The sequence below is a fragment of the Pseudochaenichthys georgianus genome, chromosome 5 (genome assembly GCF_902827115.2).
Source record: "Pseudochaenichthys georgianus chromosome 5, fPseGeo1.2, whole genome shotgun sequence".
NCBI classification, from domain to species: domain Eukaryota; kingdom Metazoa; phylum Chordata; class Actinopteri; order Perciformes; family Channichthyidae; genus Pseudochaenichthys; species Pseudochaenichthys georgianus.
Window position 1 is genome coordinate 43,643,433 of NC_047507.1, and position 72,089 is coordinate 43,715,521.

Genomic DNA, 72,089 nt, shown 5'->3' on the forward strand with positions numbered 1-72,089 from the left:
ACGGAGAATTGTACACCCGGAAATAAGTATTCCCCTTACTGTTGATTGATTTTACAGTGATATCTGCACTACTCATCGACTAAAAAACACCAGAATATCCTTGTTAATTACACAACATTGATTGGTTTAAATTGTGTGCAATGCTTTTGTATTTTTCGCCTTCGATTCGGAGAAACAAATATTTTTTCGGAGTAAAGGATGGCACTACCCAGAATCCCCAGCTATCGTTTGGACTACACCATGTGCTCTGTTTGACAAACCCCGTTTTTTTCACCATTCATTCCAATGCTGGCGTCTATGTCACGTGATCTTCAAATTTCTCCCTGCAGAAAAAGAAAACATGGCCAAACTTCGTTTTATTCTCGGTGGAAAATGTCTATTTTAAAGTTAGTTTGGCCATTAAAATGCGTTTTGATGTCATTTGATGCGAGAAATATGAGTTGTTATTTCAGATTATGTGTGCAGTGGATGTACATGATCTTTAGTTTGCTAGTTATTACGAAGATTACTTCAGGAAATCGCGACGTTTTCATTGTTACCAAGGTGATTGCTAGGGACGCTGCTATCGATATTATTTCTGTTATGTTGTGTAACTGTTTAATGGTGTTATCTTTATTGCTACCCCCTTCCCCGTCAATGTATAGTGTTGGTCCACAGTGCAAACATATTAGTTTAACCAAATCCGCATCTAAAGATAGCCTACGTTATTTCCCCCTGTGCAATTCCAGTCTCACATCTCACAGCACATCGTCATTAACAAATACCGGAAACAGACCGAAAACATTTAAAAAAAATAAAATAATACTTGCTTTTCTCTTTGAAAGTCATCACATACCGGCATTGTAATACACGGTTCGGCTGCATTAAATATTACATATCTGCCGTAGTTATGTATTTATAGAGCCCTGATGAGAAGACCTCTAGACAAACATGAGGAACTGAAAACGTGACGTGGATCATAAATATATCAACCATTAAACAACATCTTACATTTCTTTTCACACAATACGTCTCCTTGCAGTATCAACACTAATTCGGCTCACTTTTATATTTGACCCAATTGGTAGATAGGCTGTTTTTACACCATAAAGGTGCACAGCTGATATAAAGGGACACCTAGTGGTTAAAGCATGTTATTGAATTTCATTATTTTTATTATTAGATATTAATAGGATCCCTATAAAGTATATTCATTACTCGTTATTCTCAACTAATAGTTAATTAAAGACTGTATATAATGACTATTTTGCACATCCCTTTCAATATTTCAAGATTTTCTAAGGTTTATTGACATATCATATAGGCCTACACAACTGTGGTGTAGTTCTGCATTGAATGAAAAACTTGGGTCGCAGGTTCCTCAATAGTGCACTACAAGACATCTATCAATATTTGTGCATACCTCCAGCAATGTTAACTATGTTGAAGCACTTATTTTAACTGATATTATACATAATGTATTATACTCTTATAAGATGTATGTAGATATTTCATCTCCGGCCTTGTCAGGTATTGATCAATCAATAAATAAAGAACACAGAATTGTTAAATATAAAACACAGAATTTGTGTGATTATACTAAATTATTTACAAATAAACACCACTGCATATTTATCTGTTACACATGCTGATGTAACGCAAATGTTCCAACTTTTGGAACATTTGTGTTTCCTATCCCCTAAACCTCCAGGGATGTACACAGTTTAATACTGGCAACTTCTTATTATGGGAAATACGAAAACGTCTTTTAAAACTACAACTCCCAGTAGAGACGTGCCATAGATAGAGAACATGAAAACAGAATAGCCAGCATGTGTAGTTCTGGGGACGGGGTGGGGGAGGGGGGGACGCGGTGGACCCGTTCAAATCCAGTTTTGGACAGTCTGCCGTGGTTCCATCCCATTTCAAGTGCTGTTCGAGAATCGGCGTAACCTTCGGAGCACACTCTCCAATCACAGAGCTTGAGGACTATCACGGGGTTTGTCAAACAGAGTACATGGTGTAGTCCAAACGATAGCTGGGGATTCTGGGTAGTGTAGTGTCTTCTGCCATCCTTCACTCAGAAAAAACATTTGTTTCTCCGAATCGAAGGGGAAAAATACAAAAGCATTGCACACAATTTAAACCAATCAATGTTGTGTAATTAACAAGGATAATCTGGTGTTTTTTAGTCGATGAGTAGTGCAGATATTACTGTAAAATCAATCGACAGTAAGAGGAATACTTATTTCCGGGTGTACAATTCTCCGTTATCCAATGGGAATGGACGCTCACATTGCCTTTAAGGGCAGCCGACACAAACGAATGCCGTGCTTCCATGAGCGTAAAATTCCGCCGCAGATGGGAATACATTGCAATCAGTTGAAAGCTATTTGCGTCCCTTTATGAAGCTGAAGGAGCCTAGGAGCTTCACAACTGGACGCCACGGACACTGACCAAACGTCGCTCCTGGACGCTTAGGGAGTGAGAGTGTGTTGCATGAAGAGCTCAATGCTGACTTCAGGTCTCGACATGGCTGACAGCGTATCTTGTGGGGCCTGGAACCATTTTCATTACATTAGCTGCACTCAACTTACCCTGTTTTTCACGTGGGGAGTTGCACCAAGATAAATTTCCATTTTTAGAAAGTAATGTAAATAGCCAATCAGAAGCAAGGAGGCGCTGGAGACACACCCACCTATGGAAACGAAACATTGAGTGGTATACTTGTTTTAACAGTAAGAACAGAACAACGAAAAAACGAGCTAAATTTCCGTTTTTTTGTTTTGGGGCAAAAAAAAAAAAAACGACCTGTTTCTGCTTTTTTTTTGGTTTAAATTAGAACTAAAAAACAAACGGTTAAAACGTACCTTCGTCCTGCTGGTGAGTAAATATTAAAATCAGTTAAAATTGACAACCGGTCCGCGATTTTGTTTTTATGTATCTGCCGGTCCTTGGCACAATAAAGGTTGGGAACCAAGTTTAATCCTACCGATCGCCATCTAGTGGATATGAAAAATAATACAAGGAAGACAAGAGACCACATTGCAATTACTTTTGAAAGGTGATGACTTTTATTTTGTTGAAGATATTTTTTCTTTAATCTAAATTTGTGATTGACAATCATTGTTGTGATAATTTTATGTCATCAACATTTGGTTGAAAACAAAATAGGCCACCACAAACGTGACCAACAAATGAAAAATAAAATTGATTTGCCATGAAGGCTAAAAATGGTGTATTATTTCAGTTAACAAACTTTGCCATCTTATTTATATTGAAACATATTTTTAAATAAATGGTACAGTACATTTTGCTCTGGTAATCCACTGTAAATCCACCCCTCTGGTGGGATCAGGATAATCCAGTGTTTTGGGATCAAACTGATCCCAATCCTGTGTTGTCGGTTTGAACTACCCGTTTTGAAGATTTGATCCAGATTAAAGCTTGGATTGGATTTCCTGATCTGATCGGATATCAAAGTGATCCTAATCCTGTTTTTTGGTTTTGAACTCCCCAAAATCCAAATCTGATCTGATCAGATAGGGATTAAGAGTTTTGAACTCATGGGCCCTGGGCCAGGGGATTCAGAGATCAGACAGACTGTTGTAGACTTTAGGAAGATCGCAGCCCCACCCGCCCCCATCACTCTGTGTGACTCCCCAGTAACTGCTGTGAAGTCTTTTCGCTTCCTGGGCACCATCATCGCCCAGGACCTCATCAAAAAAGCCAAGCAAAAGGTCTTCTTCCTGAGGCAGCTGAAGAAATTCAACCTGCCAAAGACGATGATGGTGAACTTCTACACCTCTATCATACAGCCAAGGATAAGGGCCGGCTGCAGCGTGTCATCCACTCTGCAGAGAGGGTGATCAGCTGCAATCTGCAGACTTTATCCATTAAAAGGGTGCAGTAGAAGGACTTTACATTTAGTTAAAGACAGGACTATTGTAATTCAGTCAAGAGAAGAGACAAGAGAATAAACAAAAGAGAATTGTATAATCGATGATGTAACTTTAATGACGGACATATGAGGTCATTGGCACTCAGACTATACAGGGATCGTTTTGTGATCATGGGGAATGAGCCTTGTACAGGGAAAGTGTGCTGGAGGTTGAAGACGTTGACTGGGACTGATGGATTGATGAGGCTGAAGAACTAGGGGCAGAGAAATAATATATTATACATATATTAAAAGACAGCAGCATCATAAGAGGTCAACAAGAGTGACAAGGGTGTGTCACTGTGCTGAAGGAAAGTTGTGAACAGTCTCCAGGCCAGTCTCTAAAGACTTTCCAAAGTGTAACAATGCTGCTGCTGGATTACTGATCTAGTGGATCTCGTGTTCATATCATGTGTTTACCATATCCTCTTAAAACACTCTGTCCAACCGTAACTGACAGTATTGTGAAGAACATTTTTCTAATGCTTATTATATATCAGAATCAGAAACATGTTTATTACCAGTAGGTTTACACGTACGAGGAATTTGACTTGGTGTCGTGGTAAAAACATAAAAGTAAAACATAAATTCGAAACACAGGTAGAGAACTAGAACAAAATATTTTAAATAATAAAAGTATAGTAAAAATATAACATAAAACATAATTTACATTGCAAAGGAATGGAATATAAAAAGAATAAAATATGGAATAAAAATTCTCAATAAAAAATAAATAAAACAGATATAATGTACCTTGTGTGCATTATTGTAATGTATATAGTCTGCGTTGTGGCTGAGGTAAAGTGTCAGTGGGGGGGCAGGCCTTGTTGATGAGGCCGGTAGCGGAGGGGAAGAAACTGTTCAGGTGGCGAGAGGTTCTTGTCCTGATGGATAGAGGTTCTGGTCCTGATGGAGAGAGGTCCTGATGGAGAGAGGTTCTTGTGGCAAGAGGTTCTGGTCCTGATGGAGAGAGGTTCTGATGGAGAGAGGTTCTGGTCCTGATGGAGAGAGGTCTTGATGGACAGAGGTTCTTGTGGCAAGAGGTTCTGGTCCTGATGGATAGAGGTTCTGATGGAGAGAGGTTCTGGTCCTGATGGAGAGAGGTCCTGATGGACAGAGGTTCTTGTGGCAAGAGGTTCTGGTCCTGATGGAGAGAGGTTCTGGTCCTGATGGACAGAGGTCCTGATGGAGAGAGGTGTTGGTCCTGATGGAGAGAGGTTTTGGTCCTGATGGAGAGAGGTTCTGGTCCTGATGGACAGAGGTCCTGATGGACAGAGGTCCTGATGGAGAGAGGTTATGGTCCTGATTGACAGAGGTCCTGATGGAGAGAGGTGTTGGTCCTGATGGAGAGAGGTTTTGGTCCTGATGGACAGAGGTTCTGGTCCTAATGGACAGAGGTCCTGATGGACAGAGGTGCTGGTCCTGATGGAGAGAGGTTCTGGTGCTGATGGAGAGAGGTCCTGATGGAGAGAGGTGCTGGTCCTGATGGAGAGAGATTCTGGTCCTGATGGACAGAGGTTCTGGTCCTAATGGACAGAGGTCCTGATGGACATAGGTGCTGGTCCTGATGGACAGAGGTCCTGATGGAGAGAGATTCTGGTCCTGATGGACAGATGTTCTGGTCCTAATGAACAGAGGTCCTGATGGACAGAGGTCCTGATGGAGAGATGTTCTGGTGCTGATGGAGAGAGGTCCTGAGAAACACTTGTTGTTATATTCCATGGAATGCTCTTAACATCCTGATGTTACATTAAATGAATACATTAAATGCTTTGACAATAAATACATACAAAATGTCAGCCGTAGTGCTGTAAAAAGCACGACCAATCATCCGAGCCGGCCCGGCTAAAGTAACTGGATGGCCTACCTGCCTGTCAGCCTTCCATCTGTGCACAAACTTATCTCGTGCCCTCATTGGTCATGTGCGCGTTCGTGTGTGTTGGAGGAGGGGCTCTGTAAGGAAGTGGCAGATTTTCTCCGGTTGTGTATTTTCAAATTCTAGCGATCTCGAGCCGGTTTCTCCAAAATTACCTACCCCACCTTTAAGTGACAATTTGTTTTTCAGATTCAACACAAACTGCAGAAAATGTTAGCTGCTAACTGTTGTTACCTAAGACAGCTAGCTCTCTCTCTCTCTCTCTCTCTCTCTCTCTCTCTCTCTCTCTCTCTCTCTCTCTCTCTCTCTAATTAGAGGGTTATTGAGGAACAACTCTCAACTAATGGCTTATTACTTGTAGAATATGGTCATGTAGAATAAGGCATTAATAAGTTGTTTTATAATGGCTAATAAAGAGCCAATATACTGTTAATATGCATGTTAATTAACTAGTTGATGGTGAATTGGTGTGCCTTAATATAAATATAATAAGAAATCCCCTCAGTTACTTGGAAAAGTAAACTAGTGATGTACTTCTGCTTTATTAGTAACATGGGTGGTGGGGGGGCAGAGTGGCTTGAAGCTGTGTAGAAATGTAACCAGGGTGGGCTGGGGCAGCTGCACAGCAGCTCTGTCAGTGAGAGGCCCCTCCCCCCATGTAGATCAGTGTGTCTTAGTGACAGTTCACACAATGTGCCTGAGACACAGAGGAGGACAGCACTGGCAGCTCCACACGCTCACTGAGATGGTTCACTGACAACAGGCTTCTTGTGTGTGGACGGACCTCAGCTAACATGGTGAGTACTGCAGCTCATATCAGAATCAGCTGCTGGACCTTCAGTTAGAGTCACCATCGTCCTAATTCTGCTCTGTGTGTCCGGTGCTCGTCCAGAGGAATGTCCCTGCAGACCACCTGCTCTGATTTCAATTGAACTTGCGGTGACAGCGGCCGTCTATTCCTACACACAGCCCCTCTGAGCTGTAACCTGAGAGCCTATTTACATCACAACTCAATGATCTACTCAGAAAGCGATCATATCCATTCATGCATTTTAAATACCATGTGAATGCATGTGAGGGTACTTTTAGTTTGGGGGTGTGAATTGGTTCCAGCTTTATTTCTTGAATCTTGAACCGTATGCCTCTTTAACCTCCGCTGGGCCCCTCCGGCCAGAGTGTGCTCGTGACATTTTAATGTTTTCTAAAACTGGTTGCAACCATACCAATAAATAAAAAGCCCTAAGCCGATCAATAAAGGACTACATTTAGTCCAAGAGAATAACCATGTCTGACATCTACAGTTCCTCAACACATTTTCTAAGACTAGTTCTGATTGATGGATTTAATTATTTGATGATTAAAAGTACAGAATCAGCTTCTATTACTCTGGTGGCAAATGTTTCAAAAGCCTTGATAAGATTGATGACGAAACTTCCTCTCCTCTGTAGCTCATGGAGGGGAAGGATATGTATCATCCGGACATTGTCTGAGCTCATCGTGTTCATCGCTTCCTTAGAGAAAACACTGCTTTGTTGATGACTAACTTTCAGTTTTGCCATCTTATTTCCTTTCATGTCATATTTGAGCTAATATAGAGCGATGTTAGAAGGGCTGCTGTGCTGCCTGTTTTAGTCCTCTGAGAGCAAGTCATACAGTCATGAGCTGAACACAGCGGGGGGGGGGGGGGGGGGCATCATCCTACTCACACACACTCCTTTCTATCCCTCCATAGGTTATCCAGCCATGCATTGAGGAATATTAAGATAGCTCTGGAATGTATACAAATGTATAAATGCATGTACATTTGTGTTCACTAGTTTGACAAAAACTACTTAACAAACTGTTGCTCCGAAGCTCTAATGCTGTTCAAAGATTCCATATGGGTAGCTTTAAATGATACATCAGATTTACTGCAACACTGCCAGTGTTACACAAAGTAAAAAGCTTTGTGTGGGCTCACATGAAATGCCAAATGTCCCCTATTTTATACATTTTTATAGTTCTGTCTCCAAGGAAGTTAAAAGTGTTAAATGTCTAGTAGGTAAACAACGCTTGTCTCTGCACAGAGACAAGCCACTGCTTAGAGTTTCTGATCTTAAGTGAAGCATCTCCAAATGCTCCATCACACAGTCACTGTAACAGCCACACGGCAGAGTGACACACAGGAAGTGTGAGTATAAATAACAGCAATGTGAGCACGGAGATAAGTTCCTCTGCTGCCACACAGACGGGCTGAGAGACAGACGGGCTGAGAGACAGACGGGCTGAGAGACAGACGGGCTGAGAGACAGACGGGCTGAGAGACAGACGGGCTGGGAGACAGACAGACAGAGAGACAGACAGGCTGAGAGACAGACGGGCTGAGAGACAGACAGACAGACAGAGAGACAGACGGGCTTAGAGACAGACGGGCTGAGAGACAGACAGACAGACAGAGAGACAGACGGGCTTAGAGACAGACGGGCTGAGAGACAGACGGGCTGAGAGACAGACGGGCTGAGAGACAGACGGGCTGAGAGACAGACGGGCTGAGAGACAGACGGGCTGGGAGACAGACAGACAGAGAGACAGACAGGCTGAGAGACAGACGGGCTGAGAGACAGACAGACAGACAGAGAGACAGACAGGCTGAGAGACAGACGGGCTGAGAGACAGACAGGCTGAGAGACAGACAGGCTGGGAGACAGACAGGCTGAGAGACAGACGAGCTGAGAGACAGACAGGCTGAGAGACAGACAGGCTGAGAGACAGACAGGCTGAGAGACAGACGAGCTGAGAGACAGACGGGCTGAGAGACAGACAGGCTGAGAGACAGACAGGCTGGGAGACAGACAGGCGAGCTGAGAGACAGACGGGCTGAGAGACAGACAGGCTGAGAGACAGACAGGCTGAGAGACAGACGAGCTGAGAGACAGACGGGCTGAGAGACAGACAGGCTGAGAGACAGACAGGCTGGGAGACAGACAGGCTGAGAGACAGACGAGCTGAGAGACAGACGGGCTGAGAGACAGACAGGCTGGGAGACAGACAGGCTGAGAGACAGACGAGCTGAGAGACAGACGGGCTGAGAGACAGACAGGCTGAGAGACAGACAGGCTGAGAGACAGACAGGCTGAGAGACAGACAGACAGAGACAGACAGACAGACAGACAGACTGGTCTGAACCAGATATTGGTGTCCCTCTTTCATACTTCTCTAAAATGGCAGCTCAGCCGCACTGGTCTCCATTGTTGGCAGGAAGTGGTGACAGTTTGACTATGAGTGAACACGACAGCCTTGTTTGGGATTAGTTAAGCAGTGTATACAAAGTATTTTGCTTCCAAGTCAATTAATGACTTATTGTAATCGCACAATTACAGTTTATGTTCCTTTGTAAAAAAAATAATGTAATTTAAAATGATTCTTGCTAGCTTTTTGAGTTGTCAACCATATAGGCCTACTCTTCATTGGCACATGTTAAAAGCAAGGGTTAAAATTAGGGCTGTCAAACGATTAACATTTTTAATCAGATTAATCACAGCTTAAAAATTAATTAATCATGATTAATCACCATTCGAACTATGTCCAAAATATGCCATTTATTTATGTATATTGTTGTGGGAATGGAAAGATAAATGAAAGCAGGCGGATATATCCATTTAACATACAGTATCTATGTTTATTATAACATTTTTCTGCGTGTCAAAATGAAAGACAGCCCACACACCTATCAATCATCAACCCGTGGGGTCTTAATTCATTACGTGTTGATTTCTATCAACGGGGGAGTACTTCAGGAAAGTCGACAGAGGGGGGGGGGCTAGTGGAGTACTTCGTGACCACAGTGTGTGAACGTTGTGATCAGCTGTTTTAGCGCAGTTCTCCAGTGAAGGGGGGGGGGTCTCCCTCCGCAGCCGGTTGGCGTAGTTTTGGCACAGTTCCGTTGTACAGACCGACGTTAACAGCAGCCTGTCTGTGCACACGGAGACCGACTCTGTCGTCCGGTGATCTAACCGCCTTCTGGAAAAGCTTCACAAGTACGTCGGTACGCAAATGCGCTTTGTGACACAAGTGACGGTACGCATTTCAGATTACGCACATAACCTGCGTACCAGTTATGTGCACCCCTGTGCCAGAGCCATATTATTACTATTATATGGCTCTGCCCTGTACTACAGCGAAAGTATTCTCCGTCGGGACTTCCTGCAACAACACCACGCCGTTATCAAAGATGTTCTATTGAGAAGATGATCACTACGTGACAAACGTTTTCAAAACCGTGGCTACTGAAATCAGTCTTACTAACTGCTGTCTGTGTAATTTACTCCGCGCGAGTTGGCAGACCTTATTTTGCTTACTTTAACATCATTTTTCAAGATGGGGCTAAGCCATTTCTTGGTATGGGTGTAGCTACCCCAGCCATACCCTGGAGCTGCCACTGGTGGCACGTATGGGGCGGGCCATTCTGCACATGCGTTAAATGCGTTAAATATTTTAACGCAATTAATTCAAACAATTAATTACCGCCGTTAACGCGATAATTTTGACAGCACTAGTTAAAATCAACAGTTGTTTATCCCTTACGGAGCCTACACACGGCGGCGTGCGTTTACGCTTGGCGGTGGGCGTGTCTTGAGCTTGGGGAGTCAACGCGAGCAACGCGACCAACAACCAATCACATGAATGTCCCGCCCCGGACATACAAAGCAAAGCATTCATGCTACATCCATGCTGGCTAAATATACTGTCTATGCTTGCTAGCTGTCCATTCAAACGAAGTACACTGGATATAAACTCCCCAAACAGGCGAAAACCTACCAGTTTCCCCCACTGTCTCTGCCACCTCCCCCCATGCCTGGCTCCTCCGGTTTGTATCCCTGTATGTAAAGAGGGACTGGTCATAGAGTACCGGGTGATTCCCGACCGCCACGATCATTTTCTCCTCCTTTTGTTGACATATGGGAAATAACTGCGGTCTGGCTCTCCCAACATACACCCGGTTAGATTGGCTAGCGCTTGTACTGTCAGATCTGCATACGCGGGATTTGATTGGCTGACGCCTCCGTCGAGGCGGTAAAAGTAGAACATTGCTCTACTTTTGCAGCGAGCACCGCAAGAGAAGCTACGCTTTGCTCCCACAATGCAGTTCGGCGAATCGTGACGTCACCCCATTCAAAGGGAATGGGCAGAAGCGTTGAAGCGGCAACGCACGCCGCCGTGTGTCGGGGCCGTAAGTCTCTCAGATAGTGTGGGAACATTTCATACAGTATGTCATATTTACATGCTGACTTCCTGTTCACATGAAGGCATACTCTGCCTCATCCTGAGTGTGTGTGTGTTGTGCTGGGCCTGCAGTGTGTGAGTGTGTAATGATGAGGAGCTGACCTGACCAGTGCGCAAAGGTCAGAGTGCGGTTCCCACGCTCTAAGCTCAAGTATGAAAGTAAGAAGAGTAAATAGTGGGAATAACAGATATCACTGAGTTGGCTCACTGACTTCATCGCTATCCACTTCTGTTAGAGTATCATTTCGCATTTAGACAGATCTCCTGCTTCACACGTCTTATAACATGTGCATCTTCTCTGGCTGTAAATGGAATGTGATTGTGTTTTGGAGTGTTGGTTGTGATTTTGAGCATTGCCTTTAAGGTCTGTAAAGTTTGCTTTTTGTTGAGTTGTTTACACTAAACAGTGACTTATTAACTAGCAGTTTGAGCTCGAAGCGTTTGGCATCATATGGCAGTTGAAAATATAATTGTTGAGAACAATCATACTTTCCACATCCAACCTGTAGAAGAAGCGTCTTAAAGCACTTCTTGAGGTGCATGGAACGGGCCGAGGATAATGTGTGAGCAGGACGGAGCGAGGCCCGGAGAGCAGACAGCTGGGCGTTAAAGAGCCGAGGCCAGCTGTCCAGAGGCTGATCGCCACAAGCAGGCGTGTGCAGGAGTCCACACGAGTCACAGCTGAATGTGACCTTGTTACTGTAGATCCAGGCAGTCACAGCTGACCTCAATCCGACGGGTTCATATCACCTAATGAAAAGGTTCAACTGATACCAGAAACATGTCACATGATAGGCTTTGGTTGAAATGCTGCAACGACTGGCACTGACACTGAGCGGGCCGTTTAAACACACATCCTCTCATGACCAATGTCGTCTCAGGAATGAATACCCTCTTGAGTCCGGGGAGGAAGTCATTTGACCCTCAGATCTACACTTACATGTCTGTAGCACGTGTGTGTGTGTGTGTGTGTGTGTGTGTGTGTGTGTGTGTGTGTGTGTGTGTGTGTGTGTGTGTGTGTGTGTGTGTGTGTGTGTGTGTGTGTGTGTGTGTGTGTGTGTGTGTGTGTGTGTGTGTGTGTGTGTGTGTGTGTGTGTGTGTGTGTGTGTGTGTGTGTGTGTGTGTGTGTGTGGTCAGTGGGCTCTCCAGGCCTGTATCCAACAGGTGCTGAGCGTGTCGGCCTCTGATGGTGAATGGGTTCTTTGTTGCAGAGGATTCACCCTCAGAGCCAGCAAATACACACACACACACACACACACACACACACACACACACACACACACACACACACACACACACACACACACACACACACACACACACGCACGCACACACACACACACACACACACACACACACACACACACACACACACACACACACACACACACACACACACACACACACACACACACACACACACACACACACACACGTGTTTGAGCTGAGGGTGCTGAAACGACAGCAGGTTGCTTAAGAAGAACCACATCTAAAACACATGGGATCTGTTAAAAAGCTGCAGTCTCACATTTAGAGACAAACGACCAACAGCACCGAGAGCAGAGAGGACTTAGACTCCATCGACTGCTGTTGGAATGAGGTAAAGGTCATGAGGTAATGATGCCTTCACTGACATGTTACTGGGCGACTGTGGCTGCGAGGGGGTGTGGTCGTCTTTCAACCAGAAGGTTGTTGGTTCGATCCCAGCCCATGCAGTCAACATGTCGATGTATCCTTGGGCAAGATGCTTAACCCTGAGTTGCTCCCGGTGGTCAACGGTGTGTGAGTGAGTGTTAGGTCCTAGAGTAAGGGGCTCTGCTCTGTGTGAATGTGTGAACGACATGTAGTATCTAAAGCGCTTTGAGGGGTCGTAAAGACTGGATAAAGCACTATATAAGTACAGTCCATTTACCATTTAATGCAGGACCTCTCATGGATCTAAAGCCAGCTTTAGATCCATGAGAGGTCCCGCGCGAGTTGGCAGACTTTATTTTGCTTCCTTTAACATCATTTGTCATGGTGGGGCTAAGCCATTTCTTGGTATGGGTGTAGCCTACCCCAGCCATACCCTGGCGCTGCCACTGGTGGCACGTATGGGGCGGGCCATTCTGCACATGCGTTAAATGCGTTAAATATTTTAACGCAATTAATTCAAAAAATTAATTACCGCCGTTAACGCGATAATTTTGACAGCACTAGTTTATTGTAATATAATGTTTGTTCGATTTGAATGGCACTTTGCTGCCTTCGCAACACAAGATGTACTGAAGGAGCCAAAACGTTGATTTATTATTTTGATTATTTAATCATTTAATGTATGTAATGGAGTATAATTGATTGGTGTCATTTGATCGGGATCCGCAGCCACGGTGGGGGGAGCGGCTGGCTGGTGGGCGGAGCGGCTGATTGGTGGGGGGAGCGGCTGATTGGTGGGCGGAGCGGCTGGTTGGTGGGCGGAGCGGCTGATTGGTGGGCGGAGCGGCTGATTGGTGGGCGGAGCGGCTGATTGGTGGGGGGAGCGGCTGATTGGTGGGCGGAGCGGCTGATTGGTGGGCGGAGCGGCTGATTGGTGGGGGGAGCGGCTGATTGGTGGGGGGAGCGGCTGATTGGTGCTGCGATGGCCTCAGCTGGTTAAAAGAGTCCTGCTGATTATACTCTGGGTTCTAGTTTGGTTGTGAAGCACACGGTTCTTTGACCGCTGCACTGCAGAGAAGAGAAGATTTGTTTATTTAAATGACGAACACTGTTTCAACATCGTCTGGTAGATACCTTCATTTGTGTTTTAAAGAAGAGAACGAACAGTGCTGAAATGGAAACGATAACATGGAAATAAATGTACCAAAAACAAACAGTATATCTCTGAGTGACGTGTGAGCGCGTCGGCCAGGCGCTGAAACCAAAGAACAGAAAAGAGCTTAAGAAAGCTGGAAAGAAGGCTCTTTTATTACTGAATGTCAAATCATTTGCTGTAGACACAACACATACAGAGACAATTCTTCCTTTATTCGATCAGAGCCCTTCTAAATCAAAACACATGTTGTTTTCTCTGTGATCCACTTTGTGAGGGAAGTACAGAAAGTAGAAATAGTCAAGTAAAAGTACTTTTCCACCAATGCACATTCACAACTCTGTGTACGACATATTGGACTGTATTCTTATTATACCTCCAGCTATATCATTTATTACGTCAATATTTTTTAGTTTTCTTTTCAGAGATTAAATCATATCTAAAAAGAATTGAGTGAAATTATGACATATACTTGCACGCCTGCAAGATGAGGAAGAAGTCACCTCTATGCAGAAAGCCCTAACAGGAAGTGAACATACAGAGTGCCACACTCTTTGTTGTTTCACAGGCATGTTAACAATAAGGGAAGGAGTCCTGAGACTCAGGGAGGTCGGATCCTTGGGCAAGATATTGATCCCCAGTTTGCTCCTGACGGCCTGGACAACCGTGTGTGAGTGTGTGTGAATGTGAATCAATCCTGAAGCCAGCCTTGTATGCCAGCCTCTGTATGTGTGTGTATGGGTGACTGCAGACTCACGTTGTGAAGCACTTTGAGAATTCACAGATACTGGGAAAGTAGAGTATAGTGCTTTCCATTTCCCATCCATTTACTCATTTAGAAAATGACTGAAATGAAGGCAATGTTGCCTAGTGAATCTTTTGATTACTCAAATCTGCAACTTGTAGCAATATTTGGAAAGTTGTCGTCGGCCTTCAGCAGCATCCAGAACTAACAACTGAATGTAGATCTTTGTTTTGCAAATTACAATATGGCAGCGCTGCTGCACATCGAGGTCGTCTTTGTGATCAGGATATTACTTTGTCATTTGAAACGGGCCATAGAGTTTGTTCTGCCTTCTAACCTTTAGTTCCATTTCCCCTGTTCTTTATTACAGAACAAACTGGCAAAGGCTCTGTATGACAACACTGCAGAGTGTGCAGATGAGCTGGCTTTCAGAAAAGGGGACATCGTCATGGTGATGGATCAAAGCGTGGCTGGGACCAGCGGATGGTGGAGGTGTTCTCTTTATGGACGCCATGGGCTGGCCCCTGCTAATAGACTGCAGCTTCTACCACGAACTGGAACCACTGCGAGCTCCTTAAGCCGTGACGCAGACACATTCAGGTGTACTGATGCTGAAACTGATGACAGTGTGCAAAACATCTACCAGATCCCAAGTGTACCCCGACCATCCAGCAGCCCAGCTTATGAACGCATGGATAAGATCTACAAGGTCCCGTCCACTCATCTGTCAGCTTCCAACATGCCAGTGCAGCAGGCACTAAGGCACAGCAAGGAAGGACCTGAGGAGAACCAGGTAACAAACATTGCATTTATGTCCTAAATGTAGACCTTAGTCTCTCTATTTGTCTGGGGTCAAGACTTTTCCTTGGAAGAGTTCACCGTCTTGATTAGAGAGGTAGCATGTTGCAGAAATGCAAAGCTGTGAAACCCCTGCTGGCAAAAGACTTACAGATGGGGACCAGGGGCCTCTCCATGGGACAGGCATGCAGCGCCGGGGACTTTATGGGCCTGTAAAAGACCAACAGACACAGACTTCAGACACGTTTAACTTCAAACAGCAGCTCACGCCGCTCGGGACCCCAACAGACAGAAGTGTCTGTATGGCAGAAGGTGGAGAGAAATAAACTCACATGTTCACCATTTCCTCTCCGCTCCAGGGGATTCCTGTTCCTTTCTGCAGGAGCCACCAACGATTAAACACGCAGCAAGGTTTCTATTATAGAGCTGCGCTAATTGGCAGTGTAACATCATCGGGGTTCTCTCTCTATGGGCAAACACTGTCCACATACATGTGTTGTCGAGAGGTCAATGAGGTAATGCAGCTTTGATCAAAGCAGCGCACGTGTGAACAGCCAGCCCTGAGAGAGCCTGTCTTTGTGTCTGCAGCCTTCGTTCTCAAGCAAGCTACCAAGCAGTTCTACAGGAGAGGTGTACGATGTCCCGAGCCAAGCAAGACGAGCTTCTCTTTTCAGCGTGAGCTCCTGCACTAAACACAACCGCATGCATCACATAGGGACTTTGTAAACATGATGCCACTTTGCTGTTATTGATACGTTCTTTCTGCAGGCGTCGACCACTCCCAGACACACGCCACGGAAACCCTCCCTGATCCCAGTTTCAGAGCTGGAGAAAAGATTTGATTCTCCGGAGAGTTTAAGTTGTGGCAATCCGGTAGACTCTTACGTGAGTTACAGACATTTACAGGGATTATTGAACATGGACCCTAAAATGTGCTAAATTAAAAAAAGTCATTTAAAGACTTTTTTCGTCTGCATAACTGTAATAATGACGACGTTTCTCTTGTGAACAGGTGTATGCAGTCCCACCATCCTTGCCTCAGGATCCAAACTATGATATCCCTGTTCCTTCCACCACAGAAGCCCAACACATAATGATGGGTGGATACGGCACCCTTCCCATCCCCTGCAAGCCGGAGTGGATTTATGATGTGCCAGTGGGTCCTGAGAGACTTAGTCCACCCCAAATCTCCAATGATGCCATGCCCTCCAAAGCCATGTGTAGACTCTATGACACTCTTTCAGCACATGCCTGGCCCATTCAAGGAGGCATTGCCACCTCCTTGCTTTATGATATACCAAAAAACAAGTCACTTGACATCGTGAGTCCACCCAAAGTGTTGCCAAGGGCCCCGATTTATGACAAGCCCCCAACTCAGAGGATTGTGGAGGACATTGTGTATGCAGTTCCACCCCAGGAGGAAGCTCTCACTCGAGTTCTCGATCAGCCGTCCAGTGATCATATCCCACTAGAGTGCAGGGGCGACTCAAGTAATGCTCACGAGTTCACAAAGGTGCGTCTGCAGCGAATGAGGAACTTTCTGGCCTGCACATCTTTCCATTACCTTCCCGGAAGTGGGGAGTCACTTCCGAGACAAGAGGACAATGATCAAGGTAAGACCCTGCGACTCTCCGCGGCAGACAGTCAGAGAATCAGCAGGGCCTCCAGCTCCTCCGCTAGCTCCTGCGACTCTCTGACTCTGACTTCCCCCTCTCCCGAGCCTCTGCGAGAAGTGACGCTCAGCCAGGATCAAGCCTGTCGCAAAATTCTGGACCTGCAAATTTCAATTTGCGAGGCCGTCCCCCGTCTTATGGAGTTTGTCAGCAGTCACTGGAGGAGCAAAGAACACCTGGAGAAACACCTGAAGGAAATCAAAGAAGCATCAGAGGGGATTGCATGCTCTCTTACGGGCTTCCTAGACTTTGCTTTGGATGTTAAAGGCAATGCGCGCCTTCTGACCGATGCCAACCTTCAGACGAGGCTCTATAAACAGCTGTCCATTGTGGAAGACTCAGGCATGATCCTTCAACAAACAGTTAGTGCACTGAATATGACTGGCTGGCCCCTGCATACCCTTTGTCAGGACTCTGGGCAGGTCCAGATACCTGATCAACTGGAGCGCTTCGTTATGGTGGCCCGCACTGTTCCAGAGGACATCAAGCGTCTGGTGTCCATCATCAATGCCAATGGCAAGCTTCTGTTCAGAGCCTCGCAGAGAGCTCCAGAGCCTCTCAACCCCTTGGGTCAGCTGGATACAAAGAAGAGTCCTGATGTGAGTGAACCAGGAGGGGCCTTGGTGGAGGATGACAATGACTACGTAGAGCTACAGGTAAAAACTGTTTTATCTTCTTAGTCCTCCTAAATTATAAAGTTGAGTTACCATGGTAACTGATGACGAACTTGTATCCAAAGGAAAGTCAAAGCATACAGTAACTTTCATGATCGACCACTTTTGACTCAGACACAAATTGACTTTGAAAAGCGGCAGATGGAAGTGCAGAAAGAACCAAGAGATAAAGTTACATCAGACAAAGTCTATAACAATATACAGGTCAGTATCTTCTTTTTAAACAAGGGGTTTGTTCCTGTTAAATGAGCATGACCGAATTGAGAACAATCTTTGCATCTTAGAACATTTATTTGTTGTACATTATCTATAAATGTCTCCATCCAGGAATCAAAAGCGTTCTTGTACTCAGATAAAGACAATGTGTGTCAATCTCTGCCTCCTTTGTTCCACTGCTTAGGCTCTTAACAAGCGTCACTCCTCTGAGTCCTGCAGCGGCACAGAAGAACATCGACCAGCCTCTGTGTCAGAGCACTGCCGGCTTTATTTCGGTGCTCTCCAGAAGGCCATAGGGGGATTTGTGGGCAGCCTCCGGGATGGTCAGCCACCAGAGACATTCATCTCGCAGAGTAAGCTGGTGATCATGGTGGGCCAGAGGCTGGTGGACACCCTGTGCAGAGAGGCCCAGCGTGGAGGGTCCCCACAGAGCCTCCTGTGTAAGAGTAACCACCTGTGTGCTCTTCTGAAGCAGCTGGCTGTGGCCACCAAGAAGGCAGCACTGCACTTCCCTGATAAGCAAGCTCTGCATGAGGCTCAAGAGTTTGCTAAAGAACTTGCCCAAAGAGCACAGCACTTTCGAAAATCGCTTGACCTCTGAACATATCAAGCAAGTGGATTTGTTTGTACAGCAAAAAACATTTATTCATCATCTCTTTTAGTTTTCATTCATGCCATATTCAACTACTTTGATGCTACTTATTGATACGAGCCAAAGGGTCATCACTTGAGCTACAATTCGCCACAATTATGAATGCAGGTACTGGTTACTACAGTGGAGGAAATAATGATTCGATCCCTTGCCGATTTTGTAAGTTTACCCACTTACAAAGAAATGAACAGTCTATCATTTTAATGGTAGGTTTTAGGGGTGTAACGGTTCACAGAAGTCACGGTTCGGTTCGTACCTCGGTTTGGAGGTCACGGTTCGGTACGGTTCGGTACAACAAGAAAAAGCAGAAAAAAGTCCCAAATGCATAATTCCAGGTTTGTTGTTATTTATTTTTGAACAGTAGTGCAAGTTTCAGTTTAAAAATAAGGAACTCTGACATTTTGAATAATTAACTGTATTAAACAGTTAAAAACAAACCATAAACAGTACCGCACACACTCAGATGGCCATATTATCTATCATGGCTGATGTCAAACTAAAAGGTTTCATCAAGCTGTAAAACTAAAAAGGATGTCTTGAAAATATTACATCATAAATAATAAGAAAGTGTTTCAAGAGCGCAAAGTCGTTGAAAAACATATGCCAAAAGCTTCCGTTATTTATTTTGGTCTCTCTGCTTTCATGTCTCTTGGCTTCTTAAAAACAGCGGGGATCAGCTGTTGAACTGCTGTTGTCTTTTGCCGGGCTCCGGTGATTGGCAAATCTGGGTGATGCCTTCTGATATGATTTAGCATGTTTGGCGTGTGTTTTCATTAGCATACCGCACCGCTATCGAACAACGCCGACACACCGTCCTCTTCTGATCCACCACTCGCACACCTCATCGTTATTGTAGTCCACAGGGAACCCGAAATGTTCCCACACAGCTGATTTAAAAGAAGCAGGTGGGTTCTAGCTCCTGTGTGTTATCTGAACTCGCCATACTAACTTTTCTTCTTCTTGTATTTTGTTCGTTTTGTTGTTGTGTTTCTTCTTGTTCTTCATTTGTTGTTTAAGGGCGGCTGGCAAACAGCTTTTAGGCGCAATACCGCCCCCTGGATTATATATGGTGTAGTGGATACTGCCCTGAATGACTTTTTTCCCACTCGTAAAGGCGTATTCGTCGTGTGACTGCATGTGCCGAACCGTGACGGTACGAATACGGATACCGTTACACCCCTAGTAGGTCTATTTCACTAATGAGAGACAGAATATCAAAAATAATATCCAGAAATGTACATCATATAAGAGATATAAATTAATTTGCATTTAATTGTGTGAAATAAGTATTTAAACCCCCAACGAGAATAACGTAAGTCCTCTTCCTTTAAGAAAGTACTCCTAATATCAACTTGTTCCCTGTATAAAAGACAGGATTGATTCTGTCCACAGAATCAATCAATCAATCAATCAATCAGATTCCAACCTCTCCACCAGGGGCAAGACTAAAGAGCTCTCTCAGGAGATTGTAGACCTGCACCAGGCTGGGACTGGCTACAAGACCATCAGAAAGCAGCTCGGTGAGGAGGAGACAACTGTTGGTGCCATTATTCAGGAATAGAAGAAACACAAAATGAGCATCAATCGCCCTCGGTCTGGAGCTCCTTTGGGGGTGTTTCCCTGCATCGAGGAGAGAATGGACGGGGCCATGTACAGGGAAATCTTGGCCGATAGCCTCTTCCCTCAGCCAGGACACTGGTCATGGAGGGGTCTTCCAGCAGGACAATGACCCTGAACATACGGCCAAGGCAACACAGGAGTGTCTAAAGAAGAAGCACATTGAGGTGAGGGAGGGGCCTAGCCAGTCTCCAGACCTCAATCCCATAGAAAATCTGTGGAGGGAGCTGAAGCTTCCAGAGGCCAAGCATCAGCCTCAAAACCTGAAGGTTTGGAGAGGATCTTCAGAGAGGTGTGGACCAACATCCTTCCTGAGATGTGCACAGACGTGGAGACCAACTTCAAGAAGCGTCTGACCTCTGTGTGTCCAACAAGGGTTTCTCCAACTATACTAACACATGTTTTGCAAGGGGATCAAATACTTATTTCACACAGTTAAATGCAAATCAATTATGATCTTTTACAGTATATAATGTCAATTTCTGGATTTTCTTTTTGATATTCTTACTCTCACTGTTAAATGAAACCTACCATTACGATTATAGATTGTTAATTCCTTTGTAAGTGGGCAAACATACAAAATCTGCAAGGAATCAAATGATTATTTCCTCCACTGAAGGTAGAAAGAAAGCATCCAAAATAAGTTGCACATTTAGGATACTGTACTCAAGCCAATTTAAAATGCTACTCAAATATAAAGTATGAAAAAACATTTGTATTATATAATTTTGTACTTGGAATATGTTTTTATGTTGATGTTTTATGTATTGTATTTCTCTATTGTGTCAGGGTAATAGTTTGATACAGTATTCTTTTTATGAATATATGGAAATACTCTTAAAGAAATGTGTTAGGCATTCCCAAACATCATGTTGGCTTGGATTGATATACAAAATAAAAAAAGAGCACTTTCTATGACCTTTTGCTATTGTTTATGTCAACCATACATGAACCACAGTGACCTCTGGAGAAAGGCTATAAAAGAGAATATCACACACAAAGCACAATTCAGTAATGTCATCAGTTATTTATCTAAGGATCCAGGATCTTTGGATTTTAACCCGTTATCAAGAGTAAAGGTTAGGATATCAATCAATCACATTTATTTATAAAGCACATTTAAAAACAACCCACTTTGACCAAAGTGCTGTACAGAACAGAGCAGGTAGCTGACACGACCTTCAGATAAATAGATAAGTAAGTACAAATAAAAAAAATAGATCAGCCAGATATGGAGGAGTCAAACGCTAGAGAGTGAAAGTGTGTTTTTAACCTGGATTTAAAACAATCAAAGGAGGGTGCCGATCTGATAGGGAGGTGGATGCTGGAGAGAGGTCAGAATGGGGGTAATATGGACCCTCTTCCGGCTACCTGTGAGGAGCCTAGCTGTGGCATTCTGGACCAGTTGCAGGCGGGACAGGGATGACTGACAGATCCCAGTATACAGGGAGTTGCAGTAGTCTAAGCGGGATGAAATGAAGGCATGGATGACTTTCTCTAGATCTTTAGAAGACAAAAACGGCTTGATTTTGGCGATGGTTCGAAGCTGGAAAAAACTGGCTTTAACTACTGCATTGACCTGTTTGTCAAATATAACACCAAGGTTTTTGACATGGGGTTTGAGAAGGACGGACAGGTTGCCAAGACTGTTAATAAATGCTTTGAGGGATTCAGGGGAGCCGAAAAGGATAACTTCCGACTTGCTTTCATTTAGCTGCAAGTAGTTTTGTGCCATCAAACCCTTAATTTCCTCAAGGCAGTTCATGAGGTTCTTAATATTGGACTGGTCGTGTGTTTTCAGGGGGAGATAGAGCTGTATGGCATCCGCATTAACAGTGGAAGGAAATATTATATTTTTTGCATGAATTTGCCCAGAGGAAGCATGTAAATAGAGAACAGAATAGGACCTAGGATGGAGCCTTGTGGTACACCGCAGGGGAGACATGTACTGGAGGGGACCCAGAATCAGACTCGGAATCAGCTGGTGAAAGTAACATTTTTTTATTAGAGAAGGGGAGCTGGGAGTGGAGGTTGGTTATGGCGGCAGTGGGAAACAGTTGTTCCAGGGTGGGTAGAGAGGCCTGGCTGGTCTTGGGAGTGTGGAAGGCCTTGGATTCCTCCTGGGAGAGACACAAAAATGAGTTTGAGGCAAAAGCAGGCAAAGTTGTCAAAGAATATGCTGGTAAAAAGCTAGAGCGGCACGCAACAAACCGTTCACGGCAACAATACGGCAGGGAATGAGTGCAGGCTGCAGGCTTTCATAGTGTGGCTGATGAGCAGGTTGCAGGTGTGGTTGATTGGAGATTGCTCCAAGCCGTGTAGAGCAGGGGGAGGAGAGGAGAGAGACACACACAGACTTTGATCAAAAGCAGCCTACCGGTCAAGCAGGGGCGGATCTACCGGGGCGGCATGAGGTGGCCTCTGTCACCCTAAAAATAGCCTTACCACCCCAGCTGCCACCCCACTTGGCAGCTTTGTTTTGAAAGTAAAGTTGTGGCTCATCGGACATTTATGAGAGACAGTCTCTAATGTCCGAGTGCAAGTGAATGCAGCACAAGACGCAAGTCTTGTAACCCCTCCCCCGGCCCTGGCGCGAGTATGGAAATGTGATTGGTAGCAATTTCATTTGAACGGGACGGCGCAAAACGAGAAGTATTCGGACCCAAGTACTGAAGGAATGAGGTATTTGCGGTCTACAATGACAGAGAAGAGACTGTCAAGTTTGGTTGTACTCAGCATTGAATCAAAACGCACTAAAGCTTTAGATCTTAATATGTTTTTGAGGCGTTTTGCCTCAAGATGGTAATCGCCATTACCATCTTGTTCAGATTACCTCAGAATTTGGCAATTACCATCTTGTTCAGCTGTAATAGGCATGCCAACTTGATGCTCTGCTCACGGATGACTCGATGAGCATAAACAACTGTTAAGATGATGACTTTACGTGTATAAATTAGGGTTGCCAGAAACTGACCATGATCAAAGTCGATTATTCGGCAGCCCTGGCGAATAATAATCGATTATTCGACCGACCCCCCCCCCCCCCCCCCCCATGGGAGAGGGAAAAAAATAAATAAAAATCCGTTGTTTTCTTTACTGTAACATGTTTAACAGTACAAACAACAAACAAGCATGTCATCACAACGACGTGGCCTTGAAGTGAAGTTGGTAATGGCCACTCAAATGCGAACGCATTGTTGAGGTTGAGCTGTGATAGACCAACGTCTTTTCGCAGAGCTTGCATTTAACTTCCTTTGGACTTGTAAGTTCGAAGTAGTTCCACGAGGAACTCTTTTTACCTGCCGGCTGCCGCTTTGTTCATCTTTAGTCGCACGTGTGAGGGAGAGGGGGGGTGGGGTCGGTGTGTAGCGTGCTGCAGCAGCAGTCTGCTCTGCACGCAGGCTTCCTCCAAGTTTACAGTAAAACAAACTGGTGGTGTGACCAATGACCATTTACAATTATTAATACTATTACTATTATTAGCATATATATATTTTGGTTGAAACTAAGCCAGAAAAAAAAAAAAAAACATAAATAATAATAAAAAAAATATATAAATAAAATCGATTTTTAAAAATAATATTCGATTATGGAGACTGTAGCGAATATTCGAATAATCGAATAATCGCTCGAATAATCGAATAATCGCTGGCATCCCTAGTATAAATATATTTTTTTGTGGGGGTCTGCCCCCAAAAAAACGTTTTAAGTCCTGAGAAAGTCAAATTGGTGTGTAAAAAATCCATATACGAAATAGAACAATAGAACACAAAAGGACATCGTATTTACAGTGCTACATTTACACACCTAGAGACATTGACAAGTACCAACAGTATATTTATATCTCGCCCTGTCAATAAGCCTCACCTTCTTGGCAAAAACTGTATTGTTTTTGAAGTGGTGGAGAGACAATGCACAGTTTAAAGCAAAACCTCCTAGACATGTGTTGATCTGTACGGCAAAGTACGGTTTGGGAACTATATCATTTCCTTTTGGAGGGCATGCATAACACGGCATAACACCAGAGCCTCGCTGCGGGGAAACGTTGGCGCTGTTCTGAGTTTGTTCTAATCTGTCAAAATGACAGACTGCTTTCAGATTTTTCCGTCATTGATAAATAAAATATTCGGTTAACGCGACCACTGCTGTCCCAGCAACATCAGTACCAAGCGAGAGAGTTTTTTCCAGAGCAGGGGATATTGTAAATGCCCAAACATCCCAGCTTATAAATACCTGGAAATGTGGACATTCTCATATTCCTGAAAACCTGTCTGATGATGCTGAGTGAGTGACTAGTGAGTTTGAGTTGAGTTAAAACTAAAGTGAAACTTGATTTATTTTATTGCAGGGTCTGATTATTAAATGTCCTTGTTTATTTGTGAGATGCAGTGGCACAAAGAAAATGCCTACTTTGTTTGGTAGTACTATAGACCAAAAACACTGGTTTTCTTGTTCCAGTCTGTTACTGTCACTTTGTTTTTGACAAATACTGCTATCCTACTAAAATGCTGTACAAATCAGATTTATTATGTAATAAAGAACATTTTTCGAGTACATTTCTTTTTATTGAAAACAAAAAATTTGAATACCGTACCGTGGACTTGTTATCGCGATATTATCGTACCGTGAGTTTTTGGTATCGTTACATCCCTAGTGTATACTCAAGTGTATGAAATTATGAAAATGTCATAAACTGTGTTAAACAATAATATGGTGTTTGAATATTCTACAGCAGTGATTCTCAAACTTTTTCAATAATGTACCCCCTTTGAAAAGAATATTCCGCCAAGTACCCCCTGATCAGCGCAAAAACAATTTGTTAGGGAAGAAATGCCTATATAAAGAGGTACAGTACAGTGCTGCACCATCGGTGTCTGATGTATTAAAACAACAACCTTGTAACTGAGAAACACTTAAATGCTACCTTTCAAATGTTTACAATCCATCACTAAATTCATGGCAAACCAATTTTAACATAATGCAATCACACTAAGACGACATTAGTTGCATTTAACTGATCTTTTTAATAAGTTGTACTTACAATTTAGTGAGAAACATGGGCTTGTGCTTCACTGAGGATCTTTGTCATTATCAGTGACAGGAAGGCAACCTGCAGTTATTACAATTCGCGTTTTGAAATATGTGTAACTCTGTTAATATAAAACCCACACTGCTCAAACTTCGTTACTTTTTTTTTTCTTTTTTTCATTAACATAAAATAAATCTCACGTACCCCCTGCAGTACTCCAACGTACCCCTAGGGGTCCGCATACCCCCATTTGAGAACCACTGTTCTACAATGTAGGTTGGACGACTATCGCATAGTTTCTTATCTTACATTTTGAAACCACATGTAATCTTATCTGTGTATCATGAAGTATGTGTCCATCTATAACACTCACATATAATTGTAATTCTGCCTAAAATGCGCTATTGTTGTATTTATAAGTCTTTTCTGTTCTGTGGACTAATTTTGTACGACCAGCAGAGTGCGCTGTTGTAATTTTCAATTTCATCCACTAGAGCAGGGGTCGGCAACAGGCGGACTGCGGTTCGGATCCGGACCCAGACGCCGACCTATACGGACCCGGACCTATAATCAATACATTAATAGGGGATTTTTCGGCGCTTCCCGCTTTTTTAACGCTGATTTGGGTGACTTGTGTAATTCATGGAGAACCGAAGAGTTTTCGTTTTGGGGGGGGGGGGGAGTCCGTCCGTCAGTCCGACGGACAACTGCACCCGCACTGCGAGGGGGACCCAAGTTCCCATCAGCAAAAACACGTGGGTTTGCTATCCTGGCTCCAAAATGGTGGAATGAGCTCCCCATTGACATCAGGACAGCAGAAAGCTTACACACCTTCCGGCGCAGACTGAAAACTCATCTCTTTCGACTCCACTTCGAGCGATAGAATTATTAACATAGAACTGCTAACAGAGCACTTATATACTAATAAAGGACTGGCTTATCTATAGCCAGTTGAGTAGCACTTGAAATGTTTGGCTCTATGAAACCTGATGTACTTATATGATTCTGTTTTCTTCAAGGTTGTGTCTTCCTGGTCGAATGTACTTATTGTAAGTCGCTTTGGATAAAAGCGTCAGCTAAATGCAATGTAATGTAATGTAAACAACTTCTCACTTCAAAAAAGAAGACGAAATCTAGACCGCAAAAATAATTAAACAAGCGAGTGCCTGTTTTTCCTGGCCAAGGACAGGTTCCTTGAACACAACACGAGCGTAACGTGTCTTCACGTGGTCTATGTCTCGTCTGAAAGGAGTGCTGACGGAGAGCACCGGAACACCGCTCCAGCCCTTCAAATATTGCAGTATCCATACATCCATGATAAGGAGCCGTACACATGCCCAGTGTTTGCGTGGCTGTGTCTTTAGTTGTAAGCACAGTGGTGATCTGTTGTTATTAGCATCTGGTTAGCTAACTATGCTAACACATTTAAAGAGCTTTTCTACAAGGTGGAAGAGAGCTCTCTCCTGAGAGGCTCAAATAACCTCAGCTCAGTGAGGTTAAGGCACACCTTGATATGATCATTATAGTTATTAATGAGACTAAATAAAAAACAGGTATAAAATACTGTATGACAGCAACAAAAATAGAGTTTAAAGGGGGAGTGATTTGTAAAATATCCATAAAGAAAAATCTGCTGACAGTTCTGTTTCATATGGGTGTTGAAAGATGTATCCATAGATCTCTTCATGTTTCTCTCAAAGTGCACCAGATTGATGCTTTTAACATTCAGCCGTTCATGGAAACAACCGATCGTGACCGATCAATTATATCCTGAAAGTTAAGGTGCTTATTAAGCATTTTAAAACGTATGTGGTAACTTGCCAAAGTGATTGTTTTGAACTATAATAATAATCAAAAGGAGAAATGTGAATGTTAGTTTTTTAATGAAAATATCAAATAAAGTCAAAATGTCACAGTGTTTACTGAGCTGTGTGGGGCTTCTTAGAATTTGTAAACATGTTTGAATGGTGATATACACAGTGATAGATGTTAAGGCCCAACAAGTTTATAATAAGTACCATTTTATTTATTTTAAAATATTTTCATCCAATCATAGGTATTGGGATTGATGTGAATTAAAACGTATTTACCGGAGGGGCGGAGGACAACAATAAGTTTCACTTGACTTTTTTATTTTTATTCCAACATAATGAAGAATATATTTTCCACTGTTGTCCGCGGTCATAAATCATAGAACAACACCATCAGAGCACAGTGCAAAGTAACTATGTGCGTTGTAGTAATCCTCTGTACTTAAAACTGTAGTTTCCCCACAGCAGACTGTTGAGGTCTCCATATTAGGTTGTATACTTAAAACGAAAGTTAATTATAATCAAATATAATCAATTATATTCTTGTATAACCCAAAATGAAAATGCTTCATATTTTATGATTTTCTATATTTACAGTATAAACAAAGTGGTTTGTTACGTTGAGTGTAAGACCTACAGTATTGTGGTTTATGAGGTGTCACTGATAAGAGAGGAGTGACAGTGTCTTCTCACAGCAGTGCACAGGGGAGGGCTCCTGACTTTTTGGAGAAATACTAAGGCCAGGGCTCTCGACTAACTTTTTTCACCATCCTCCCGGAACCGTCCCGAAATACAATCTAAGCCGTCACGAAATTAATGTGGACCGTCCCGAATTTAAAATATTAGTTTAAAACTAATATTTTAAATTCGGGACGGTCCACATTAATTTCGAAGGTAACTTCGTCACTGTGGACTGACGGCTTCGGGCCTTGTACTATTGCACATGTGGTTTTATTTTGAAAAGTGTTTCCCTTTCCCCATGTCTGTTACTCTTGATTATGTGCACCCGGTGCCCTGTGTTGTCTCCTTCCCCCCCCACCTGTGTCTAATTGCTGATTAGTGTGTGTGTATTTAGGCTCTGTTGCCCTGTCTGTTAGGAGGCTGGTAGTGTGGTGTGAAATCCCTGTGGTTGGTGACGGTGTGCACATGTTCAGCCGGATTGAGGCTGTGAATCATGTGTCTGATTTAATAAATGCCCACATCGGGTTATATTTTTGGACGTTCTGCCTCTGCCTCCTTGCTTGGTCGGGCCGCTCAATTGTCAGCTTCACAGACCTTTAATATAAATAAAACATCATACAAATCTAGATGATGATTCATCAACCTTTTTATTTGAGGAAATCAGTCAAACACAGAAACAAAGGCCAAATATGTTTAAAAAAAACACAAACGAGAAAGTTACTCTAATATTGAATCCAATCAAGTCCCATCCAATTAACAAAAAAATCCAACACTGTGTCCTGAAGACAGAACCCAGAGTAACCACTAACCAGGATGATAGTCTGTAACACTGTCAGGAAACCTTTACAAACGGCCCCGCCCCCTCGCACACAGACGGGAGAGAGAGATCTCGTCTGGATTGGAAAGGTCGAAAATACATCATAGACACATTTTGTAGTATTAGAAACGGAGTTAGCGAAACTAAAACTGTGATATAATGTTTACGTAGCAATAATACATAAGACGTATATTTTTTGTGTTTTCTGACACTTGGTGAGTTCCCTGACACACCGGGGACACATATTCATGTATAAAAGACGTACAAAAGTGCATTTTGCATGATAGGTCCCCTTTAAATTAGAAAAGCGTTCATTTTGCTAAATCGGTCTAGGAACAAATAGTGTAGTTGGAGTTTTGTGTTTGCTAAAAGGATTATTGTAGTACTGAACTATTGTGCTGTGTATTTGGATCAGCTGCTGGAGTGAATTTCATCCAAACTGACCAGCTGATTGTTGAAATATTGTGTTTGTTAATGTGTTTTGACGTTTTTTTTGTTTTATTGTTCACAGGTGATTAGGTGCTATAATTGCTATAATTGCTAAGTTAGTTGAACAGAATTACCCTATTTTTCCTGCCAATACAAAAAGTTATTTTTAAGATCTATTTCTATTAAATAGCAGTTAGATGTGCTACAGCTCCCTCTGGTGGATGAACAGCACACTCTGCTGGTTGTACTAAATTGTTGCATATCACATTAGGAATAATTAACCTGTTGAACCCCATCCCTGTTTTTCAGGTCTCAGGCTCGAAAATGATATTTCCAGAACAAATGACCATAATTACACTAAGGGGAACATTAATAATTCAAATTGAACATAGTAAAAAACTGTAAATTATAGTGTTCGTCCAAAATGTATTTTGTACTTATGGTGAAAACCACCCTTGAATGATGGGATGGTAGACTAAAAGCTTTAGGAATCCAAAGTACAACATATAATACAGATGTAGCGCTTTATTTCAGACAGTTTGAAACGCGAGGGCCGTGATTGGTACGTGATCTGCCCTCACTCAAGGGAAACCCTCCAGCTTGACTTGAGACTAGTGTTAATTTCGTCAGCTATTTTTTTATTTAGTTTTAGTCTTAGTCCTGTGTTAAATTTCCTTTTTAGTTTTAGTCATATTTAGTCACCTTCATCCTGTTTTTATTTAGTCAAGTTTTAGTCGACTAAAAGTCTGAGCATTTTAGTCTTATTTTAGTCGACTAAAACAGTAAACATTTTAGTCAAGATTTAGTCGACTAAAAGTCTGATTATTTTAGTCTTATTTTAGTCAAAGAAAACTAATTAGTCATCAGATTATATAGAACATTTCCGTCAAACGAGTCTAGCCAAAACCAATACTTTGTCATTTTAGTATATAAATAAATAAGATTATCTTGTCCTTATTTGATGAAACACACAGGTTGAATGATTGAGCAGCTTTGCAGAGAGTATCTGGTCAGGTGTGTGGTGTTTTTACCAGCTGTGTTATGGCCACATTGCTTCCCTTCTGATAAAACAATGCATTCGCTTTTTTTCTCCGCCTCATTGTAGCGAAAATGGGCCCAAATATCACATCGTTTCTTTCTCCCAAGCAGTGGTGGCTTTAGACTTTTTCGTTGTCAGTCATTTTGACGGACAGGATCGTAACATTTCCGTCATAATCCATTATTACCCGTCGAGTGCACAATGTATCACTCACTCGCGCTGACGGGGGGGTATTCGGTTAACGCGAACACTGCTCCTAAGCCCTGTTGTTGCCATTTTATTTTCTGTTAAATAAGGTTAGTTAGACCATGAGTTAGACCCGAGTCTTTCACGTTAACAGTGTGACGCTGCCCGGTGTAATTCAAATGTACCGCCGCGCGCAGCACAGAAACTGCTGCTGCTCTGCCGCAGCACCGGAAATGGAACTGCTGGGAGAAAAACTGACTATCAGAGATGTAACGTTATCTTTGATAATATTTCGTCTCCTCATTTTTCGTCAACGAAAGTAAAGAGAGATTTTGTCATAGTTTTTATTTAGTAAACTACATTTTCGTCTCGTCACTTTTCGTCAACGATATTGCATGATGATTTCGTTACAGTTATTGTTTACTGCCGTCGGTGCCGTCTCGTCATCGTCTCGTTTTCGTCATGGAAAAAAAGGTCGTTGACGAACATATTTCGTCATAGTTTTAGTCAACGAAATTAACACTACTTGAGACCTCCCCCGTGATAAATAAATGTAATTATTATGAAGCCAGCTGCAATGGATCATTGATCCACCAGGGGGGGTTCCACACTGGAGCTCATGTGAAATAAAGTCAGATACAGTACGCTGGATGTACAGCGGAACTTTGTTAAGATCCATATGTCACGGATATCATACTCTATGCTAAATAAGAGACATGTAATCATTTACAAAACATCACCATGTTGTTATTTAACAAAATAATGTTGTTTAGTCGAAAAAAACGAACGGAAGGAAATGCAGCCCGCTCTCGATTTGTAATCCTAATTTAATCATCATCTTCACCACGATCATTTATGTTTATGTTCGCCGAATTGACATGAAATCACTGACACATATGAATGTACTGTATTCAACTTCATTAAAACGTTATTAACGTGCCTAAACTCAGTAATTCACTAAAAATATTTATATTTTAATGGATCCTCGTCGGCAGATCAGGATCCCAACGCGTAGCGGAGGAATCTTGATCTGCTGAAGGGTGTTATTTTCCCCATAAGGAACAAGTCGCTGCAAATTATCCCGCTTATTACATGGCCACATTCTCAACAAAGTAACGACATGACTCCCAATATTAATTTAAATGCTTTTATGGATTTAGAAAATGTTTTTATTGAATTAAAAAGTAGTTGTATGTATTGATTTAAATTGACATGCATCCGCTAAGAAAAATAGTCCGTTGTTACCGTTTTTTAAACAGTCTGAATGACACGGCAGCTCTCAGCTGTGTATTTACAATCTCAATCTCAATCTTTATTTATTTATATAGCACATTTAAAACAACCTTCGGCTGACCAAAGTGCTGTACACATTTACCAACCCAGTCTCATAGCATTTCGTGTTCACCAACACGATTTTTAATCTATTGATTCGTGTTCACCAACACGATTTGCCCCTTTTTTTCGTGTTGCACAGCACGATTTTAAAAGCAATGTATTTCTACTGCCTGCAGCACGTCTTTTTCTCCGGTCGGGTCGTGGAAGACCGGAAGCTGTGTGGTTCATAAAAACATGTTCTTACTCAATATCAAGCCACAGTTATTGCTTTTATTTTAAATCGTATAATTTCGGACTTTTGTTGCCGTCTGTGAGGAAAATAAATGGGGCTCAGAGCCTCAGAATACTGAAATCTGTATTTTTCAAATCTTTGTTTCCTTCTAATTTGTTATTCTTTTCAAAATAACACACTGTTATTTACTCACAAATAACACACAATTATCCTTGCTTTTATGTATTGGTTTAATTCCATAATCTCGGGCTTTTTTGGCGTCCGTCAGGAACTGAATTTCAAAATAAATATAACCGGAAACCGACGTAGGCATTTCGAGCGATTACCCAAGGTCCTCAGCTATGGTTTTAAGCTCGCTGATTGGATGTGTTAGCCGCAATGCATGCTGGGATTTGGTGTTTATATTATATGAAATCCGGAAAACGTTTTAAAAGAATAAAATACTTAATTCCGAGTGCTCTTGCTTTTCTCTTTGAAAGTCATCACATAACGACATTGTAATACACGGTTCGGCTGCATTACATATTACAGATCTGCCGTAGTTCTTTACTTATAGAGCTCTGATGAGAAGACCTTTGGAAAAACTGGAAGAAATGCCGCCGAAACTGAATACTTGACGTGGATCATAAATATATCAACAATTAAACAACATCTTCAATTTCTCTTCACACAATACGTCTCCTTGCAGTATCAACACTAATTCGGCTGACTTTTACATTTCATCTAATTCATAGATAGGTTATATTTACACCATAACGGTGCACAGCTGAGAGAAAAGGACTGTAGTTTTTAAAGATATTACTGATTTTCTTTGAATGTAAGAATGTAAATACTGAGTCTGAAATAGTATAGCAATATGCTGTAAAATGATGTGAAAGCATGAATAAAACTACACATCTTCAGATGTTGTACATACACACTAATAATACAAAGTTATTATGGCTGTGTGTACCTTGTGTGCACCTCCTAGTGGTTAAAGCACGTTATTGAATTATTGTTTTTATGTGTTATATTTGATTAAAAAAATATTAAGAGTACATACTTTCATAGGGGGAAAGTATAAATATAGAAATATAGAATATAAAAAATCAAGAAGATACTATAAGTGATCTCTACAATAAAACAGTTTAGTGCAGGATGTACAAAGATATTAATAGGAGGAGGTGCAAACAGAAAAACGGATTAACCTTTATTTAAACATTAAATAACAGATTAAGGTCTTCTTTTAAATAAGAAAAAACTTTGGGGGTATCTATCTACAGATAAATATTAAGCCTGACAAAGTACTTAACGTCTAATATATTGCTTTCCTGCAATGTTAACTATGTTGAAGCACTTATTTTAACTGATATTATACACATTAATTATACTCTTATGTATGTAGATAGAATAAGAAATGTGCAGAATATGACAGTTTAATGGTGGAGGTACACACATATTGATAGATGTCTTGTAATGCACTGTTGAGGAACCTGTGACCCAAGTTTTTCATTCATTGCATAACTACACCGTAGTTGTGTATGATATGTCAATAAACCTTTGAAAATCTTGAAAGGGATGTGCAAAATAGCCATAATATACAGTCTTTAATTAACTATTAGTAGAGAATAACGAGTAATTAATATACTTTATTACTTGTTTCCATTCATGTCAATTGCAGATACATGTTTAGTCTTCTCAAGCACCAACTATCAAATATCTCTCCTGATTGTTGGCACTTGACAATCACCTTACCTGAATTTTACTCAGGTGTAACTAAAGTCTGATTTAAGGGTTGTTTATATTTCACATCATTAATCAGAATCTGCAAAGTAACTCAAATAAATGCAGTGGAGTAAAAATACCAGGTTAACCTCTGAATTGTAGTGGAGTAGAATTATAAAGTAGCAATGAGCTGTCATGTGGGTATATATTAGGGATGCACGATAATTATCGGTCCGATATTAGGAATTATGACGTCATCCCGATAAACCCGATACCAGTATTAATAGCCCTGATAATATACAATATATTTTTTGGGTAAAAAAAAAGAAAAAAATACTGCGGTGTGGGTGGATTGGGATGAGGGGTGCTTGTTTTTCACTCGGCTCCTCCCGTTTTGCCAGTACTGTGGTATTAGTGGTTTAGGAAGAGGGGAGTTCTTCACAAATCCAGCGCTCCCTAATACTTCGAACCTGATCAGTCACCTGACACATCGCCATCGCTACGATGGTGTGTTAAAAGCGTACGAAGACAATAATACAATACAAAGTGTGTGTGTGTGTGTGTCTGCGCGCGCGCGTTGGAGCTATGTGCAACTCAAGGCATATGCTCGAACCGGAGCTGCCTGGACGCTGCAATCATGTTGCTGAGTGTGCTGACTTTTCGTACAATGTCCCACTGTCTGGCTTCCTGCATAAAGTCAAGTGCTCGGCGCAGTTGTGGCGAAATGTCGCTCCTCTGTTTTCATTTAAACAGCTCCTTATATCCGTTAGCGCAGCTAGCTAGCACCAGATGCAAACAACAACAATGCACGTAAGGTCTCTCTCTCGCTCGCTCGGACCACACATACACACACCCTCCCGGTCCTCCAGATGGCCAGTCGGTGCCTGCCGGTGAGCGTGGAAGTGTGGTCTGCCACAAGCGGGCGGCAGGAGCGGGGCTGTCAGCATCAGCTTGGAGATGGTATTTTAAACTCGATGCGCTCTGAAACTACGGGGCGGCCGAGGGAAAAAAATACACATGCGTTAATCGCGTTAAAATAATTAGTGGCGTAATTTTTTTTTTTATTATCGGTATCGGTCTTGAGAAGCAGGAAGTTATTGGTATCGGTTTCAAAAAAACAATATCGTGCATAGTATATATTAATGCTATATATTAATGCTGCACATTATGGACACAAGCGATTTTCACCCATTTATTAATTATATGTTTTACATTTGATAACACCAATGTGTTTAATACTGACAACTTCTAATTGTGGGAAAAACGAAAACGTTCAGTAGAGACGTCCCATAGAACATTTTGCGAAACACAATAGCCAGCATGTGTAGTTCTGGGGGGGCGTTCGATTCCAGTTTTGGATAGTCTGGCGTGGTTTCGTTCCATTTCACACAGCTGTTTGACGCTCTGCGTAACCTTACGGGAACTGTAGTCCTAAACGATAGCTGGGGATTATGGGTAGTGTAGTGTCTTCGGCCAACCTAAACTCAGAAATGTTGACAATCGCAATGATGCTCGAAATGTCCCTTATAGGCCTACGTCTGTTTCCGGTTATTTTTATTTGGAAATTCAGTTCCTGACGGACACCAAAAAAGCCAGAGATTATGGAATTAAACCAATAAATAAAAGCAAGGATAATTGTGTGTTATTGGTGAGTAAATAACAGTGTGTTATTTTGAAAAGAATAACAAATTAGAAGGAAAAAATATTTAAAAATACAGATTTCAGTATCCTGAGGCTCTGAGCCCCATTTATTTTCCTCACAGACGGCAACAAAAGTCCGAAATTATACGATTTAAAATAAAAGCAATAATTGTGGCTTGATATTGAGTAAGAACATGTTTTTATGAACCACACAGCTTCCAGTCTTCCACGACCCGACCGGAGAAAAAGACGTGCTGCAGGCACAAAATACATTACCAGTAGAAATACATTGCTTTTAAAATCGTGCTGTGCAACATGAAAAAAAGGGGAAAATCGTGTTGGTGAACACGAATCAATAGATTAAAAATCGTGTTGGTGAACACGAAATGCCGTGAGACTGGGTTGGTATTTACACAACTAATGGCCCATCAACCACAGCTCTCTCCCCCCTCCCCCCATGATCTTTCTTCTCCAGCAGCTAAATTAACTGTAGGTTACTCTGAGTGACAAGCGTACAGTTAGACACAACACTGTCATTGCAAGTGACCCTCAGTTAGTTGACTTTTATGTTCAACTGATAAATAAAAAATTCAAATTAAAAAAAAAGGGCTTCTACTGTACCTAATTACCTTAACACTAGAACCGCCAGAGGTTTTTGTATAGGCCTACCTAACACCGTCAAATCCCGCTATTAGAATGCAATTTTTAACAACATAGGGTGCTACATAACACACTTTCAGGAAAAGTCACGGACTGGGAGACTTTCATATTTTATTGAAAAAAAGTTACATTGCACACACACAACACACATCACACAAATTGACCCGATTGGCAGTTCTAGTGTTAAATAAACTCACTAATGAATGAAACCAGTTCAATATGCATTATTTTTATTCTTATCATTCTTTATGAGCGCAAAAATAGTCTTAAAATCAGACCTGTTTTTTAAATGAAATCTGACGGCAGGCAGTTAGCTCTGATCACCTATGATAAATGCGCCACACCTAATCGCTGGCCATTCAGCCACAGAGCTCCCTCTATACAAATCAAACTGTAGACGGTGTGAAAGCACCTATTGTTTTAAATAATGGTCGGAATGTGACCTGTGAGCCTTCTGAATTACCGTGGGACAGCACATTCTAAACTAAAATGTTCAATCAATAAAGTAACATCTTATCTTAATAATATCTTCATATTAATAATAATAATAAATCATACAGTATGTGTCCGAAAGGGAGCAGGAGGAAGCAAACACAAAAATATACTGCATATTAAAGCAAACGATTGTAAAGGTAAAAGTATGAGCATAACAAATAAAGAAGTGTAATGTAAACATTTACATGATTATTATGATTATTTAATATATAAAGACTATATATTATTGAATTACAAGATTAGATCTAAAATATTGATGTGTTCAAATGCTCTTCAAAACACAACTGCAAGTCCATGAAACTTGTCTTTCTGTATTTGTGAATGAAGCGCCATCTCCTGGTTAAAACCTGAAATTGAAAATCTGGCAACGCCCTCTTGGAAAATAGTGGGAGGGCTTAACATTCCTCGATACTGGTTTTAGGCAGGTCGTAGGCAGGAAGCTGTAAGCTGGAGTCTGAAATTAGGTGCTACATCAAGTACCCTGTATCAAGATTGATGCAAAACAAGTGACATTTAACCTTTTTAGAGAGATTTAGCACAAAAAAACACTTCTGGGGTCATTTGGGTGGATTTTCCATATCTCTGGTCCCCCTTGGTCGATTTTGCTGATTGACATCTCTTTTTAACCGCTAGAGCAGGGGTGGGGAACCTTTTTCCTCTCAAGGGCCATTTCAATTTTTTCAACATCCTCCGAGGGCCGTACAAATGATTGACCTCTGCTTAAAAATACTAAAATCACAGCCCATTCATTTGGCCTTTCTTTCATGCTGTGCAAAGAAAAAGCAACCTCTTAATTCAGATATTTTACCATGACTCGCGTATGCATGCACGTGCACGGTTGTGGCATGACTACCAAAACAGAAAGATATGGACACAAGATGTGTGCAATTTAGTTTCCTATCCATGTGAATATGATTTAAGTGTGTGGGAGGGGGGACCTATCCTCCTCTAGGGGGGTCCGTGGGGCAATGCTCCCCCGGGAAGATTTTTGTTTTAAATGTTGAAGTTAAAGCATCAATCTGGTGCACTTTAAGAGTTAAGAGATCTATGGAAACATCTCTCAACATCCATATGAAACAGAACAGTAAGCAGATTTTCTTTATGGATATTTTACAAATCACTCCCCTTTCAAACTGTATTGTTGTTTATTAATAACAACTTTTTTTTACTGTCATAGTATTTTATACCTGTTTACTTTATTCTCTTATTTTTTTATAACTATAATGATCATATAAAGATGTGCCTTTACCTAACTGTTTGGAGAAAAAGCTTCTTATATTCGTTAGCATAGCTAGCTAACCAGATTCTAATAACAACAAAGTTATTGACTGTATGATCAGTATGACAGATGAACAGATCGCCACTGGGCTTTCATCTAAAGACACAGCCACGCAAAAAACTGCGGCATGTGTACGGCTCCTTATGGGTACTGACATTTGTGAAGTCCCGGCCCGGAGCGACGTCCTGGTGCTCTCCGTCAGCTCTAAACCCCTGTCGGACGAGACATATACCACGTGATGACACGTGAGGCTCGTGTTGTGTTCAAGGACCCTGACCGTGGCCAGGAAAAACAGGCACTCGCTTGTTTAATTCTTTTGCGGACTAGATTTCTTGTTAAGGGAAATGTTTACATATGTCCTCAGTTATTGTATGTAATACTGTTATTGTACCACTGTGAGGCACTGTAGTATTACGTGCTACGTATTGACCAGTCTTGCGTCATGTAAATGAGGGTGCGTTCACCTGATGCACGTGTACACTGTCTACTGTATGTGTGTTCTCTTCTAAGTTAGCTCGGCTGAGCGAAGGAATCACCTGTGAAGCAGAGGAATAAATCATGCTCAAGGGCTAAACAGTTCATCGTCTCCGTCTCCAATATTTCTCTCCGAGTGCAGCGTAAGATGAAGCTGCCATCCTAAACCTCAACAGGTTATGGGCCCAGGAGTCATTCGGGAAGAAGTTTGAAGATTTATCACTGTCAGAAAGTCACGGCGAACAGCGTGCTAACGGGATAGCAAGATAAGCTAACATGGATCATCGAGGGACAAGCAGGTTGCCTCGACTGATGTTCGACGGAGATGAATCTAAGTATGAACTGTGGGAGACTAAAGTGTTAGGACACCTTCACCTATTAGGGTTAAAGAACACAATTCTAAGAGAACCAAATAGTGAAGCCGAGATAGAGGCAGACGGCAAGAAAAATGCGGACGCGTATGCTGAGCTAATACAACTTTTAGACGACAAAAGCCTCTCGCTAATTATGAGGGATGCGCCCGACAATGCAAGAGAAGCCTTAAAGATATTAAGGGGATATTATGCCGGGAGGGAAAAAGCCCGGATAATAAACTTGTATACCATGTTGACATCGCTTCAGAAGACGAACAGTGAAAGTGTCACAGACTATATCATACGGGCAGAAACCACCATCACTGCGCTACGGAACGCAGGTGAAACGTTAGGCGACGGCCTACTGATAGCCATGGTCTTAAAAGGACTGCCTGAGATGTTTAGACCATTTGCAATACACGTGGCACATAATGATGACAATATAACGTTTCCAGAGTTCAGGACAAAGCTAAGGAGTTTTGAAGACACAGAGAAATTAAGCACGACAGAGTCGAGTGATAACGTGATGAAGACTCAAGCGAGACCCGGACGGCGGCCCGCCAAGCAAGGTGCATATGACAGGAACAGTGACAATGCCGATATTGAGTGTTTTAAGTGCGGCACAAAAGGCCACAGAGCGAGTGTGTCGGCAGAAGACATGGTGTAGTCAATGCAAAAGTGACACACACAAAGACGCCACGTGCAGGCGTAAAGACAGACAAGATGGCGCGAGAAAAGTCTCAGAAGAAGATGGCGGCGATGCAGATTACGTCTTCAGGATCAAAGACGGAGAAAACAGGGTCCAGCGGCAGCCAGCACGCAGCATCCAGGAGAAGGGCCTGATGGTCGACACAGGAGCCACCTCGCACATCATCACGGACATCACCAAGTTCAAAAACTTCGATGACACGTTCAAGCCAGAGACACACTGCGTGGAGCTGGCAGACGGTACCCGGTGCAACGGTGTCGCTCAACGCAAGGGAGAAGTAGAGGTTTGCCTGGTCGACAGCGGAGGACGGCGACATACCACTACGCTGAGAAAGGCATTGTTTATACCGTCATATCCCCAGGACATCTTCTCAGTGAAGGCAGCGACCGCCAGCGGAGCCACGGTCGTTTTCAAGCAGGAAAAATACGCTTTGATACACAAAGACGGAACCAGGTTTGACATTCATGTGTACAACAGGTTGTATTATTTGCACACTGAAGGTGAGAATAGTGACAAATGCAATGCTTGCCATGATGTATAGACGTGGCATGAAATACTAGGCCACTGTAATTATGACGATGTGCTACAAATGCAAAATGTGGTTGAAGGTATGCAGATCAAGGGCAAAACAGATAGACCCGACCAAGAATGTGAGGTGTGTATTCTGGGGAAATTTGCACAAACCAGAAATAGAAACCCTGATAGTAGAGCAAAGGCTCCATTACAAATGGTACACACGGACCTAGCCAGTCCAGTAGCTACAGAGTCAAGAGATGGTTACAAATATGTACAGTCATTCACTGATGACTACTCGGGTGCAATATTTGTATATTTTCTAAAAACTAAAAGTGACACGGTACAGGCAACGGAAAAATTCCTAGCAGATACAGCCCCATACGGGAAAGTGAAGTGTATAAGGTCAGACAACGGCACAGAGTTCACATGCAGGGATTTCCAAACATTGTTAAGGAAAAATAGGATAAGACATGAAACGTCAGCCCCGTACTCACCCCACCAGAACGGTACAGCTGAGAGAAGCTGGCGTACTCATTTTGAGATGGGTAGGTGTATGCTAACTGAAAGTCAGCTACCAAAACCGTTATGGAACTACGCAGTCCAAACAGCAGCCATAGTACGTAACAGATGTTTTAACAGGCGTACAGGACAAACCCCTTACCAGATGCTGACAGATAAAAAGCCTAACGTCTCTACAATGCAGAAGTTTGGGTCTGTATGTTACACATACAAACAGGACAAAGGAAAACTTGATTCCAGGTGTGATCAGGGGCGTTTTGTGGGTTATGACAAGAACAGCCCCGCGTATTTGGTCTATCACCCAGATACTGAGAAAGTACAAAAGCACAGACTTGTCAAGTTTGTAAACAAGGTAACTGTGGAGAAACAGACACAGACATTTGGGTCAGACCCAAATGATGACAAAGACAGTGTGAGGCAGCCTAGGGCTAGCAGGGTCACACAGGAGATACATGAGAGCACAGAGAATGCTAAAGAGACTAGTGCACAAAGTGACAGTCCAGTAACTATGTCTGACGACAGTAGCCAAACACAACCAAGTGGGACAGATGAGGAATCTGAGGGTGGGAGATACCCGACTAGAGACAGAAGGAAACCAAGTCACTTAAAGGACTTTGTAACTGAAGACAGTGATAGTGATGGGATTCATACTACCGTAGACTACTGCTACAGAGAAGTATGTGGCATTCCACAGATATTTAAGGAGGCTATGACGTCAACTGACTCAAAAGAGTGGGTCAAAGCCATGGATGACGAAATCCAATCATTAAACGACAACAACACATTTACCCTGACAAATCTGCCAAAAGGCAAAAAGACAGTGGGGGGCAAATGGGTTTACTCTATCAAAAGTGATATTGAGGGAATGGACAAGTACAAAGCAAGGTTTGTGGCCAAAGGCTATAGCCAGAGGATGGGGATTGACTAAGGAGAGACTTTTTCCCCCACGGCCAGCTTGACGAGTGTAAGAGTGTTGTTACAGAAAGCAGCACAGGAGGACTTGCTACTGCATCAGATGGATGTAAAAACAGCGTACTTACACGCTCCTATAGATTATGAAATCTATATCGAACAACCCGAGGGTTATGAAGAAAGAGGGGAAGGTCTAGTGTGTAAGCTAGAAAAATCTCTTTATGGTCTAAAACAATCCGGTAGAAATTGGAACAGGATTTTGCACGATTGTTTAACTGAAGACGATTTTGCACAGAACCCAGCAGACCACTGTGTCTATGCCAAAGAGACTGAAGGTGGAAAGGTGATAATAATCATCTGGGTCGATGATCTGATCATTGCAGCTAGCAATGACAAAATAATGAAGGAAGTGAAAGAGATGCTCTCTGCCAAATTTAAGATGAAAGATTTAGGCAGCCTAAAATATTTTCTGGGTATCGATTTCAAACAGTCGGATGGATGTGTAAAGATGTCACAGGAAACATATGTTAACAAGATACTGGAGAGGTTTAACATGCACAACTGTAAACCCAGAGAAACACCCTGTGATCAACAACTTGACTATACAGAAAATGCAGTGAAAATGGATGATGTCAGGATGTACAGAGAGGCGGTAGGCAGCCTTATATACCTGACCACATGTACAAGGCCAGATTTAAGTTTTGTTGTGAGCAAACTATCACAATATTTTGCTGAGCCTACAAAGGAGCAGTGGGTAACTGTGAAACACGTATTAAGATACCTTAGAGGCACTATAGAGAAAGAGTTGTGTTTCAGAAGAAACAATAGTGAGAAGCTAGGCTTACTAGCCCACAGTGATGCCGACTGGGCAGCTGATGTCACCGACTGGGCAGCTGATGTCACGACAGGCGCAGTACCACAGGATACTGTGTAAGCCTCAGTAAGAGCAGCTCTTTAGTGTCATGGAAGAGTAAGAAGCAGCCTACAGTGGCACTTTCCACCTGTGAGGCGGAATACATTGCTCCGGACTCTGTACAAGAGTGTATATATCTAGACCAGTTACTGGAGGGTATCGATGATTACAAATATACACAAACAGTAGTGTATGAGGACAACCAGGGAACAATTGCCCTAGCCAAAAACCCTGTAAGCAGACAGAGGTGTAAGCACGTGGACATAAAGTACCACTTCATAAGATCAACTGTAAAGGATGGGAAACTAACTCTGGTGTACTGCCCTACTGAAGAGATGGTGGCAGATATAATGACAAAACCTGTAACTACGCTGAAACTGAAGAAGTTTGCAGGAATCGTTTTTGGAGTTTAAAATGTGTGAGGAGGTCCACATTTTCATTTTGTTTACATTTTTGGAGTACAGCAACCTGAGAACAAGTGGGGGTGTTAAGGGAAATGTTTACATATGTCCTCAGTTATTGTATGTAATACTGTTACCACTGTGAGGCACTGTAGTATTACGTGCTAGTATTGACCAGTCTTGCGTCATGTAAATGAAGGTGTGTTCACCTGATGCATGTGTACACTGTCTATGTGTGTTCTCTTCTAAGTTAGCTCGGCTGAGCGAAGGAATCACCTGTGAAGCAAAGGAATAAATCATGCTCAAGGGCTAAACAGTTCATCGTCTCCGTCTCCAATATTTCTCTCCGAGTGCAGCGTAAGAAGAAGCTGCCATCCTAAACCTCAACATTTCTAAAAAAAAAATCTTTTTTGCGTGAGTTACCTCGAGGGCCGTATCAAATTGTCTCGCGGGCCGTATACGGCCCGGGGGCCGGAGGTTCCCCACCCCTGCGCTAGAGCCAATGGAATCGAGGGAAATTTCCACATACACACACAGGTTACCAGATAAGGAGTGAGAGTGACGCGTAGCCAAAACCGGAGTTGTGACACACTCAGGTGGCTACCATTAGCAGCTAATTTTTATTCTCCGATTTTTGCATACAAATTGAATTATGGATTATCAATAATTTTTTCAAAGTGACAGACACATTGGATTAACCTATGGATTAACCTTCAGCCGCGTTTTTTCTCGTTTTAATGCCATTGAACACGACTTGATCAGAATAACAGCTAAGGTGAGCATATCTCCGTGTTTTGCTACCTAAAGCTACGTCTTGAGTTGTCTGTATTTGCTTCCCCTGTCACGAGTTCTGATCGCTCAGTGATGATCCTTATGTTTCTATAATCTGTGGACTCTCAGGATGTTATCTAAGCTTGTTTGTGCAGATCCAATAAGTATATTGATCGGTATAGCTAGAGTTCTGTACTAACGGCCTTAAGATTTTTTCGCTCGTGGCTAATTCAGAGGCTCAGCGTTAGCTTTGTGGTTTTTTTTGCAAAAAAAAAAGAAAAAAAGATCAGTTAGCTTAGTTTCTTCCCGTTACAGAAAAAATTAAAAGAAACATTTTAATCATGAATTTGAGAATGGCAGATGACACCTTTTACCTGCAGTCACTGATTGGATTGCAGACACAGGTACGGTTTGACAGGACACTCTTGCGGTCGGAGAGCAGGCACAGGACACTTTTGCAGTCACACAATTGCTGTGAAAAATTGAGAGAGACCAATCAACATACATGCAAATTAAGTTAACAATTACATTGAAAGGAGCCAGTCGAGGTGGTTCGGGCACCTAGTTAGGATGCCACCTGGGCGCCCCCCTAGGGAGGTGTTCCAGGCACGTCCAGCTGGGAAGAGACCAAGGGGTAGACCTAGGACCAGGTGGAGGGATTATATCTCTTCGCTGGCCTGGGAGCGCCTTGGGATCCCCCAGTCAGAGCTGGTTGATGTGGCCAGGGAAAGGAACGTTTGGGGCTCTCTGCTGGAACTGCTACCCCCGCGACCCAACCACGGATAAGCGGGAGAAGATGGATGGATGGATGGATGGATGGAGTAATCATTGATATCCTGTACCTAGCCGCATTTTACTGTAGGCAAAAATATTACACACACAAGCAAGCAAAGTAAATAATTGTTAAGTAGTGTTAGCTATGTCCCAAAACAAATAGAGCTGCTAGTCAATAGCCCCTTTTACACAGAGAACTCACAGTATTGCTGTAAATGAACACTCATTACATCTGCTCAGCTTTTTTTACACCGAACTTTATCAATTCCCAAACAAGTATTTAACGGACAGGACCCTGGACGATGTGGCTATTTTTTTATTTTATTGTATTACTTACTATTTTTATCTGATTGTATTTTAGTGTATTGCTTACATTGCAGGCTACAGATTTGATAATAAACCACTTTTTACCGCTACTGCAAGATACAAAACTTTATTTCGTATCTTCATACTACAGCCATTAGATAACACAACATTAGAATGAGGATACAATTAGCTATACTACAATAAAAGATACAGATGTACATGATGATACATAATTTGCCTGTCAGTGTTATGATGTTGTATATTAATATGATCTTGGATTATAATTTATGCATGGCATGTGGTAGCATCAGTACTTTAAGGTTGCCAGCCACAATGCTTAAATAGTTTATTTCTGCTTCAGAAAGCTGAAGTTTGTATATATCACGCAGTCTGTCTTCCGGTTGCCTCTTTTGAATGACGAATACACACTACCGCCGCCTGCTGGTAAGGAGAGTTATTGCCACTCACGCATGCGCAGTGCGTACATGCTACTTGGCCGTCGGCTGAAGTCTTTGTGGTGTGTTCCAGTGCGACACATGGCCAAGACGCAGGAGGCGTGAGGCGACACAACAGTCGGGTTGTTTTCACTATAAGTTTGGACAGACACTATCATTTACATTTGTTTACTATGTTCAATCTGACTTCACTTTAAAATAAAAAAAAATATGTCCACCCGGCCTTCTCTGCTAGTATGGCCATTTCTGACTTAACTGCCATCTGTTTTGTCGTTTTCTTGCTCTTGTGAGCTTCGGTGTCTCTCTCAGCTACTTGTATCTTCAAAAGTCTTCTAGTTAGTGTTTTCACTTCTTCTTAATTCTCCATATTTGTTTTCTTGTATTTGGTATCATGGTGTATGAGATATTCTCTCCATTCTTCAGTGGGTTTTGGTATCTAATCCCACTACGTCTACGTTTTCGGGTCCGTCGGGACCAAGCGGCAAACTCTGGGGCAGAGCCGGGAGGCCAATAAACTGCAGTTCATCTATTGGCTGATAGGCGATGACTGCAGAAAGGATCAATTTCCATAGACCCCATGTTAAAATGCCCAACTTTACAGCAGAAATAAACATGTTTCTACCCCTGGATGCAATAAACATTATTCGGGATATAGTTAGATTCCACCTTCATGATTATGAATTGTTGAGTGAACTGTTTTATAGCATGACCCTTTTATTTATATTAGGTCTTAGGTTATGTTTTTGCATAGATTATGGCGTGGTCACATTGATTGACAGCTCTGTCCAGTTACTGCTGCTGTAAGTGTCTTGTCTCTCTGCTAGCAGCCCCGTGATGCATGATACAGGGATTCTGCCTGGTCAGTTCATCCAGGGAACACAACTTGAACCCGGCCGTGTTTCTTTGTTCTTCATGCTTATATCGGACTATTGTGACTCGCTCTGCGGTTGAAATAGACGGTGCATGAATGCGGTTTTGCGGTAAGTGAAATTCGAGTACTTTATTTATGTGTTTATGATTTTAATCAGCTACGTAATGAATGTTAAGGCTTGGGTTAGCGTGTAAGCGAGTGGTAGCTACATCTGTGCTAACGATGCTAATCGTAGCCTCCACGTTAAAACGACTGTACATATAAAGCAAGGGTGGGGAACCTCCGGCCCCCGGGCCGTATACGGCCCGCGAGACCATTTGGTACGGCCCTCGAGGTAATTTATAAACACACGCAAAAAAGAAAAAATCTAGACCACAAAAAGATTAAACAAGCGTGTCATCATGTGGTATCAGTGTTGCCAACTTGGCGACTTTGTCGTTACATTTGGCGGCTTTCCAAACCCTCCGGCTACTTATTTTTGTCAAAAGCGACTAACGACTGATCTAACGACTTGTAATGGTGTTATTAGGGAATTTTCTGGTGTTTGGAGACTCACGTATTGTTCTGCAGTTAACGAGCTGCCGTGTATGAAGGGCCGTGTAGGCCAAAATTCAAACTCACCTCACACACACACTACTGAAAACATCTGGCCTTGCACACACACTACTGAAATCCTCTCACATTCACGACTGAACACCTCACACACACACTACTGAAAATTAAGCCTCACACACACACACACACACACACACACACACACACACACACACACACACACACACACACACACACACACTACTGAAATCCTCTCACATTCACTACTGAACACCTCACACACACACTACTGAAAACATCTGGCCTTGCACACACACTACTGAAATCCTCTCACATTCACTACTGAACACCTCACACACACACTACTGAAAACATTTGGCCTTGCACACATACACTACTGAAATCCTCTCACATTCACTACTGAACACCTCACACACACACTACTGAAAATTAAGCCTCACACACACACTACTGAAATCCTCTCACATTCACTACTGAACACTTCACACACACAATACTGAAAATTAACCTCACACACACACTCCTGAAAAACATTTTACTGAAAGGTTCTCAGTAGGGAATGTGCATGTGTTTCACCTATGTGTGTGTGAGGGGATTCTTGCTGTAACGGAAGTCATTCTAATGTAACGGATGTCATTCTAATGTAACGGAAGTCAGTGGTCTCTTTGCTAGCCCCGTTAGCTTCATTAGCTCCAGGCTGCTACTCCGAAGTGTTTGTTGTGTTGATGCCTGGTGGAGTATTCTTCATTGAAATATCGCACTTATCGTATGGCTCTGCGGTTCAAACAGACCGTCCATGAATGCAGTTTATTCGGTAAGTGAAATGCAAGCACTTTATTTCTTACTTGTCTTTTTATTCAGCTAACAAGCGAGACGAAGCTACATCTGTGCTAACGATGCTATCCGTAGCATACAAGTTAACACATAATGGAGAAGTGTAAAACATTAAGAAGGATTATAGCCTACTGTAAAACATAAGGCTTCTCGGTGAGGTTGGTAAAATAAGGTCATGCTTGTACATTAGTTAGCTTGCTAGTTAGGTAACTGTATGCATTGTTATTGTTAATTTAAAATAGCTATGCTCGACGATGCAGACAGCTAGCGTCACATTAGTGTTGAAGAGCAGAGTACTGTATGAGATTAACCTCACTATAAGATCTGTGTATCTGAAAAATATGAATCTCACATTTCCAGTTGGTTCCAGAAATAATGGTAACGTAAATATTGCAATATGGTTTGTTGAGCTGGAGTTGATTATTGAAGCTTACTGGTTAACGTTCATCATATTAAACGAACGAACCCAAACGTTGTTGTTTTTATTAATATTATTACCAATACTTACTTAGCATTTTATTATCATTACACTGGAGAAACTGACTTATTGTGGCAGCAGAACGTGAACATGTAACTTAATGCCTGCATTTGAGGACGAAAAATAGCTCAGTCAATGCTTTAGGGACAAGGAAATGATTTGTTTAAATATTAGATATGACGTTATGTGTGCTTCTGTGACAATGAAGCTTATTCATTGCATTACATTTGTTGAAGATGTTTGTCTTTTACCCTTACGTGTGTGTTACAAATGAATGTGAATATGGCATAAGACAAATATTTAAATTGACTGTCATGAAAAACGATTCTAAAATATAAAGGACCACAAAAATAAAGATTGGTATATCAATAAATGTAGTTGATTTTGTCTTTTTAATTGTTTAAAGTAGATATAACTGGTACTTAAGAGTTTCAATACAGTCTGGTTGCGGAGGAGGCACACAGGTAAGAGCATATAGCTACCATAACTAGCTAAGCTTGACTTGAATTTATTAAAAGTATAATTAAGTAACAGCAACAAATCAATAACAAATCGTGCAAAAATGTGAATCTTTGCTGGGTCCACTGTTGAATTTACCACATATTGTATGTTTTAGAAACCTTAAGGCATTTATAGATTTGTATGCAAGTAATATCCCAAAACTCAATAAATACCGTAGATTATTATTGAAAGTTATGCTGAATAGTTTCATGTTCACTTACCTTAAGCAACGTAAAACGTGCAGACCGGGGGGAATACAAATACTTGTATTTCTCTTTTTTGGTTTGCAAGGGTGTCACCTTCCGTGGACCCCATTTTCTGTAGTATTATCCAAACAAAGAGAAAACAAGAGGGAACAACCCTTATTTAGGTTTTTTAAAAAGTGACAATATCAGCATGTATTCATCCGACAAAAATACGACACATGTTATTGTCTAATTGCTGGTTGTCTTGTGTTTTTATGGGATTTGGATAACGGATTTATTCTATAAAATATTTTGAATGGTTTTCACTTAATACTGTTATAAAGTCGGCTGCGGACAGCCGGGCTGTAGTAAATAGTGCAGCAGGTCTACACAGCTAGCTCGCTAGTTAGCATTATTAACGTCAGCTATTTATGTACATGTTCAAGTTCTGCTTGAAAGCAAGTTCCTGCAAACTGTTCAAACAAACGCTTCAACTTGTACCATTTATGATCTGTATGTTTGAATATGGATCTTAAATCGGCGTGACGTTGAAGCAGCTGCAGTTCCTTTAAGCATAACGTTAGCATTTTGCTTCTGGCAACTAGATTTATGATTTGAAAATTATAAAAGTAGGGTAGACATGTGGATATTATCCGGCTGAACAAAACGTGACCCGTCTCTTAAATGTGTCTCAACCACAGACCTTATTTCCAGCTAGTTTCAAACCATATTGCAATATCTACGTCAACGTTATTTCTGGAACCAACTGGAAATGTGAGATTCATATTTTTCAGATACACAGATCTTATAGTGAGGTTAATCTCATACAGTACTCTGCTCTTCAACACTAATGTGACGCTAGCTGTCTGCATCGTCGAGCATAGCTATTTTAAATTAACAATAACAATGCATACAGTTACCTAACTAGCAAGCTAACTAATGTACAAGCATGACCTTATTTTACCAACCTCACCGAGAAGCCTTATGTTTTACAGTATAATCCTTCTTAATGTTTTACACTTCTCCATTATATTTTAACTTGTATGCTACGGATAGCATCGTTAGCACAGATGTAGCTTCGTCTCGCTTGTTAGCTGAATAAAAAGACAAGTAAGAAATAAAGTGCTTGCATTTCACTTACCGAATAAACTGCATTCATGGACGGTCTGTTTGAACCGCAGAGCCATACGATAAGTGCGATATTTCAATGAAGAATACTCCACCAGGCATCAACACAACAAACACTTCGGAGTAGCAGCCTGGAGCTAATGAAGCTAACGGGGCTAGTAAAGAGACCACTGACTTCCGTTACATTAGAATGACATCCGTTACATTAGAATGACTTCCGTTACAGCAAGAATCCCCTCACACACACATAGGTGAAACACATGCACATTCCCTACTGAGAATCTTTCAGTAAAATGTTTTTCAGGAGTGTGTGTGTGAGGTTAATTTTCAGTATTGTGTGTGAGGTGTTCAGTAGTGAATGTGAGAGGATTTCAGTAGTGTGTGTGTGTGTGAGGCTTAATTTTCAGTAGTGTGTGTGTGTGAGGTGTTCAGTAGTGAATGTGAGAGGATTTCAGTAGTGTGTGTGCAAGGCCAGATGTTTTCAGTAGTGTGTGTGTGAGGTGTTCAGTAGTGAATGTGAGAGGATTTCAGTAGTGTGTGTGCAAGGACAGATGTTTTCAGTAGTGTGTGTGTGTGTGAGGCTTAATTTTCAGTAGTGTGTGTGTGAGGTTTTCAGTAGTGAATGTGAGAGGATTTCAATAGTGTGTGTGAGGCTTAATTTTCAGTAGTGTGTGTGTGTGAGGTGTTCAGTAGTGAACGTGAGAGTATTTCAGTAGTGTGTGTGCAAGGCCAGATGTTTTCAGTAGTGCGAGGTGAGTTTGAATTTTGGCCTACACGGCCCCTCATAGCCGTGAGCCCCTCAGCCCTCCCATAGTACTCACAGGTGCGCAGACTAACTTTGCCTCCTGCAGCAGCTCAGCTGCAGTCAGAGCAGAGAGGAGACAGCCACACTCTCCCACGTCGAGACAGCTTCAGTCACTTAATCACCTCGTCCACTGTGTGTGTGCCTCTCTGTGACAAGCTAAACATCCACGTAGGTCATCATGTCACAGTCTAAAGTTAAACTGTATTCACAAAAGTACAGAAAGGAGTGGGAATCAAACCCTGAGTTTAAAGGATGGTTGAAGCCATTTATTGGAGATGACACACGGCATACTGCCTTTATTGTAAGGGAGATTTCTACTAAAAACTACTAAAACTATTTCTACTTTTTCTAATAGAGACATTTCTGATCTACTGTGGTCTGGATTTACTCTGGTGGTTTCAAGTTTTGATCCTTGAAGGGGGTGGAACGTTTTTTCCGCGATTACATGATATACAAATTAGGCGATGACGTCATTTAGGGACTTCTGGCGACTTTTCGGACAGCCAATAGCTACTTTCCTTACTATGGAGTTGGCAACACTGCGTGGTATATGTCTCGTCTGACAGGGGTGTAGTTCTGCCGGAGAGCACCAGAACGTCGCTCCGGCACTTCCAAACATTGCAGTACCCATAAGGAGCCGTACACATGCAGCAGTTTTTGCGTGGCTGTGTCTTTAGTTGAAAGATCTGTTCATCTGTCATACTGATCATACACTCAATAACTTTGTTGTTATTAGCATCTGGTTAGACGAATATAAGAAGCTTTTTCTCCAACCAGTGAGGTAAAGGCACATCTTTATATGATCATTATAGTTCTAAAAAAATAAGAGAATAAGGTAAACGGGTATAAAATACTATATGACAGTAAAACAAGTTGTTATTAATAAACAAGAATACAGTTAGAAAGGGGAATGATTTGTAAAAGATCCATAAAGAAAAATAAATCTTCTTACAGTTCTGTTTCATATGGGTGTTGAGAAATGTATCTCCAAACATCTGTTGAGGGGGACCCAAGTTCCCATCAGCAAAAACATGATGGTTTGCTATCCTTGCTCCAAAATGGTGGAATGAGCTCCCCATTGACATCAGGGCAGCAGATAGCGTGCACATCTTCCGGCGCAGACTGAAACCTCATCTCTTTCGACTCCACTTCGAGCGATAGAATTACTAACAAATAACTGCTAACAGAGCACTTATATACTAATAAAGTACTGGCTTATCTAAAGCCAGTTGAGTAGCACTTGAAATGTGTTAGCTCTATGAAACCTGATGTACTTATATGATTCTGTTTTCTTCAAGTTTGTATCTTGTTGGTCGAATGCACTTATTGTAAGTCGCTTTGGATAAAAGCGTCAGCTAAATGCAATGTAGTGTCATGTAATCTATCCATAGAGCTCCTAATGTTGCTCTCAAAGAGCACCAGATTGATGCTTTTAACTTCAACATTTAAAGAAAAATCTTCCCGGGGGAGCATGCCCCCGGACCCCCCTAGAGGAGGTTAGCCCCGCCTCCCCCACTCAAATCATGTCCAAATGGATAGGAAACTAAATACATTTGCACACATCTTGTGTCCATATTAGAGATGTTAAGATTCACCGATTCGCATCGGTGCACCGGCATAAACGTTCAAGATGCGAGTGCACCGGTTGAAAGAGTGCACATCGGCTACAGTTTGGGTTGAACTCGCGATGCATCGATTGTGTAGCGTCTTTGCATCGGTAAAACACCGATTCATTCATATAAAATCCCCTCATCTTGTCAACGCTCAGCAGAGACGATCTTTGATATTTGCTTCGCCACTACGGAGGCCGAGAGTCTCAGTTATCAACCCACACGGAAGTTGAGGAGAAAGAGAAACACAGCGCACCGAAAAATACCTACAAATCAAACGTTTGGCAACACTTCGGATTGTTCAAGAAAGATGGTGTAATAGTCCTTTATGCTATATAGCTGACCGCAGGTCATGGAGAGTAATAAGGTATCCGTAGACCTTTGTATGAGGTATCTTTATTACTTAACAGGTCTACAGCCATGATACATAGATCCGTCCTAGATGCGGGCTTGCATACACACAGTATCACTCCGCAGCCGCACCCCATCAGTAACGTCCTGATGGTATATGTGCGCGGCACTACAGACGGTCAACTTGAAAGATCGCTCGCAAATTGTTAACGATGCCGAGCCACTTTAAAGTACACAAGTAGTACGAGGAACTTAGCGACGCACATAAAGAGGCGACATGGGGTCTGCGGCTGAAAAGAGAAACCTGAAAGTTAGACATATGAGTTCAATCACTCAGTGAGGTGTTCTGTCAGAGAGAGTGGTGTTTAGTTTACAGCAGCCTGTGACGGCCAATAATAATTTAAATGTCTTCCTTACTATAAGCAGTTATGAAATACCTGTTTGTGAAAGGTTATTTATATTCTTTATTGTTATAGAACCCACTGGTGAGTTAGCCTATGAGTGTTAAGCACATCAGGCTGGCAGCTGTATGGGCATGGCACCATGGTAGCTGTTATTTGTTAATCATGAGCAATGCATCCTTACATTGTTTAACTGTGAGGTGTTATACAATTGTACTGTACTCTGGAGAGCTTTTAAAGGTAAAAAAATAAACGGCATGATGGGATGTGCAGTACCAAATATGTAAAGCACTTTTTTGTTAATGTATGATTTGCTGCATATAAGGAATAAAACAAAAATCCTCTGTCGTACCATATTGAATTATCATTATTTTTGCATAGTGTTGAATCGCATCGTATCGCACCGAATCGCATAATGTTGAATCAAATCGTATCGAACTGTATCGCATCGAACTGTATCGCAACAGGGGTGAATCGTATCGTATCGCATCGCCTGGTGTTTCAAATGTATCGTTAATGTATCGTATCGTGGCAACGTATCGAGATGCGCATCGCATCGGCCTCAGTGATGGAGATGCACATCCCTAGTCCATATCTATCTGTTTTGGTGGTCATGCCACAACCGTGCACGTGCATGCATGCGCGAGTCATAGTAAGATATCTGGATTAAGAGGTTGATTTTTCTTTGCACATCATGAAAGAAAGGCCAAATGAATGGGCTGTGATTTTAGTTTTTTTAAGCAGAGGTCGATAATTTGTACGGCCCTCGGAGGATGTTGAAAAAATTGAAATGGCCCTTGAGAGGAAACAGGTTCCCCACCCCTGATATAAAGGTTAAAACGAAATAGACAAGTGTTAAGCGTTAAGTGGGATAATACTGTAGAACAAACGTCTTCTGTTTGAGGTTATAAAATAAGGTCATCCCTGTAACTTAGAGAGATATTTTATTATGTAGGTAGGAACTGTATGCATCGCTAAGGTTAATTTAAATTGGCTATGCTCAAGTATGTAGACAAGTTAATGTCGAAGTAGTGTATGTGAAATCAACCTCACAATAAGATGTGTATATTACTTAATTGTTAATGTCATATTTCGATGATTTCTTACAATATGGTTGGTTGAGCTGGAGTTCATTATCGAGCTTACACGTTAACGTCACAGTCATCTGAAGAACGAACCCAAACCTTGTTGTTTTTATTAATTGCATTACCAAATGGGTATCAAATAAACAGTAAGCATTGGTAACACAACTTACAGTACAATAAAAAGGACCCTGACTCGGACAATACACAATCCAACATGTTCAACAGAAGAGAATCAGTTATATTGTTTGTACACATGGTACTTTACATATATATATCTGTTTGTTTAAGGTGTCCAGGTGATGCAGACAGGCTGGACCAGAGAGTGAGGGACAGAACTGAACTCCTCACAGCAGTGAACTTCAGCTCAGGTACAAAGACTCTTTTTTCATACTGTACAAAGAATCAAGAAATATATTGGTTTAAATAAATGAAGTATTGACTTTAATACACTGATATACATTCCATTAAACAATACTAAATACTAGATCACCTACACATCAGTTATGTTGAGGGTTTTTTCCATGTAAAAAGTTACATTTAGCAATATGACTTTTTCAGCTTTCTATTTTAATGTATTGAAGTCAAAGATATTTAACACATAGTGAGAACTGCTACTATTTATCTCTCAATATTGTCTGTAAAAAACGTGGTAAAAGTTATTCTTTCAGTGAGACAACAGAGCAAGCTTCTACATTATCATTATCAGCTTTTATTTAAAGAGACTCTTGTTCCATTATTAAAAGACATACAACACTCAAATATAAATTAAAAAAGGCAGTTATACCAATGTTTCCACAGAGGTGACTGGTATCGTACAGCACTGAGACACGGATTTGAAAGCAGCATAATGACAGAGTTATGAGAAACATTCAATCGACAGATGAATTTGTACATCATATTTCTCAAGAGAGTATGGAACGTGTTGACTCGTGCATTACAGAACATTTCACCTGCACTGCACCACCTTGGTTTTCTAAGCAGTATACGCAAACAGTCATTATATGCAACCTGGAGCTTCCGGAGGCTCGCCTTCTTATACTTGAGCCACAAGGGGGCAGTATAGAGAGGAGAGCAATAAGCTCTAAAGAGGTTCACCTTAACCTTATCTGAACACCAAGAGAATTTTCTAGCCAACATGTTAGCTTGAATATATAAGACACGCCGCTGTCTATACATGTCATCATCATCAGCCATTTCATCTGTGATGATGTGTCCCAGATACTTAGTGTTACAGCAAACAGACAGCAGGTACTTAGTGTTACAGCAAAGAGACAGCAGGTACTTAGTGTTACAGCAAACAGACAGCAGATACTTAGTGTTACAGCAAACAGACAGCAGATACTTAGTGTTACAGCAAACAGACAGCAGATACTTAGTGTTACAGCAAACAGACAGCAGGTACTTAGTGTTACAGCAAACAGACAGCAGATACTTAGTGTTACAGCAAACAGACAGCAGATACTTAGTGTTACAGCAAACAGACAGCAGGTACTTAGTGTTACAGCAAACATACGGCAGATACAGTACTTAGTGTTACAGCAAAGAGACAGCAGGTACTTAGTGTTACAGTAAACAGACAGCAGATACAGTACTTAGTGTTACAGCAAAGAGACAGCAGGTACTTAGTGTTACAGCAAACAGACGGCATATACAGTACTTAGTGTTACAGCAAACAGACAGCACCTGTCCTGACAGGTAGAATGTTGGAAAACAAAGGTTCTTATCCCCTGTTGCTCTGCAGATCATTACAGCGCTCTTCTTAGCATTGTATTTAACATCAAATGTAACTCCATAATCAGAACAAACATTTAGCAACTGTTGCAAACCAGCACTGCCAGGAGAAACAATTGCCAAATCATCGGCATACATAAGATGGTTACAATCACATTACCAATCACACACCCTGTTTTACAGACACTTAAATCATCTGATAGATCATTCATATAGATATTAAAAAGGCATGTTGAGAGGTATGGGTTCAGAACAGTCTCATAATACACACATGCACACAAAAGGATTCACACTTGTGTTTTTCAATGCACTCACAAATGTGTTCCGTTTCATATACATGTAAATACAATTCAAACACAGAAAAAAGTTTTACATATGTATTTTTGATCCTCACATATTTGTTTTCCGTTTAAAACCTGAACCTGCAAACACAAACCGCTTCCTGTGCACGGATCGCTGTGCATTCGTGTGTGGGTTTTTTGAGACTCCCCTGACGGTCAGCCGATTCGTACTTGTAATTTGTTCTATCTATAGCCAATCAGATGTCTCCTTCATTCTAAGCCAATCACATGAGCGCACCCCCACGAGGGTAGATTTCCTGCATTCATGACACTTCACATACGCATTTTGCGCTGTCCGGTCAGCTCGCTAAACAGAGGGCGGAGCATCAGGTGATCATGCAGAGCAGCGTGTCTCCGTCAGACTCAGCAGCTGATCTGAACTCTCTCTCGCGTCCGGTTACACTTCACTCCACTTCATGTCCATATCGATCAGACCCAGCTCTCCTAATCGGCCTTTATAGAGAGCACCGATCAAACTATTAAGAGTGAATATCGGCCGATAATGACCGACGGGGCTCCCGCCGTTGACAGTTCAAGTTTCAAATCAAATCAAGTTTTATTTATATAGCACATTTATAAACGATTTTTGGTCGAGCCAAAGTGCTGTACATATAATAAAAATAGCCTACAGTAGAGACACTTTACAGCAAATACAACAGCACAGATTGTTCAGAATATCAGTATGAGAAAAACGACACCCTCTGTCCTTAGACCCTCTGTCCTTAGACCCTCCATCCTTAGACCCTCACGTCGTACAAGGAAAAACTTCCAGAGAAAACCCACAGTTTAAGGGGAACATGGGAGAAACCTCAGGGAGAGCAGCAGAGGAGGGATCCCTCTCCCAGGACGGACAGACGTGCAATAGATGCCGTGTGTAAATCGAAGAGATAATACATTTTACAGCATATAGACCGAATGTTATGAAATGCATGTGTCTGTAATGAGAAGATGAATCCACAAGGATGTCAGCTACAATCCTGTGGAAGCCATCAGGGAAGCAGCATGGCGAGACCCAAGGCAGGACCGCAGAGACAGGTTCAGCCACGAGCCGAAGTCCACGACTTAATCCAGAACTCGGGATAGAGGATCCAAGACACAGGACTACAGCAAGAGGATCAGCCTCGACTCCGGATCCCGGCGTAGATATAGATACAAAACAAGAAAAAAAGATTTGGCTGGGTTAATCGGAACAAGAGAATACACAGACAGAGAGGGGAAAGGTCATTGGATAAAAGTTATTCTTGATAACCCTCTAGAAAGATCTCATGAACTTCCCCACTCAATCTATCAAGACCCGAGCAGTTCTATTAGAAGTCCAAGGTAAAGGCACAGGCCGGCGCATACCGCTCATGGAATCCCTCACCATATGAACTCTGACCCCTCAAGTGTACAAGTGAAGAGACACCATGTGTCAGCTCCTTTTTAGAATAGTATTTCTTCTCTTCTCAGAGAAACAAGGGTATGAAAAGAACAGCCAGAAACAGAGGAAGAGAGGCACAACGTGACTACGTAAATGCACTCTCCTAAATATTAAACGAGTAAGAGGTGAAGAAACACAAAGCCAGAAATTGAAATGAAAATGCACCATCATGCTTCCCCTTAGAATAGGGTGGAAATTATGAAGACCCAAATTATGAAGAGGGGACATGGGGTACTGGTGAAGAGGGAAAACAGTGAAAAAGCCCAACGTATCCAACGTACTAGCACTCTCCAAAGAGACAGAAAGTCAAAGTATACGCAGAGAGGCACAACGTGACTACGTAAATGCACTCTCCTGTATAAATTAGTTCAAGGTAAAGGGGGTGAAAAACTAAACTAATCAAAAGAAGGAAGTAGAGAGGCCTAAATGCCCTCTCCTAGATTCAGTTAAAGGAAAGAACTGGGGAACAAACAAGTACAGGAGGAAAGGCCCAACGAGTCAACGTCAACACACTCTCCTAGAATAGTTCAAGGTAAACGGGGTAGGAAGAATGTAGTGAGAAACAGAGCTGAAAAGGCGTCCAAGAACGCTTTCCCTCTAGTCCAGGGTGAACATGTAGGATAAGAAACAGAGATAGAGAGCACAACAACCTATCTCTTCGTCAGATGCACTCCCCCGCCTGGATAAGCGACTCTGTGCCCCATCCCCCTCTACCCGACCTTAGATCCGCAGAGGGAGATGGGAGGGACCAACACCAAGGGGGGGGGGTTAGGGTTTTAAAAGAAAACCCCGCAGAGATCCAAAAATGGATGAAGAAGTAATTACAAAACGGTTTATAAAACCAAGAGGTTATTCCTCATATTTCTAAAATGTTCTAATCTAATTCAGGGTTATACCAACTCAGCTCCAAGCAACCAGACGTAGCAACCAGTCAGTCCAGTCAGAACCTTCTCTGAGGTCTCCCCGCCCCCAACCTACTAATCATAAAAAACTGAAACCCCATAAAACCCCAATAATATTAATAACATTTAATAATATTAAAAATAGTATCAATTCTGAGGATAACTAAATAAATAAATAATTAAACAAAAGCCAGTGAGAAAAAGTGAGTTTTAAGTGTTGATTTAAAAACCCCCAGGGTCTGGGCCGACCTCACATGGAGGGGCAGAGTGTTCCAGAGCCTAGGGCCGGCCGCTGCAAAAGCTCGATGCCTTCGGGTTTTAAGCCTGGTCTTAGGCACTATCAACAACAGCTGATCAGCCGACCTTAAGGCTCTGCCTGGGGTGTAGCGATGGAGGAGTTCGGCTACATAGGCAGGAGCCAGCCCATTTAGGGCTTTGAAAACAAATAAAAGGAGTTTAAAATCTATTCTGAACCGAACTGGAAGCCAGTGCAGTGAGGCCAGAATTGGGGTGATATGGTCACACTTTTTATGGCCAGTAAGAAGACGTGCAGCTGCGTTCTGAACTAGCTGCAGGCGTCTAATTGAGGCCTGGTCCATACCCACATACAGAGCATTGCAGTAACTAGTCTAGTCTAGTCTCGAGGTAACAAAGGCGTTAATAACCCTTTCTAGGTCTTTAAAAGATAAAAACGACTTGGTCTTAGCCAATAGTCGTATTTTGAAAAAGCAGGTCTTGACTACAGTGCTAACCTGCTTATCAAATGTAAAGGCGCTGTTGAAGGTCACTCCAAGGTTCATGACAGAGGGGAGGATATTTGTATTGAGGGAGCCCAGAATATCAACCGGAGAGACTGTTGGTTGGGGTCCAAAAAAGATGACCTCGGTCTTGCTCTCATTGAGGGTAAGGAAGTTTTGGCTCAGCCAGGATTTTATCTCTATTAAGCAGTCCTTCAACTGCTGTAGTGAGTTGGCATTTTGATTGAGAGGCACGTAAATCTGTACATCATCAGCATAACAATGGAAGGGGATTATGTTTTGTGAGAATTTAACCTAGGGGCAGTATGTACAATAGAAAAAGGATGGGCCCAGAATCGAGCCTTGGGGAACCCCACAGGTAAGAGGGGCTTTGGCAGAGGAGAAGGCACCCAACTGCACTAAGAAGCTACGGTCCGTCAGGTAAGACCTAAACCATGCAAGAGCAAAGCCTGTAATACCTGCGGACTGTTCAAGCCGTGACAACAGGATACTATGGTCCACAGTGTCAAAGGCAGCAGTTAAGTCTAACAGCACCAAGACAGCTGGGCTGCCTGAATCGGCGGCTAAGAGCAGATCATTAAAAACTCTTAAAAGGGCTGTTTCAGTGCTATGCATAGGTTTAAAGCCAGACTGAAATGTTTCGTGGATGCCATGCGTGGTTAAAAACGACTGCAGCTGGGCGTAGACTACTCGCTCCAGGGCTTTATATAAAAAGAGCTGGGAGATGGGCCTGAAATTTGCGAGAATGGAGGGAAGCTAAGAGAGGTGTTTACAAGCAATAAAACACTTGCTCCAACTGATTCAAAAACATCTCTAAGGAAGCGAGAGGGAATGCTGTCTAAGATACAGTTTGTCGGCCGCAGGTGCTTGACTACTTCCGAAAGAGAAGAGAGGGATACAGGCTCAAAATGGTCGAGGACAGCAGGGTACAGAAAGGGAGCAGGATCTGGGGTAGCACTAGTATAGGCTAGCCTTAGAGCAGATAATTTTTCGATAAAAAATGTAAGAAATGTATCGCAGAGAGTAGTTGATGGCACAATTGGAGAAGCATCACAAGGATTAATGATTGAATTGAGGACATTAAAAAGAACTTGAGGTTTATGGCTATTTTTGGAGATTAACAGAGAAATATACTCTGTTTTGGCTGCTTTGACTGCCGTCTGATAATCGGAAAGGCAAGCACGAAGAATTTCTAAGGAGACATGAAGTTTATCCTTTTTCCATTTTCTCTCTGCACGCCTACAAGCGCGTCTAAAAGCGCGAGTACAATCATTGAGCCACGGCTCTGAGAGAACTTTGTTGCGTCTAAGCGTAAAAGGAGCAACGGAATCCAGTATTAATGTGCATGTCGAATCAAACAAAGAGATAAGCTCATCCGCACTAAAAGCACAGATCACCTCTAATTTACAAATCGGATAAGTATTAAAAGCATCTGAAAACTGTGAGGCAGTCAAGGGGTTAATTGAACGCAGACAACGCGCAGGAGCACGTGATTCGACTCCTGCGGAAGGGATCGAGGTTGTAAACAGAACCGGTATATGGTCTGAGATACGCGTTCCTGCACAGATTTCATCCACAGAGATAGACAATCCAAACGATAATACTAAGTCTAAGGTGTGTCCTTTATCGTGTGTTGGGCCAGCCACAGACTGAATGAGACCGAAAGATTCGAGGAGGTTTAAAAAATCCCTAACCAGAAGTTTAGACTCGCAGCACACATGGACATTAAAGTCTCCGCAGATCAAAACACGATCATATTTCACCATGATCCCGGACAGAAAGTCAGAAAAGTCAGTTATAAAATCATTATTGTACTTTGGCGGACGATACACCACTGCGCAGAGTATAGGCGAGGCTGGGTTCAATTCAAAAAGCTGCAACTCGAAGCTAGCATAGCTAGTTACTGGGTGAAGCAAACGGCATTGGAGATTAGCTCTAAACACTGAAGCTATACCCCCACCACGGCCGGTGGTACGGGGGGAGCTGAAGAAAGTACAGTCGGGAGGAAGAAGTTCAGAAAACGGTACATACTCGCCGGTGTGGACCCAGGTCTCCGTCAGGAACATTAAATCCAGATCATGAGAGGTGAAGAAGTCGTTTAACAGGAACGTCTTGTTTGCTATTGACCTAGCATTTAGCCATGCAGAGTTTTCTCTCCGGGCTGGCCGAAGGTGTTGTGCGTCTCAGCTGACGAAGATGTGTGTTGAACGCCGCGCGGACCGGGAGCAGTCAGTCGGGCAGGAGGAGCTGCCAGCGGGCCCAACAGAGGCCGCAGCTCCGGAAAAACAGGGCGAATCCACCGAACCCTCGGATGGATTCGCCCTAGTTCACTGTCTAGCACTGGCTTCGTAGTGCACTGATCGATTAGGCTAAGCTACCTGTAGCTGCTCCCTCCACACTCACAACAACTTCATACAGACATAAATAAAGCAGCTGTATTCAGTGGCGTTTCTATATGTACAAAAGTGGTGGGGCACACAAAACTCAGATGTCTATATATAAGCTTCTGCAGAGAGGTTCATGGCTGGTGAGGCACTGGCACTGACTCTTCAGGTTTACAAATATATTAAATCAAAATATAATATTATTTTCAAAAGCTTTTTTTGTCTGATGCTTCAATTACTTTTAAACAGACAGTTCAACAGAAGGATACCCAAAAAAAATTATTTTATCATTTAAATATTGAATTGTTCTCTCTTAGTAAGATCCCATTTTCAATAAAATTGCAGTCTTACCTTGACTTGAAGATTAAGTCCATTTGCCTATCCTTCTGGACAAAAATCTCTATTACTTTTTTGTAAAAGTCCTCCTTATCTTCTTGTAGTTTCAAAAGTCTATCATAAATCTAATCTAATCAATAGATTTTTGATTCGAAAATGATAAAAGTAGGGTAGACATGTGGATATTATCCGGCTGAACAAAACGTACATTTATCTAACAGGTATTGTTTCCCACAGATCTTATTTTGAGCTATTTTCTAAAATCCTATGGAGAAATCTCGTTGCTTTTTTGTGGAGGGAAGCCATGCGCAGCTTACTTCCTGGTTTTAGGAGGCCTCACTGCAACTCTCTCTCCTCCTCTTCACACACCACACTTTTCGCGGCACACGTACTTACAGCCAATCAGCTCTGAATTATGTGAGATGACGTATGGTGGGGATGGCAGCACTTTGCCCCTATGGTCATTATTTTTTGCCACACACATTACATAGGAAAATACTTCCAAAGGCTAAGCCTTCCCAAATATTTCTGTCACAGCATCCTGGTAAAATAAAAATATAATGTATATTGTTTGTATCTTTGACATTAGCGCTGCGATGCAGCCACCTGTGCCCTGTACTACGAAGCCAGTTCAACACACCCTGGATATGTTTGAGTTATCTTAACTAACCCTAACAAACGAGATGTCGCTAAGCGGTCCTACGACGCTGGTTATCAACTCGGTAAATCAAGCCAGGGTTTCTCTCTCCAGCTGAGAGTGCGTTCACGTGAAAGGGGCGGGGTTAGAAACATTTGACCAATCACAAACAGGGACAAGTGTACTGACAGCGCAGCGTCATACTCCATTAATGAAAAGTAAACTAATATTAGACAAATATGAACTTTAAACATCCATGATTTAAACATATAATCCAGGATACAAGCCATGTAATTCCCTCGAAGTACTGGCAGACACAAGTGGCTTTCTCATTACGGGTTTATTCCTCCGAATCCACCGTGAAAACTACACAAACAAACCGTATAAATGACAAACATAGTTTTGTGTTAGACACACAATAACATGCACAGCATGTGAGATAACTAGCAAGGTAATAAATATAAAAGTAATACAAACACAACAACATACCTCGTTGGGCTGTATGCTCTGTAAACAGAGGGAAGTATTCTTCAGTTCTCTTCACAACTTATATGTATAAGAATACAAAACTAACAGAGCTGTAAGTATCCGTGCATCTTACTCTGAGGGTGCTTCTCATGTTCTCGCTCTCTAACTCACGCGAGAACAGCCTAACGAGACGTGAGCTTGGACTTCAAAATAAAAGATGAAATATTGCACGCATTACAACAATAATAATTAGTACACTTTGAAAATACACATTACAGTTAAATTATGAACATGTAAAGGCTGCACTTACACTCCCACCAAATCACACATTACTCGTGAGATTTCACACAAAAGATTGTTTGTACAAAGTAAACGCTTTACCCTTTGAAATAGACATTACCTGTAGATAACAACTTAACATGGAATCTCAGGCAACACATTAAACGCCTTATTCTGCCTCAAGCAGAGTAACAACATTGTGTACAGGTCTTTCAAGGAACAGTCCTAATTGTGGGTTTCCCCTTTTTGTCAAATGTGGTGTGGCTAACCAGTAATTTAAGTTGTCTGACCCTACTATCTGACCCTGGAAAGACTTCTGTGATTTTTTAGTCTTCTTTCAAGACAATTTAGGTGGTGTACTGCGCACGTCTTGTTGTCAGGTAACTTTGGTCTTTCGCCTTTGAATGGTTGTACATTCATTGGTTCTTTGTTTCACACCTTGGTGTTCTTTGGCATGTCGTTTCAGTCTTGCAACTGCTCTTGACCAATCAGAGCATTTCTGTAAGCGATCCAATAATGACCCGTCTTCCTTGCGAAGTTCAGGATCATCCTCATTGATTTCTCCCACCTTGCATTCTCTTACAGGTAGGTCCTTTTGCCAAAGAAACGTTGGTCCTGTGAACCAGTTTGAAGTCTTCAGTCGCTCTGCAGTTAAACCTCGAGAGGCATGATCTGCTGGATTGTCTTTAACTTTGGTTCGGCTCACATAGTGTACTTCAGTTTTGAGACTGAGAGAAGGTTCTACACCTGGTGTCACTTGTCTTACTACTATGCGATGGCTAACGCCAATGGCGTCTCCATAATCTAGACAGGAATTCATGTTTCCAACAATACTCCATCCAAGGTCTGTACGTTGTGCGTAAGGACGATTTTCTTTGCCAGATACAACTTATCTTGGAAGTAAAGCTTGTGAGCAGTTGTACCCTATGAGCAGACCCACTTCACAGTCTTGCAGAGGTGCAATCTCTCCTTGGAGGTGCTCTAGATGAGACCAAGCTTTTGCAGTTTCATCTGTTGGTATGTGAGTTCTGTTGGCTGGAATGAAGTCACGTGTATAGACTGGTGGTAAGGGAATCTTTTTACCGGAGTAAAAGCCTCTGACTTGTAGGTTGTTCACTCTTTGAGCGCTTACAACTGTGGTTCTTGAGGTCATAGTAGATAGCTTGAGCTTGACTTGTTGTTTACTTGCTTCCAAAGCCTCAGCTACTTCACTTAGCACAAATGTTCTGTCACTTTGAGAATCCAACAGAGCGTATACAAGGATTTCTTCTGCTGGTTGACGTGGATGAAAGCCAGACTGGAATTATAGCAGCTGTTTGTGTATTACCTTCACCAAGTATTGGAAATAGCCGCTGTGGTTCTTTATTCTTGTTGTGTTGGTTGAAGTCTTTCTTTGTATCTTTCTTGATTTGTATGCTCTTCATGCAGACAGGTAGGATGTTGCTTCTTGCACACTTCACATACAGTTCTACTGTGGCAGCTCCTTGACTGATGGCCAGTCTCGAGACATCCAAAGCATAGCTTCTGAGCTTGAATGTATTTGATTCTGTCTGGAACAGCTTGCTCCATGAACTTCCTGCAATTGTGCAAGGAATGCCAATTCTTCTTACTGTTAAGACTGTGTTTTCGTCTGAACTTGTGGTCAGTGTCTTTGCTGCAACGCTTTGTTGTCTTTGAGATTTGGTGTTTTCAGCTTCACCTTGCTTCAGTGATTGCAATGATGTGACAGGGTTACAGGCAATCTTTGCTTCTCTTGTCAAAAACTTTACAAATTGGCTGAAGGAGGGAAATTGTTTACTGTCTTCTTGGACTTCAGTAACCTTCCGATTCCAGCTTGCAGTTAGCCAATCTGGTAATTTGAAAGTATTGGCCTGTTTTCATTACAGTCATTCAAGATTTCTAATGCCTTGATGTGGACCATGGCAGCCTCGCAACTACTGAGAAAGTCTGCAAAATCTCTGAGCTCAAAGCTGTCCTTAGATCCTATCTTGGGCCACGATTGAAGCTTGTCTCTATAGGCTTTTGCAATTGTAAATGGATTCCCATATCTCTCCTCCAAAATCTCCCATGCTGCAACATAGGCAGATTTGGTTCCGAGCAGGAAATAACCATCAAGTGCTTTCTTAGCTTGTCCACTAACATATCTCCTTAAGTAGTATATATTTTCTTTGTCTTGGATGTTCTTCTGGTCAATCAGTATTTCAAATGAAAGTTTCCAGTCATTGTATTTCAATGCATCCCCACTGAATACTGAAGGTTCAGGAACTGGAATTCTGTTGGCAGTTAAGGCACCAGCTAGCACCTTAACAAGCTCTGCTGTACTTTCACTTGAGGAAGTAGTGACAACCTGTCGTTGAGGACTTGTGGGAGCAGGCACTGGGTTACTTACCAGATCCCTCTCTAGCACGTCTTTCCATTCTTCTTTAATAGACTCTTCTTGGTCATACACTTGCATTCTTGCTCGTGCTGCATTGAAATCTTTTACTGCTTCCAAATGCTGTATTTTTCTCCGTTTGTCATCCAGAGTCTGTTGTAGAGCTACATGCTCTTCTTCTAGACGAGCTTTAATTTTAGCGTCCTTCCTCTCTTTCTGAACGATGTCTTAACTCTTCTGATTCTCTTTCTAAACGACGTCTTAACTCTTCTGCTTCTCTTTCTAAACAACGCCTCATGGCTGCAGTCTCTTGATCAGCTATCTTTCTTTTAGCTTCTGCTTCCAGGTGCTGAATCTCCAAATGTTCTCTTTCTTGTTCTTGTAACACTTTCAGAACAGCTTGGCTTGCGAGCAGCCTCAGCAGCAGCTTCTTGTCGTTTCACAGAAGACTGGTTTGATTGCTTGGAGTTGCTTTTCGAAGAAGAAGTGTAGGTGCTTGAGTCAAAGAGAGAACCTGCTTCAGGCCAATCTTTCTTTTATCCTTCTGGAACCTTTCCATCCAGGAGACTTGAGGCTCTGATGATGACAAACTTAGAAATCTCTGCACACAGATCCACTCTTCGACGCGTGTCCTGGTCACGCAGATCCTCATAAACATGTCGGACATCTTCTGACAAACTTGTGACAAACTTGTGACATCATGAATTATGTCATTAGGCAAATCTTCAGATAAAGACTCTGTTGTTTGAGATAATGGCCGCTTAGCTGTTTTCACTTGTGTTCTCCATTTCTCATAATTGTAGTACTTTTGTAGGAGCGTTTTCATTTGTTCTTCTTGCATTCTCTACCCTTTTCTGTAGGAGTTTTAGTTCTTTGACCTCTTCTTAGCTGCTGTGCTTCAGTGTTATCCACAGCTTCGTCTTGGGACTCTGCACTTTCCCTAATCTGAATTGTAGGCTCACTAGACTTAGACATTAGTAATCACTTCTTTAAAGTGACTCACTTTTATAATACAGCAAAATGCAGTTAAACCTTTCAATGAACTTTCAACACTTACTCAAATGTAAGGGTGACTTAAATGTACCCTATAAGACTTAGATAGAGGTAGAAATGCACTTAAAATAGAAAATGTGCAAAAAACAGCTTAATTGAACTTTACACCTTTCAAAAATATACTCAAAAATAAGACTTCAGAACTTCAATGAAATAACTTTCACTTATTATTCCCAAAAACACACTTTGAATTAGAAATTGGAAATAAAAACACTTATGTTCCCTTTAACTTTACGCCTTAATTAACAAGCCTTAATAAAATGACATGAGCAAATAAGTAAAAACGCTAACCACACACACTACTATAGTTGGCACTCACAGTAATAACGGTTTAGCAAACCTTTACAGAAGCCCTTTACTCAGATCACTCTTGATTTCTTAGTGTCCAAGTTCTTTATGGCTCTGTCTTGAAGCGTTGCTCTTTTAAAAACTGCGCGCGTCGTCCACTTCTGTGTGTGCATGCGTAGTTTCTCCTCCTCCGGCGGCCATTTGAAGACAGCCTCGTGCTCAGTCCGTGATCCTCTGAAGTTGCCGCTTCGTCAATTAAGACACACTCGAAGGACAGTCGAGTTTTCACTGTAATTCCCTCCAAGCACTGGCAGACACAAGTGGCTTTCTCATTACGGGTTTATTCCTCCGAATCCACCGTGAAAACTACACAAACAAACAGTATAAATGACAAACATAGTTTCGTGTTAGACACACAATAACATGCACAGCATGTGAGATAACTAGCAAGGTAATAAACATAAAAGTAATACAAACACAACAACATACCTCGTTGGGCTGCATGCTCTGTAAACAGAGAGAAGTATTCTTCAGTTCTATTTCGTCCCTACTGACCGCCAGAGGCGGTGCTTTAGCACTGGATATGTCCATCGCGCGCATGCGCAGCTCGAGTACCAATAACAACAAAGTCACCTGTGACCCACGTGACACCGGCTATATCAGCCAGAGGATCTGTTCCTTTCATCTTCTCGCTGCGCGAGGGTACCGTGGCTACATTTTTGTAGCCTACAGCGTTCAGGTTTGAACGTTTGATCTGAGGGATTTCTCTGCACACAGCTGGCCGCGTGCAGCTTCGCGACTGACAGTCGGAGCTACGGGTCGTTAACGCGTCCTCCAGGAGCTGTGGCCGGCTGTGCGCTGTGCAGAGCCTCGACAGACAGGTTTGTGTCAGCTTGTTGCTGGTGATGGCTGTGTTTCCGCACCCTCTCCCAGCCAAGTTGTCCTGATTACCGTCTTATTTTTTGTGGCTTAGACTTTCTGGTGACGACAGTGTTCCCGCTTCCTCTCCCATAAAGTTGCCCTTATGCTCTTTTGAAAGTTCTGCTTGTGGCGTTGTGCCCGACCTATCATTAGCATTTTAGTCCCAGCTTTGGCTGTGTCCCTCATTCAATTTAGTATGGAAGCCCAGAGGGTCATACTTTAAACCCGTTTTTTGTTTAGATGCAGAAAGTAAGGTAAGTACCTTCTATTTCTTAGAAGCTATTATCTGGTCTTAACATTTGTGTTCTGACTTGGTCGCTTGATTGTTAGCAGCAGCCGCTTGGCTAACACCTTGCTGTTGAGCTTAACTATTAACTCAGGGCAGTGCTCCCGCTCCCGGTAGCATAGGGTTTGATTGCAGTAGCGCTATATCGTTGTATTACTGCTCCTAGTACTAGACTCCTAGCACTAGGATGATATGCAGAGAACATCTTCACGGCGGGTGCTGTGTGCTCTGTATGTGCGGTTACTACTGTAACCAGGCACGGTTCTATGCGGGCTGTTCTCTTTCTTAGAAGCTAATTATCTGGTCTTAACATTGTGTTCTGACTTGGTTGCTTGATTGTTAGCAGCAACCGCTTGGCTAACACCTTGCATGTACTGTTAAGCTTCATTATTTAACTCAGCCGGTGAGGGCAGTGCTCTCGCTCCCGGTAAACGCATGGTATGGTTGCAGTAGCGCTATATCGTTGTATTTACTGCTCCTTGTACTAGACTCCTAGCACTAGGACGATATGCAGAGAACAATCTTCACTTTGTGTGCTGTATGCTCTGCATGTATGGCCATTAAGGAGGATTTCATCCTCCCAATATTATATTGTCTAGTGGGCAGCCGTTGGCTGACACTTTTAGGCACCGGCCACAGTTACTATTGTAACTAAGGTTATAAGCCGTAAGTACTGGCCATAATTACTACTGTAACTACGGTTCCAAGCTGTGTAAGTACTGGCCATAGTTAATACTGTAACTACGGGGTTAAGCCGTGCAAGTACTGGCCAGAGTTACTACTGTAACTACGGCTCTATGCTGTGTAAGTGCTGGCCATAGTTACGACTGTAACTACGGTTCTAAGCCGTGTAAGTACTGGCCATAGTTACTACTGTAACTACGGTTAAATGCCGTGTGAGCCCTGGCCATGGTTACTGCTGTAACTACGGCTCTGTGCTGTTCTCTTCTTTAGAAGCTAGTTATCTGGTCTTAAACATGTGTGTTATTTGACTTGATCTCGCTTGATCGTTAGCAGCAGCCGCTCGGCTAACGTCTTGCGTATACTGTTAAGCTTCTTAATTTTACCCAGCTAGGTGAAGGTAGTGCTCTCGCTCCCGCTCCCTCTACCGGTAATGCGGATGTAGCTACATCCCTTTTTCTGTGCGGCGAGTAGTAGCACCGCTCTACTCTTCCCGTTCAGCAGGTAGCCGGTGAAGGCTGTGTTCCCGCACCCGCTCCCGGTTTCACTGCATCTGGCATTCGTCTCTAACTCAACCAGTGAAGGCAGTTCTGGCCCCCACTCCTGGTAGACGCCAAACTGCCTCGTTTTTCCATTTAAGCAGGTAGCTGGTGAAGGCTGTGTTCCCGCTCCCGGTTACGCTGCATCTGGCATTCGTCTCTAACTGGACCAGTGAAGGCAGTGTTCTCGCCCCCGCTCCTGGTAGATGCGGAACTGCCTTGTTTCTCCGTTAAGCAGGTAGCTGGTGAAGGCTGTGTTCCCGCACCCGCTCCCGGTTACGCTGCATCTGGCATTCGTCTTTAATTTAACCAGTGAAGGCAGTGTTCTCGCCCCCGCTCCTGGTAGACGCTAAACTGCCTTGTTTATTCCGTTAAGCAGGTAGCTGGTGAAGGCTGTGTTCCCGCACCCGCTCCCGGTTACGCTGCATCTGGCATTCGTCTTAGTTTAACCAGTGAAGGCAGTGTTCTCGCCCCCGCTCCTGGTAGACGCTAAACTGCCTGGTTTCCGTTAAGCAGGTAGCTGGTGAAGGCTGGGTTCCCACACCCGCTCCCGGTTACGCTGCATCTGGCACTCGCCTCTAGCTCAGCCAGTGAAGGCAGTGTTCTCGCCCCCGCTCCTGGTAGACGCGGAACTGCCCTGTTTTTCCGTTAAGCAGGTAGTGGGTGAAGGCAGTGTTCTCGCCCCCGCTCCTGGTAGACGCTGAACTGCCATGTTTATTAATCCAGCCAGGTGAAGGCAGTGCTCTCGCTCCCGCTCCCTCTGCCGGTAACGTGGGTGTAATTACATCCCTCTTTCTGTTCGGCGAGTAGCAGCAACGCTCTACTCTTTCCATTAAGCAGGTAGCTGGTGAAGGCTGTGTTCCCGCACCCGCTACGCTGCATCTGGCTATCTACAGAATGCTTCATTCATGTAGCGCCTGTATGGCTTCTCTTGAGCCCGAGGACGGCCACGACCGCTGCCCCTCCTGCCTAAAAAAAGTTATTTAGCCTTCCCAAACCTGAGCCTCACGCGCCGCCTATGAGTGGGAGACAAAACGGGGGATGTTTTCACCACACTCATTTAGCTTTTTTAGAGAGCTTTTGATATTGTTTGCATCCTTCTGGTTGCCTTTAAAGGTCACACACCGCTGCTTGGTTTCAGGACAGAGTTCAAACAACGTCTTTTTAGAAGTCTCGATCCATTCGGAATCGAAGGTGTTGGAGGCTACAAGGACTAGCTCATCCTGGGTCATAGTTTTAATTTTAACCACCAGGAAGTTAAGTAACTCATCCTCTACAATAACTAGGCCATCCACAGTCTTGTATATTGTAGGTTTTAGTCGAGGCCGTTGGTTTGAACCAGGAGCTACTGATCCACGACACGCACCATCAGCCATTTTGGTTCTTTAAAGTCCTCGGTCGGCTGCACTACGTTTTGATAACAGTTCAATATTATTTTGATAATAAAATAGGGAGTCTGTGGCTCAGTGGTTAGTGTGCTGGACTTCGAATCAGGGGATAGCTAGTTTGAGTCCCACTGCAGTCAGCATGTCGTTGTGTCCCCGTGTGCAACTCGATTTTGACAGGATAACAACTGGTGACTTCTAGAATTGTGTGAGTAACATTCTGTTTTTAGACTTCTCTGTTTCAGTGTGTGTACTCTGTATAAATGTTCTGTAGTTGATCTGACTGAAATTGTGATTTTAAATCTCAAAACAGCTACAGTATCTGTCAGGCAGAAACTTGGGACAAGTAATTTGACTGAAACCTTAAAACTGAACTAACTGACTGCTAGGGTTAACTTTGATTTAAACATTTGTAGAATACTAAGAGCTTTATTGAGTAGGTGTAACTGTATTAAGGGTTAAACTCATAACTTTATAACTTAGGGTTCAATGTAATTGTAATTGTATTACACGGTGGACCCGTTCAAATCCAGTTTTGGACAGTCTGCCGTGGTTCCATCCCATTTCAAGTGCTGTTCGAGAATCGGCTTAACCCTCGGAGCACACTCTTCAATCACAGAGCTTGAGGACTATCACGGGGTTTGTCAAACAGAGCACATGGTGTAGTCCAAACGATAGCTGGGGATTCTGGGTAGTGTAGTGTCTTCTGCCATCCTTTACTCAGAACAAATATTTGTTTCTCCGAATCGAAGGGGAAAAATACAAAAGCATTGCCCATAAGGATAATCTGGTGTTTTTTAGTCGATGAGTAGTGCAGATATCACTGTAAAATCAATCGACAGTAAGAGGAATACTTACATCCGGGTGTACAATTCTCCGTTATCCAATGGGAATGGACGCTCACATTACCTTTAAGGGCAGCCGACACAAATGAATGCCGTGCTTCCATGAGCGTCAAATCCCGACGCAGATGGGAATACATTGCAATCAGTTGAAAGCTATTTGCGTCCCTTTATGACGCTGAAGGAGCCTAGGAGCGTCACAATTGGACGCCACGGACACTGACCAAACGTCGCTATTGGACGCTTAGGGAGTGAGAGTGTGTTGCGCTGTCACGTCTGTTCCCTGATCTCTGCGTCACCGACCGATTTGATATTAAAGTGACAGAAAAAACTTTATAGTAAAGCCGCGGCCGGAAAATCAGGAAGCAACGTTACTACTCTATAACCGATTATCTTCCGTCACTGCATCGAGACCGAATCGTCCACGTCCGCATCGCAATGCATCGTAGAAACGATTATTTTCAACACCCCTACCAGGCGCCTTGGGGGACTTCTTGGAGGAATTAGATCATCTCCTCTCACACATCCCTGAAACTGGCCCTCCCGCTGTACTTCTCGGAGACTTCAACCTCCAGACGGGGAAGATAGCTGAACTAACATCTCTTTTAATCGCCTTTGCTTTCTCACTGTCTCCATCCCCACCAACTCATAAAGCTGGCAATGTCCTTGATCTCATATTCTCAAGGAACTGCACTACTTCTAACCTCTCTGTAAACCCGCTCCACACATCCGATCACTTCTTCATTTCATTCTCTCTACCCCTTTCCAAACATAACGAACTAATCTCTTCTCATCCTGCACCTGTCCGCCGTAACCTTCGTTCCCTCTCCCCCTCTACCTTTGCCTCATCGATGCTCTCAGCCCTCCCTTCCTCTGACTCGTTCCAATTGCTGCCTCCAAACTCTGCTGCAGAAACTCTCCTCTCTACTCTCTCATCCTCTCTGGACTCTCTCTGTCCTCTCACATCTCGGCAGGCTC

General features: G+C 42.5%; 1 protein-coding gene across 2 annotated transcripts; it reads left to right on the forward strand.

The window, feature by feature from the left end:
- The first annotated feature begins 6,504 nt into the window (after positions 1–6,504).
- cass4 (Cas scaffold protein family member 4) lies at positions 6,505–53,855 on the forward strand. Of its 2 annotated transcripts, none has more exons than XM_071203240.1 (6): positions 6,505–6,592; positions 14,961–15,383; positions 15,977–16,063; positions 16,157–16,273; positions 16,401–17,717; positions 53,775–53,855. In XM_071203240.1, exons 1-6 carry the CDS (start codon positions 6,590–6,592, stop codon positions 53,784–53,786), a joined length of 1,959 nt encoding a protein of 652 aa, XP_071059341.1. In that variant the 5' UTR covers positions 6,505–6,589; the 3' UTR covers positions 53,787–53,855. The 2 variants fall into 2 exon arrangements, with proteins under 2 accessions (XP_071059341.1, XP_033939513.1); XM_034083622.2 differs by lacking the exon at positions 53,775–53,855 and adding an exon at positions 18,136–21,208.
- Positions 53,856–72,089: the final 18,234 nt, after the last annotated feature.

Bases quoted from the DNA above. Each gene is read 5' to 3' on its own strand.
- cass4 (XM_034083622.2), top strand. The intron at 16,064-16,156 runs GTGAGCTCCTGC...TTCTTTCTGCAG, and splicing joins GACGAGCTTCTCTTTTCAGC to GCGTCGACCACTCCCAGACA. The intron at 17,718-18,135 runs GTAAAAACTGTT...TCCACTGCTTAG, and splicing joins ATGACTACGTAGAGCTACAG to GCTCTTAACAAGCGTCACTC.